At 38.1% G+C, this 72,089-nt stretch overlaps 1 pseudogene across 1 annotated transcript; it reads right to left on the bottom strand.

Moving 5' to 3' along the window:
• Positions 1-3,941: 3,941 nt before the first annotated feature.
• Positions 3,942-25,419, bottom strand: LOC311180059 (succinate--CoA ligase [ADP/GDP-forming] subunit alpha, mitochondrial-like; annotated as a pseudogene). Its single transcript has 2 exons — positions 25,300-25,419; positions 3,942-4,846 (listed from the first exon to the last, which is right to left on the bottom strand). The product of its transcript is annotated as a succinate--CoA ligase [ADP/GDP-forming] subunit alpha, mitochondrial-like (transcript).
• Between the last annotated feature and the right edge of the window lie 46,670 nt (positions 25,420-72,089).

Genomic DNA, 72,089 nt, shown 5'->3' on the forward strand with positions numbered 1-72,089 from the left:
AGAAACCTTGTAATGATTCATAAAGTTGATTACACTAAGAGTTTCTAGGTAGAAAAAAGTTTTTTTTTTTTTTTTTTTTTTTTTTTAAAGATTTATTTATTTATTTATTTGTTTATACAAGCACTGGATACAGTCAGAAGCGCGGGAGGGTGAGAGAATTCACCAGAGCCAGAGCGGGGAGCAGAGCAGGCAGAAGGACCGAAGTACACTGCTGAGGGGAGCAGCGGGCGGCAGGAGAGGTCTGCGCGCCATGTGGGACCCTCGCTGGTGGCCGGGGATCGAACCGGCGCTGCAGAGGCCGCGGGCAGCTTCGCAAGCCAGCGCTCAACCGCTGCGCCACCAGGGAGGCCCAGTAGAAAAAAGTTTTAATAACTGATTACCGGGAAGCAACTTGTCTCTAGCTACAGGCCATATAGATAGAGCAGTCTCCTGATATTGTAGTCTTGGCGATAGGGATGTACCAAGGACTATTAGCTGTACCAGGTTGTTGTTTAGGCTGAAATGATGAGTCTAAGTTTTAATTATCTATTAACTTTTAAGGTCGTTTCTTTTCTCAAAAACACATAGGTGCCAAAATGTCTATGGGAAAGGAATGTACTGTTTTTTTCTGTTTCACTTCTATGCAAATGATGATGTAATCCCACAGCTTGCCTTAACATATAAATAAAGACCCACTGAGACCCTCAGCAGGGGATACTTGCACCAATATAAGAGTGTCTGTGTCTGCCTCACTCCCTTTCCCCTCAGTCCTCAAGTTTGGCCTAGGCCATCTCATCCTTTCAGGGACACCTGACTGACATTTTGCCAGAGTTGGTCTTCAACAGTACAGCCAGAGGTGTGGGGGGTGAGAGGATTCATCAGAGACAGAGTGGGGTGCAGAACAGGCAGATTGGCTGTAGTACACTCCTTGAGGGCAACAAAATTTCAACAGATAGCTTATTAAATCAGCAGTGAATTATCATAGGCAAGTTCCCTGATTCTCTGAGTCTTGCAATCTAGTAACCAGGTAAGAAAAATACATGATGAAAGTTAAAACCTGGTCTGTGTTGATAGCTGGAAGTACAGCTAAATAAAATTCCATTGAATTTTAAAAGATAAGAAGTTTTTCTCCAGTTGAGTAAGACTTCAGAGACTGCAATAGTCTGTGGAGTATATGAACAATTGGAGACAACTTAGCTGGAGGCATAGAAATTTTAGATATTGAACATGTTTCCGCCATCTTTTTTTTTAAGATTTATTTATTTGTACAAGAATGTGGATATGGGCCAGATGCATGGGAGGGTGAGAGGATTCACTGGAGACACAGCGGGGAACAGAACAGGCAGACTGACCAAATACACTGCTGAGGGGAGCAGTGGGAGCAACAGGAGAGGTCTGCTGCATCATGTGGGACCCTCACTGGCTGGCCGGGATTGAATTGGCACTGCACGGGCTGTGGACAGCTTCATAGTGCTGCGCTCAACTGCCTGTGCCACCTGGGAGACTCTGTTTCCCCCATCTTTGACCCACTGATTCTGGGTGGAGGAGGACTGGGTGCCATGAAACAGAATGCAGCAGGGGGTCTGCCAACATGGGTGAGCACATAGGGAGAAGAGTGTGCACCTTTATGCAGAGGCAGGATTAAAGTCTCTAGTGAGGATTAAAGGCCACCCATGGCCAGTAGCCAGCAGCTTGGGGTGGGTACATGTCATTGGAAGCTATAGACAAGGAGTTATAGGTTGGGGCCTGCAGCTACCCTAAAGGCCATGCAAAGGGGTGAGTGGCAGTGAATGAACTTTGAACATGTAAGTTACATGTTAAACATAAACTTTGAAAGGTCATTTGGAAAATGACAGTACATGTTTGGAGGGTACTGTTCCAAGTGACAAGTGAAGATTTAGTTATTGTGGTGATGGTGGGACTGTAGGCACTAAGCAGACATCCTTTTACAAAGGCATTTTGGTACTTTTACATGTCCATTCATATCGCCAGCCTTAGTTGTGTGCTTAGGCCTATGATATGGAGCTGCTGTATATGTACAAGTTACTTAAAAACAAAACCACAGATTTATTACCATACAGCCCTGTAACTCAGAAGTTTAAAATAGGCCTTACCTAACTCCAATCAAGGTATTCATTCTAGAAGCTTCAGGTGAAATTTCATCACCTTTTATTTTAATTTATTTTATATAATTTTACATCATTTTTCATTTTTGCACAATGTATGCATTTTAATTTTGGTTATATTCCACATACAATTCCCACTCCCCTTATTTTCACTCTAATCTCTTTTCCCTCTAACCCCCCCAGAGAGTGTCTCTGGTTTATAGTTGCTTATTGATTTTGATATTTACTTAATTATAATTAGTCTTTTTCCTGGTCCCTTATTTAGGTTTTCTAGATTCCTGCTATGAGTGAGACCATCTGGTAGTTTTCATTTCTTTCCAGCTTATTTCCCCGAGCATGATCCCTTCCAGCTCCATCCATGTTGCTGCAAATGGCATGAGTTTATCTTTTTTGATTGCTGAGTAATATTCCATTGTGTATATGTACCACATCTTCTTGATCCGGTTATGTATATTTTTTTAAAGATTTATTTATTTATAAAGCACTGGGTACAGTCAGAAGTGCGGGAGGGTGAGAGAATTCACCAGAGCTAGAGCGGGCAACAGAACAGGCAGACTGAGGAAATACACTGCTAAGGGGAGCAGCGGGCATGGTAGGAGAGGTCTGCACGTCATGTGGGACTCTTGTTGGTGGCCAGGGATTGAACCAGCGCTGCAGAGTCTGTGACAGTTTCGCAGCCCAGCACTCACCACTGTGCCACCAGGGGAGGCCCCAGTCATGTATTTTTGTGCATTTGGGTTGTTTCCATAGCTTAGCTATTGTAAATAGTGCTGCATAGGGGTGCAGGTGCCCTTTTGAATTAATGTTTCTATGTCCTTTGGTTAAATACTTAGGAGTGGAAAATTTTGGAGTGTAAACTGGTCCAACCACTATGGAAAGCTGTGTGGAGATTCCTCAACCTGCTAAATATGGATCTTCCATATGATCCAGCAATTTCATCACCCTTCCCTTTTTTTTTTAATCCAGCAGCTGCCTCCATTTTCAAATCGAGAAATGACTGTTTGAGTCCTTATACTTCATTGTTCTTCCATTTCTCCTCTTCACGTTTAAAGAGTCTTTGAGATTACATTGGCCCTACTGATCTTGGAGGTATTATTATATCCTAAAGTCAACTGATGGTAACCAACTTCTGCCTTGCTAAGTTATATAATATACTCGCAAATTCTAGGAAGTAGAATATAGACATGTTGAGGGTCCCTTCCGACATACTGTATGAGGGGAGTCAGATGAATGGCTAAGTGAATGCATTCACTTCTGTGTGTATATGCATCTGTATGCCTAAATTATTTCATAGTAAGGAATTTGCCTTTAGAGTAGCCAAAAAAAAAAAAATGCTATGATATAGAATAAATTGGGAGACTCAGAAAGAGTCTGCTGGAAGAGGTTAAAACAGAACAAAAACATGTTTTCAGAGGGTACTCGGATCTGTCACCTCATGTAAATTCACAGGACACAGCCAGCACAGGGGTCCAGCATTTTCTGGGTTAGGACTAGGGCAAGCCACTTAGACTCTTTGTTCCTCCACTTTCTTATGCCTAAGAAAATAGAATAAGGATTTATCCTTATACACTTGTTTTGAGTATAAAACTAAGTAACAAATTTTACAAAACATCTAGAGGTGAATCATAGGACTTATCCTTTTCAAGTCAAATGGTAGACTTATTGTCTGTCTCTGTTATGCAATGAGGTGAATACATCTCAATATCAGACATTCTATTCCTTGTTTTGTTTCTCATTGTACTGAAATCCAAGAGATAAATGCACAGGTTGACAATTGGTAGACATCAGAAGCAAACTGCTACTGGTTCCCATTGTATAATGATCCAGGCCATATGTTTAGGGAACTTTTTTCTTTTTCCACAGCATCTTTTCAATCTCCTTGTAGATGGTGGTTTCCCATTTCATAGGAGACAAGCTGACTAAAACTCCTGCATTCCAGAGGGCAGATATCTTCTCTTTTGTTCCACCTTTTCCTCCAACAATAATTCCTCCAGCATTCTGCTACCAAGAGGAGATGTTATACCGGAAATGAAGGACTCCGCAGGTCTGACTTTGGGACCTGAATTATGTTGCTTCAAAAATTCTGCAACATTTTCTTCTGCATTACCACCAATTTCATTAACCAGTATGATGCCTTCTGTGGCATCAAAGTAGTCAATTAAATCTATTCCATCGAGAGGGTCACCTCCAATGCAAACACACAAAGTCTTTCCAATTTCAACTTGTGTTGTTTGGTGAACCAATCATACATGAGAATGCCATTCTGGACACAACACCATTTCTACCTTTCCTATAAATATGGCCAGGCATGATGCCAGTTTTGCATTCTCCAGGATTCCAGGGCAGTTTGGCCCAATCAACTCTGTCTTTTGCTGGACCAACAGTTTGTACTTGACCCATACATTGTCCTGCTGTGGGGTACCTTCAGAAATATATACAACTGAAGGTATTTCTGCCTCAATGGCTTCATCATTGGCAGTCATAGCAAAAGGATGAGGGACATGAATGACAGACACTGTTGCTCCTGTCGGTTCTTTGGCCTCCTTCACAGAATTAAACAGCTATAAGCCCAGATGTGTCTTGCCTCCTTTTCCTGGACCGATTCCTCCAACTATTTGGGTGCCAAAATCCAATGCCTCTTGGCTCAGAAAGGTGCTCTGCTTACCAGTGAAACCCTGGCCAAGAACCCTCATATTTTTATTAATATGGAGATGTTTCCAAGATGCTGTAAAGGAACAATGCTAAATTCTATCCTGTCACAGAAGGAAGGGGTGTGACAGGAGGCAGTGACACCAGTCACACAGCTACTTGGTGGAGAAATTGTCTCTGTGACTGAGGCAAGACAATTTATGCTTTGATGCAATGGGAATGTCACTTTTTGGAAGTATTTTCGATGTATTTCCATAGTCTGAATTTTTTATTTTTCTCTTCAGAGAGAAAAAAAATATACGTGTTAAATCAGTAAGCTCATTTCTCCTGTTTGACTGTCAAATAGATTTTTCTTTTTGTTTGAGCATATATTACCGCAATAAAGACTATAAATCAGGTTTGGTGGGGACATAGGCACCATGGTAAAATCAGGAGAGGACAAAATGAGTGGAAGATTTTATTGAGGTCTTTTAGTTTCCCAACAACCCAACCTGGAGACTGCACATTTCAGCACCCTTTGCAGAAATGCAGAAGCAATGTCTCCACATAAAAATTAGAGGAACAGGAAGGCACAGCATAAGTGAAGGAGAACTCCTAGCCAATCCCTTCAAGGCTAGGATATGTTGGAAGAAAGAAAACAGGTCACTTCGGAAAGTCTTATTTTTCCTCCACTGCTTGAGATGTACCTTGGAGATGGACATTCAGAGACATCGTGATTGCTATTAAATGTGATAAGATTCAGAATGGCAAATGACTTTGGTGGAAATGAAATTTTATCAATATATATCAGAATATTAGTATATATCAGAATCTCCTTAAACAAGCTGTGCTAGGTAAAGGATGGGAATTTCCATGTGCTAAATTAGAGCTGAGGATATAGTGCATCAGCCAATCTTAGAATTGGACTAAGATGACCCTGCAGGCAGAGAGTTTGACAATGGATACTGTAGTCAGGTACTCTAAAATGGACACTCTTTTGGAATCTAGATGATGGTTTAGTTTAAAAAAAGAATCAAAGTTTTAGCTGAGAAAAAGTGCTCCTATTCTATAAATAAGTCTATGTTTCTTGGCAGGTACTGTAATTTATTTCACTTATCTTTTACTCACATTTTAATGAATGAGAGATTATGTGGAAGATATAAATGAATGTAAAATCTCAACTTTTTTCTCTGCACATAGTTTGAGTACCATATGTCTAATTTTAGGGTTTTACTACATTTGTTCATTATCTATACATTATTTATTCATTTCCCCCTTTCATAAAAATCTCTTAGAGGACAGAGATCTTACTTGTCTTGCTTTCCTGAGTCTTTGAACTATTATTGGTGCTGATACATACTCAACAGATATTTGATAATTGAGTAAGTAAATTAAAGTGTGGTAAAAATGGCTGACAATAATATGAAAGGACATAAAGAAATCACATACACTAATAAATTATTTTCCAATATATTTAAAGTCTTAAAAAATGACTTATATTATAATGTTAAAAATAACACTCAGAATTCAATAAGTTCCTAATATGCAAAGGAACTACTCTGAGAAAAGCATAACAAATTCTGTGAAGAGGGCCCATGGGCTATGCTTATTTTCTTTTTTATGATTTTCTACTTTTACTAAATTTACGTCTTTTGTGTTGGTGCAAGCTCTTGGATAAAAAAAAAAATGTTATGCAAGTAAGTGCACATGAATATTGGCCAGCATGCCCCCATTAAAGAAACATTAAGGTAAATGAAAGTTATTGCTTTAAGGCATGTAGTCATGAAAGCAGTAATGATCAGGGAGCAGGAAAGTGGGAAAAAGACCTAGCAAACTACAGTGCATAATACAATGCCTGTAATGGCAGATGAGAGTTCCCAGTGTTGTTCTTGTCAACTGTGAACCTTATGTTCTATAGTCACAGCATGTCAGGGTGTTAAAAAGAGGAAGTAAGGTGGTTGTCCCGAGAAATTGGGAAAAGAGTGTCTCGTCAAAGTTTATGTCCCTTCCCTTTTAAACATAGCAGGGTTTTTCCTGTACAGTTCTGTGGGAAATGAAAATGGGAAGTCACTAATAGTACTATCTTTCTTTCCTTCCATTTAATCCATAGGCCATGGGCATGTTGGATATATATGTACATCATAGCTATATGTGAAGGAATAGATGGAGTTGGAGATATGGGATGGAATTGTAAAACAGACATAGATAAGCCTACAGAAGTTGGTACAGATTCAGATGTAGAAGTAGATATAGATACATAGAGGAAGACACAAGCATAAAATGACGTATGGGTAAGTATGTGGATGTAGAAGTTGATATGGATATAGTTGTAGAAGTGGCTGTAGAAATAAATGTGGATGTAGGTGTAGATGTAGCTATAGCTGTATTTGTAGAATTGTATGTACAGTAGAAATGGATGTGTATATAAATGTGAATATAGAAATCGATGTGAGTATAGATATAAAAGTAGATAACTTTATGACCTGTCTTCTACATGCTTCTCCTGCCTCCTCTCCCTCCTCTTATTCCCATGAATTATATATATTTTTTGTTTTGCAGACACATAACATTGTACTTTGTCCCTTTGCCTTTTCTTATTTTGTTTCCCTTCATCTTCTCTTTCTCAAGAACTGACTAAAGAACTTAAATATCCAAAGTAGGCAGGGGTTGGGTGAGGAGTAGGAATAAAGAGGGAAGTAGGCACAAAGGGCTGTGATGGTGGACTCTGGTGGACATCCTGGTGGACATCCTGGTGGACATCCTGCAGCAGCAGGAATCCTAATATTACCATAATTGAAAGAATACGTTATTATGAAAAAAAAAAAAAGAACTGGTTCAGAAGTCACACTTTTAGGGAAGTTTTACTATACTCTTATAGCAAATGTGTTGATGTCCTTTACAATTACATGGGTTCCTGCATTTTTCTCTGTCTTGACACACGGGAAAATAATTGCCTTTTTTTAGGGTTGTATTTGGAAGGAAAAATAAGAGAATAATAAAGTATTTCTCAAACTGTTGTCTGAATTTCTCTCAGAGGATTGCTAGCTTACACCTGATCACAGCTAGGACGTCTTAGTGCCTGCATATGGGTTTGTGTTAATAATTGAGTTGATGTCAAGAAATGCTTCTTTCACTGTCTTAGGCTAATGAGAAAAGCACTGGTGTGAATTAACTCATAAGTGATGTGCTTTCAGCTAGTGGAGGCCAGATGGCACCATGGAACACCACATTAATGAAGTTTCACAGTCACTCAAATAGAGACAAACATGGGAGATATGAGTCATTGTGGGCACTCTGACTCCCAGATGTAGAGTTGCAATTTACTGTTGTAAAACCATATCTGCCTCATTCATGTATTATTTTATTTTAAATTATGCTTGTTTTATATTATTTGTAGATGTGTTCCATATTACATTAACACAATATATAAAATAACTTAAACTTGGTCTATGCTTTTTAACATTTTATATTATTTTATATATTGTTTACATCATTTTTTATTTTTATACAATGAATGCTTTATCATCTCGGGTATAGTCCCTGTGAAATTCCCGCCACCAATTCACCTGTGTACCATCACAATAGTCCCTTGTTCTCTTAAATGGTTAACATTACAACAAAATGAGTTAAGTTACAAGGAGTTGAGGCCCTTTCCCCTCCTCTATAAAGAAACATTTAGTAACACCAGTCCACATGCAGACAAGTTTAACTGCTTAGATTCAAAGTTCTTTTTCCACTCTATGGGTGACCTTGGGAAATTTTTTTTTTTTTTTAAGATTTATTTTATTTATACAAGAACCGGGGTACATGCCAGAGGCGCGGGAGGGTGAGAGGATTCACCAGAGACAGAGCGAGTAACAGAACAGGCAGACTGATTGAAATACACTGCTGAAGAGAGAAGCGGGTGAGACAACAGAGGTCTGCCCTGCCATGTGGGTTGCTCCTCCACGGCTGGTGGGGATCGAACAAGCACTGCAGAGGCTATGAACAGCTTCACAGTGCTGTGAAATATTTTAAGCTTCTGTGTCCTCATTGGATATTGGGGCTGATATTGGTTGCTCCTTTATGTGGTTTTAATAAGATTAAATGAGAAAATACATGCAAGGTGCTTAGTATATTAGTCACACTCATTACATTGTCTATGCCATTATTATTAGACAACTCGAGGGCAAATGCTATATCCTATTCAATCCTACCTGAACAAAGCCAAATGCTACAAATATATTGAGTGCAAAAACATTCATTAAAATTAACTCCTTTTTTTCTTTATAGTTTATCAAAACCAGGCATCATCCATAAAAGTTTAGTCTCACTGTGGGTTGAGTCAGTCCTGAACAATCAGAAATCAGTCAGCATCTCTCTCTTGTAATGAAGTCAATAGTTGAAATATAGAGTTCTTGATTCCTGGAAATCAAAATGGACTCCAGAATATGTTTATGCTTTGCTGCCCATCAGATGTGGGTCCTTTTTATTTCCCCCAGAAAATTATTCTTTTAATTTACAAATAGTTTCTCAATGCATCTTTAAATCTTAGCTTAAGCTGAACCTGTCTCCATGCTAACCTCTTTGTGTTGACTTAATATTTTTGTCTCATAGGCATTTGTGTCTATCCTCATTTTCACCCTATTTTCTTTGCCAAGTCTACCATGTCTGTGTGTTCCTACTTATGATAGACCCAGCAGTCTCAGCTTGCTTTCACCAGTCTACCTCAAAGGGTGTTTTTCTAACTAAATACTAGTTCAGTGGGCACAGCTTCCAGATGATGAAAATATTCCCATAAGACCCTTTGCTATTTTCTGATGCCTGGATTCCCTCAACAGTGTGTCTCCTATCACCAGTGTGAACATCTACATTTATCCAAACTTAGAAATTCTGCATCACTTACTCACTGGAGATTTCTAAGTCAGCTGCTGAAACTTGATCATATGTCTAAAACATATTCTCATTTCAGGGGGCATATCTTGGGTCAAGCTCTAATTTTCCTTCTTTTTTTTTTCACCTGCCTGAAGTTTCTTTTAGTATAGCAATGACTTTCCCTACAGTCTTAAAACAGTGAAGCTCATTGCAGAGAGGAGCAGTGAGAGGAATCCACAGGATTTGGAACCTGGAAATTGCCCTGTTCTTTCAGGCTGAGATACAGAGGCGATTTCTCTAGTGACAGGCTCATTATTTGAATGGACAATCAATAGAAAAATGGCACAGAACTGAACAGCCATCTTAAAAATGGAAGGATGTGTTCAATAAACCGATGTAAAGATATTAGACACCATTAAATGAAGAGAGAAATGAAAATCAAGAACACTATGTGATAATTTTACACTCATTCTGTAGAAATGTGAAAGATATCCCACAACTGTCATTTCTGGAGAGGATGTGAAAGAGTGTTTCTCACTCATTCCTGGTGGATTGAAACTTGGTGTGATTTCTGTCGAAAATAAGTGGGTCTTATTTCCTAAAGAAATTTTGTGATTTAACACTTTGAAAGATACTTAAGAGAAATGCTTGAACATGGACAAAAGAAGACATATGCAAAGAATATACCTAGTGAGCCTGCCCTGATGGCACAGGCTGTTGAGCACAATGCTGTGGAGCTGTCCACAGCCTCTGCAGTGCTGGTTCGATCCCAGCCAGCCTGGATGGTCCCACACGGTGCGGCGCAGTAGACTTCTCCTGTTGCGCCCGCTGCTCCCCTCAGCAGTGTATTTCGTCAGTCTGCCTGTTCTGTTCCCCACTCTGTCTCTGGTGAATCCTCTCACCCTCCCGCACATCTGGCTGCACCCTGGTGCTTGTATAAAAATAAATAAATAAATCTTAAAAAAAAAAGAATATACATAGCATCACTGCTCACAAGCTGCTATGAATGCCCCACAGAGAGTATCATTTTGTGATCCAAACATGAAAGCTCCAGTGGTGAAACTATGGAAGAGAACTGTCAGCATAACAGGATGTGGAAAATCCCCAAAGATTATGCATGGCCTGATACCAGATACATAAAATTTAAAATGACATAGATAAACAGGATGGGTGTGCATACATATATTTTAGAAATGCATAAATATTACATCAACATATATAAAAAAGAGGAAGCTAAGGAGAAAAATGGAATTTTGAATGATAGTCACCTTAGGTGGGAAGCAGAAGGAAAATGGGAGCAGCAACAACAAATAAAGAAAACAAAAAGCCAACAAAAGCAAAATTCAATTCTCCTTGCTTTGAAGATTAACTTGGAAGATATTCACAAATTATGGACCATAGTGGCGGGGAGGTCCAGGAATCAGAATCTTGTTTTTGGAGAGTATACAATAAACTTGTCCCTTAGAAATCTCTGGTCATCGTAAGGGTAGCAAGAGGAAGTCAAGAATAGCCATGGGAGAGAAGGGGAGTGGAGGTATTTGGTCATTGACGGGTTGCAGGTGAACAGTGTGGGCTTGGGGATGGGACTGCTTTCGCTGGATCCTATGGACAAATCTGCAGTGGGAACACAGAACAACCAGTGCAGCCTAAGCTTTGGTAATACTTGAGTCTAAGACTAGTGAGCAATATCACATTGGACAAGCACTCATTATAAATGGGCTGAGTCAGTTGAGTGAGGTGTGAGGCAGACAGAGTGCTGAGAATGTAAGCAATGAGAGTAGAACACACGCAGCCTGAAACATAACAACCCCTGTTATTGGAGTGAATTAATTAACATTTGTTTCCCTCCAGTTTCTTTCCTATAAGTTATATAACATAAAGTAATATAAATATGTCATATGATATATAGTAGACAATATAAATTACATATAAAGTAGATTAATATTATACAACAAATCATGTGTTTTTTTGATATTTATTTATTTATATATACAAGAGCTGGGGTGTAGGCCAGAGATGCAGGGGTTGAGAGGATTCACCAGAGACAGAGTGGGGAGCAGAACAAGCAGATCCACTGAAATACAGTTCTCAGGTGAGCAGCTGGAAAGATCGGAATGGTCTGCTGCACCATGTGATCAGCTACCTGGCCGGGGATGGGGATCAAACTCATGCCGTGGTGGCTGTGGATAGCTTCATAGAGCTAACACTTAATCCCCTGTGCCACCAGGGAGGCCCAAACAAATCATATTTGGATATCAGGCCAACTTTGGGAATTTTTCACTTCCTGTTATGTTGACAGTTCTCTTCCATAGTTTTGCCACTGGAGCTTATGTGTTTGGATCACAGAATGATATTCTCTTTGGGGCATACATAGTAGCTTGTGAGCAGGGATGCTTTGTGTTTTCTCAGCATATGTCTTCTTTTGTCCATGTTTAGGCATTTCTCTTAGGTATATTGCAATGGATTAAATCACAAAATGTATAAGGTTTTACTTTCAGAATCAGAAATAATTTTTTAAATAAAGATTTATTTATTTATGCATACAAGAGCTGGGGTACAGGCCAGAGGTGTGGGGGGTGAGAGGATTCACCAGAGACAGAGTTGGGAACAGAACAGGCAGATTGACCGAAATATACTGCTGAGGGGATCAGCGGATTAGTCAGGAGAGGTCTGCTGTGCCATGTGGGTTGCTCCCTGGCCAGTTGGAAAATCGAACTCCTGTTGCTGTGGCTTTGGACAGCTTCATAGGTTGTGTCTTAACCCCTTGTGCCACCAGGGAAGCCCCAGAATCAGAAATAATTAACTTAAGATTTACTGTGATGATTGAGTTTTTTAATACAGGCAGCACATGGCTATACAAATGTCTATGCAAGCTAGAACCGTGCCAAGCACTCTTAATAATTGATGCAAAATAAATGATTTTTTAATAATATTTAGAATTTTTGTCCAAACACTAAATATTCTGTCAAATTATATATGTATGGAAAAATGAAAAGTTGCAAAATTGATATTTAAAGCACTGATTTAAAACTTTAGAGACACTGAAAATTAAAGTGTTTCTTTCTTTGTTAAAATCTTACCAAGAGCAGCTTAGACAGTTTAGTGCTGTGCCACCTTCTATATTCTTCTCATGTATAATTTAGGAGACAGAGCAACATCTTTTCAACACCATAGCAAATTGCCACACTCTACTCTGAGTTTGGATTAGCTTCCAACATTTTGTCTTTTGTGCTTTCCATGTTGTGAGACATCTCTGAGGATGTCTTTAAGAAAAACTTCTCACTGTCTTGGCTTCCCCAGGATACTAAATAGTCTACCTTTTTGATGTAGTCTGAAGTTTCTCCTCCCATATTCTTTTGGCTATATATAGAATTTTAAAATTGCAACAGCGTCCATGTTCCCTCTAGTAGTCATTTCTTTGATAATATAATTTATATTTGATTCATATCTCACTTCTAGCATCATCACTTTTTATTTCTTTGCTACACTTTCATTTTTGCTGACTGATTCTATTACCCATTTTGGTAAAATGTTATGCAGCCTTGTCATGGGAGTCAAAGAGGCAACACAATAACATGTTTTTTTTTTTTTGTTTTGTTTATTTTGTCTGTACATTGAGGCATTTAGCACCTGGCCAAAATGTAGATGTATGATTTCTTTTAGGCAACTATTAATAATTGCAAAAGATCTATTTGGCATGCCTCATGGGGAAACTGTCCTCCCTCCTATTCAGAATTGAGGCACAGCAGGCCCTAAAAGTTGTGCCCTTTGGCACATATGCAATCCTAGGATAGGTGACAGCATTCCAGATTTCTTTATCTGAAGGCTTTAGACATCCTCTTCAGAAGGTCTCCTGACAGGGAGGAGAAAGAAGGGAAATCTTGAATAACTTTCTGACTCAGTAGTCAGTCATTTTCATGCTAGCCCTTCTCTCTCTCTTTCTCCAGGCCCTGGGTCCACAAAATGTGGGAGTCTTTTATTTTAGACTTCCTCAGCATCGAGTCTGTATGGATCTAATTAATCCCATTCCACTAGGAGGAAGTATAATGGGAGGAACATTGGAACTCTCTACAGTTTAACCTCTTGTTTATACTAGTTTTGTAAATGATTGAAAGTGTGACTATTAATTCTATTTTGTCTTGTCAATGTAATGGGCTGCTCTCACACCTGGCAGCTCAGTTCTTCCCAAAGCTCTGCTGAGCTCCAGATATGCATGGACTGAATAGTAAATGTACAGGCACCAACTTTGCAGGAAATAACATCACTTGTTTTTGATCATGATGAATGTCTGTAATTGATGGAGTGATTTTTTACTGAAGAATGATAGCAAATTTTGAACTTTTTGTTTAAATTTTTTTTAAAGATTTATTTATTTACTTGTTTGTTTGTTTATTTGTTTGTTTATTTATTTATTTATTTATACAAGCACTGGGTACAGTCAGAAGCCCTGGAGGGTGAGAGAATTCACCAGAGTCAGAGCTGGGAGCAGAGAAGGCAGAAGGACCGAAGTACACTGCTGAGGGGAGCAGCAGGCGGCAGGAGAGGTCTGCGCGCCATGTGGGACCCTCCTCTGGTGGCCTGGGAGCAGCCGGGGATCGAGCCGGCGCTACAGAGGCTGCGGGCAGCTTCACAACCCAGCGCTCAACTGCTGCACCAATCTAGTGTATTTTCTGAAAAACAAAAGAAGTGTGTAAGTGTATGTGTATTAAGAGGGTTTTAAACAATATTTAATGTTTTATTCCCAGTTCATTGATTATTTGTGTCATCATTATACTTTTTTTAATTTAAATTTTATTTTTATATTCCCCATACAATTACAACCCCCTCATTTTGATACCAATCCCTCGTTTCCCCGCCCCCCACCACCCATAGAGTGTCTCTGGTTCATAGTTGTTTGTTGATTTTGATATTTTCTTTCTTATAGTTATTCTTTTTCCTGGTCCCTTATTTAAGTTTACTAGATTCCTGCTATGAGTTAGACCATCCGGTATTTTTCTTTTTCTTTCTGGCTTATTTCACTGAGCATGATCCCTTCCAGCGCCATCCATGTTGCTGCAAATTGCATGTGTTTTTCTTTTTTGAATGCTGAGTAATATTCCATGGTGTATATGCACCACATCTTCTTGATCCAATCATCTATTTTTGGGCATTTGGGTTGTTTCCAAAGCTTAGCTATTGCAAATAGTGCTGCTATTAACATAGGGGTGCAGGTGGTCTTTGGAATTGATGTTTCTGTGTCCTTTGAGTAAATACCTAGGAGTGGAATTGCTGGATCATATGGAAGCTCTATGTTTAGTAGGTCAAGAAATCTCCACACTGTTCTCCATAGTGGTTGGACCAGTTTGCACTCCCACCAACAGTGCAGAAGAGTTCCTTTTTCTCCACAACCTCGCCAACATTTGTTCTTGCTAGTTTTTATAATATGTGCCGTTCACACTGGTGGAAGATGGTATCTCATGGTAGTTTTGATTTGCATTTCCCTGATGACAAGTGATGTTGAACATTTTTGCATATGCCTATTGGCCATTTGCATTTCCTCCTCAGAGAAGTTTCTTTTTAGCTCTTCTGCCCATTTTTTGACTGGGTTATTTTCTTTGTTTTTGTTGAGTCTCATCAGCTCTTTGTAGATTTTTGTGATCAGTCCTTTATCATTACTGTTGTGTGCAAAAATGTTCTCCCAGTCGGTGGGGTTTCTCTTTGTTTTGGTTATTGTCTCTTTTGCTGTGCAGAAGCTCTTTAATTTGATGTAGTCCCAGCTGTTGATCTTTGCCTTCATTATCACTGCTTTGGGTGATGTGTCTGTAAAGATGTCTTTGATGTGCATATCATGTAATGTTTCGCCTATATTTCCTTCCCTGTATTTTATGGTTTCAGGTCTTATGTCTAGTTCTTTAATCCATTTTGTGTTCGTTTTTGTGCATGGTGTTAGGTAGTAGTCAGGCTTCATTTTTTTGCATGTAGCAACCCAGTTTTCCCAGCACCATTTATTGAACAAACATTACACTAATACCAAACAAGGACTACACAAAAAAATAAAACTACAGGCCAATCTCCCTAATGAACACTGACACAAAAATCCTCAATACAATTTTAGCTATCGGAATCCAACAATGTGTCCATAAGATAATTCACCACGACCAAGTAGGATTCATTCCAGGAACAAAAGGATGGTTCAACATCCGAAAATCAATCAACGGTATCCAACACATCAACAAAAAGAACTATAAAACCATATGATAATATCAACAGATGCCAAGAAAGCTTTCAACACAGTGCAACACCCATTCATGATAAAAGCCCTTGAAATTCTTGGGATACAAGGAACATACCTCAACATCATAAAGGCCATATATGACAAGCCAACAGCCAGTATCATTCTCAATGGCAAAAAGCTGAAAGCATTCCCATTAAGATTTGGAACAAGACAAGGATGTCCACTCTCACCACTGCTTTTCAATGTAATACTGGAAGTCCTAGCCAGAGCAATAAGACAAGAGAAAGACATCCAAGGAATCCAAATAGGAAAAGAAGAATTCAAACTATCACTATTTGCAGATTATATGATAATATACATAGAGAATCCCACAAACTCCACAGAAAAACTAATTCAACTCATCAATCAGTTCAGTAAAGTGGCAGGATACAAAATCAACACGCAAAAGTCAGTAGCCTTCTTATACACAAACAATAAATCTGAAGAAGAAGAAATCAAAAAAAACATCCCTTTTATTATCGAAACAAAAAAAATAAAATACTTGTGAATAAATCTAACAAAAGAGGTAAAGGACCTATACAAAGAAAACTAGAAAACACTGTTAAAAGAAATAGAAGAAGACACAAAGAAATGGAAAGACATCCCCTGCTCATGGATTGGAAGAATAAACATTATTAAAATGGACATCCTACCAAAAGTAATATACAGATTCAATGCAATTCCAATCAAATTTTCAATGTCATTCTTGAAAGAAATAGAACAATTATTGATGAAATTCATATGGAATCACCAAAAACCCGAATAGCCAAAGCGCTCCTGAAAAAATAAGAAGGGAATGGAGGCATCACACTCCCAGACTTCAAACTATACTACAAAGCCATAATCATCAAAACTGCATGGTATTGGAACAAGAACAGACACACAGACCAATGGAATCGAATAGAAAATCCAGAAATAAACCCACAGATTTATTGTCAACTAATCTTTGACAAAGGAGCAAAGTATATGCATTGGAGCAAAGAAAGTTTGTTCAATAAATGGAATTTGAAGATGTTTTAAATTTCCCATTGAAATACTATCTGATATTTCATTCTAAAAGGAAACTGAAGCATTCTCCCCTATATTTTCCTCCTACTACTTCTGGGCCCACTGTCCCTTTTTTTTTTTTTAAGATTTATTTATTTACTCATACAAGAACTGGGGTATAGCCCAGATGTGTGCAGGGTGAGAGGATTCACCAGAGACAGAGCGGGGAACTGAACAGGCAGACTGATGAAATGCACTGTTGAGGGGAGCAGCAGGTGAGACAGGAGAGGTCTGCCACGCCATGTGGGACCCTTCCCTACTGGCCTGGGTCAAACCAGCACTGCAGAGACTGGTGACAACTTCATAGTGCTGTGCTCAACTGCCTGTGCCACCAGGGGAGGCCCCCCCACTGTCCTTTACATGGATTAAACTCTGGGGAAGGGAAGTACAAATAATTTACTCCAATTAAGGTAAACAGAGTGTGTTCTGCTGAGGAGGCCCTGGGAGCCTTCAGAGGGATCCTTTCATGGTAGCTAATCACAGCCTCCCCGGCAGAAGGGGTTGCCACTCCGGCACTGCAAGGGGAAATGAGCAAGGTAAGCTCCTTCAATCATGAACTCCACACAAGTTATTTGGAAGCCAACGTGAGTTGCCATCTGTGCAACAATGGCAAATGCCCACTAAATCTGAATATAAGCATGATCATTGTAAAAAATGGAGACTCCCGTGGAGAAACTCATTTGGTGAAGACATGGGGCTCCTACCCAAACCATTGAAATCTTCTTAGTCTTTCAAGCTTTTTAATAAACAAGGCTAACACTTTCCAGAAAATTCACATGAAGAAAAAGGAGGGGGCAGCATGTTAAAACAAAAGGACATAGATAACATCTATTTTAACGTATTAATTAAGAGAAGGGTAAATTGTGGTCAAAGATATAACAGGTCTTTGAAGACCCTGGCATGATGCCTGGAGTAGCATCAGATGATATTTATAGCAGAGTAAACTTTGCTGAATGCCACTATAGGGGGTGAGTTAATTTGGAGGCAAAATCAAAACCTGGTGTTTGAACTCATACTTGGAACATTCTGTGTTGTATGAACTTTAAAATAGTTTCTTCCTGCAGGCAGATGCCCATTATGAATCTCTGAGAAAGGATCAATAATGTTTCATTTTATAAACTTACCTTGCTACTGATTTTTTTTTCTTCCTGAGAATCATCCATTGAGAAAGGTTGATTCAAGAATATGGGCTCAGATATATTGCATGTACCGGGTGTTTGTTTTCTTTCTTTCTTTTTTTTTTTTTAAGATTTATTGATTTATGAATGCAAGAACTGGCATGTAGACCAGAGGTGTTGGGGGTAAAAAGACAGAGTGGGGGGCAGAATATGCAGATATACACTGTTGAGGGGAGCAGCCAGTGAGACAGAAGAGGTCTGCTGCACCATGTGGGTTAGCTACCGGCTGGGTATGGAACTTAGGCAGTTGTGGTGATAGCACTGAGATTTAGCCTCTAGGACACCAGGGAGGCATTACCTGGTTTTTCTATTGCTACTTCATCATTGCTGTGCTCCTAAAAGCAAATGTTTAAAGGCTCTAAATCTTGTTTTTCTCTTTTTAAAAAACTGAACATAAAATAACTTATTCTGTGTTGCTACTATCATGTTAATTTTTAAAAAGTGTTTAAGAAGAAAACAAAGGCAGTTCAATGGAGAAAGGATGATCTTTTCAATAAGTGGTGATGGAACAAATGGATATATATATATATATATATATATACACACATATATATATATAACTATAAACAATGAATTTAAATATAGACCTTACATCTATAAAAAATTTACTTAGTATAGATTACAACTACATATACAAAATGTAAAACTATGGAATCTTAGAAAAAGAAATTGAAAAAATACAGATGTTAGATTTAGTGATGACTTTTTAGATATAACAGCAAAAGTATGATTCATGAAGAAAAAAAATCCACAAGTTGGATTTCTGTGAAAGACACTATTAATCAGATGAAAAGATAATCCATAAGATGGGAGAAAATATTTGCAAAACACTTACCTAATAAAGGACTGGTTATATAGTTTTAAAATCTGTTAAAAAATTCAACAGTAAGAAAGCAAAATTACCCAAATGAATAAAAGGCAAAAATTCTGAATAGCCACTTCACCAAAGATACACCAATGGCAAATAAACACTTGAAAAGTTACATGTGATATATCATCCAGAAAATGCAAATTAAAACAATAACTACATGTCACTACACATTATTAGAACAGCCAAACTTCAGAAGAGTAATAATTCCAAATGCCAGTGAGGTTGTGGCACATCAGTAATTCTCATTCATTGCTAGTGGGAATGTAAAATGGTAGAAGCACTTGGAAGAGTTTGGTGGTTTCTTACAAAGCAAACATACTCTTACCATAACACCCAGCTATCATGCTTCCAAGTATTTACCAAAAGGAGTGGAAAACTTATCTCCACAAAAAAACCTAAACAGGTCTTCATAGAGCTTTATTCATAATTGCCAAAACTTGAAAGCAACCAAGATGTATGGTTGATGTAGGTGAATGTATGCATAAACCATGGTACATCTAGATAATGGAGTAAAGAATAGAAAAATCAGGCTACAAAAATATATGGAGGAACCCCTAAGTTTACAATACTGAATGAAAGAAGTTGATCTGGAAAAACTACATACTGTATGATTCTTACTTTTTTTTTTTTTTTAAAGATTTATCTATTCAGGAATACAAAAACCGGGGTATAGCCCAGATGTGCGGGAGGGTAAGAGGATTCACCAGAGACAGAGCAGGGAACAGAACAGGCAGACTGACGTAGTATACTGCTGAGGGGAGCAGCAGGTGAGACAGGAGAGGTCTGCTTTGCCCTGTGGGATTCTTGCTGGCTGTCCAGGATTGAACCCGCGCTGCAGAGGCTGTGGACAGCTTCATAGTATGGCGCTCAACCGCCTGTGTCATCAGGGGAGGCCCCATACTGTATGATTCTAATTACATAATATCTAAAGAAAGCAAAACTGGGCCCCCCCCAGTGGCCTAGGGGTTAAATGTAAGTGTTATCACTGCTATCACCATTGAGTCTGACTACCATCCCTGGACAGAGAACTAACCCAACATATGGTGCAGCAAACCTCTCCTGTCTTACCCGCTGTTACCCTTAGCAGTGTATTTCAGTAGATCTGCCTGTTCTGCTCCTCATTCTATCTCTGGTGAATCCTCTCACACCCTGCACCTCTGACCTGCACCCCAGTTCTATGCAAAAATAAATAGAAATTAAAAAAGAGAAAGCAGAGCAGTTTTAGGTTTACAGAAAATTTTAGGAGAAATTACAAATAGTTTCCATCTATCTCTCACATTCATCATTTCCTTCATTGTCAACATTTTTTATTACAGTGGTAATTTGTTGTAAGTCATGAGTCAATATTGATACAGTAATAGGAACAAAAGTCCATAGTTTACATTAGGGTTCACTCAGTGTTGCAGTTCTATGGGTTTTGACAAATGGATTAAAACATGTATCCAGCATTGATTACTGTATCACATAAAATAATTTCAGTGCCCTAAAATTCCTCTCTAATCTGCCTAGTCATCACTCCCTCTCCCCACAACCTCCGGCAACATCTGTTCATCATAGTTTTGCTTTGTTGTGTTTTGTACTGTTATTTTTTTTTACACTGATGTCTTATTTGGTTTCCCTATATTCCTGCTATAAGTGAAACCATCCAATAGTTTTCTTTTTCTTTCTGGCTTATTTCATTGAGCATAATTTCTGAGATGTCTACTGTAACTTCTTGTCTTTCATTACTGTTTTCTCCTTTTGCTTACTGAACCTACCAATAGTTTTGAAGTACTTAAGGAAATATATAGCAACGCAGGCCTAAATCAAGAAACAAGAAAGCTCTAAAAAAAATAAAATCTAACCTTGCATCTTAAAGAATTAGGTAAAAAACAAAAGAGGGCTTCCACTGGTGGCACAGCAGTTGAGCGCTGGGCTGTGAAACTGCCCACAGCCTCTGCAGCACTGGTTCGATCTCCGGCCACTGGTGAGAGACCCACATGGCATGACAGATCTCTCCTGCTGCACCCACTGCTTCCCTCAGCAGTGTATTTTGTCAGTCTGCCTGTTCTGTTCCCCACTCTGGCTCTGGTGAATTCTCTCACCCTCCCGTGCTTCTGACTGTATCCAGTGCTTGTATAAATAAAACTAAAAAAAAGAAACAAAAAAATGCTACATCGAGGAAAATAATATTATAAATAAATGAAACAGAAATAAAAAGCAAGTACAAAGATAAGTGCAAACAAGAGCTGATGACTTGAAAAGGTACCAGGCCGTGACTTTAAATGAATAAAGTGACTTCTTTCATACCTCTGATGCCCTTACCTGAAACATACCATTGCTTGACTAGGGTTCAGCTCTGTCTCAGGTATTTCAAGAGAAATAAGAAGCCAAAAGAATAGTGAGAATAAGCTGTAAGTAAATAACAGTGAGTCCTGAGACTATCTGATCTGTAGGTAAAACACAGTTACTTATGAATCCTTTTGTGAACACTTAATGGTCTGTCATTTCTTATTTTTAATTTCTTTTTTTATTTTTTAAAGGTGTTTTTTCATTTTTTTAAAAAGATTTGTTTATACAAGAACCGGGGTACAGGCCAGATGTGCAGGAGGGTGAGAGGATTCACCAGAGACAGAGCAGGGAGCAGAACAGGCTGACTGACGAAACACACTGCTGAGGGGAGCACAGGCGAGACAGGAGAGGTCTGCCTTGCCATGTGGGACCCTCGCTGGCCGGCTGGGATAGAACTGCCACTGCAGAGGCTGCGGACAGCTTCACAGTGTGGCTCTCAAATGTCTGCACCACCAGGGGAGGTCCAGTCTGTCATTTCTGATACCTTCTAAGTGCACATAATGTCCACACTGGGGGCTTCATGGTTAAGTCTTCCATTATGGTGAGTTTCTTTGAGGAGCAGCTCACTATAGGACTCTGTCACTTAGACTCATATCACTGGTTTCTGTCTAGTAAATAAGGTGCTGATAAAAGTGACAAATAGTGCTTTCATTTTAAATGTACTATTCTGTCACCCAGCAGAGGGAAAGATATGGAAGTTATTAAAAGCAATGGGGAGAGCGGGCACCAGTTTCAATGTGGCACATTTAATCCACAATTCAGCTGCTCTTTCCTCCAAAGAGCCCAGAGACAAGACCAATAGAGATTAAAAATTCTCCAGCAGTGAGAACAGAAAAGTGTGCCATCAATGGTTTATGTGTGTATTTTGCAAATTTATATGATTTTTATTCTATTGGGAAACTACCATGGTATCTGATTGTCCAATCAGTTTCCTTCTAGTCAAAGAATCTCAGTGCCAAGCTCTGAGTAATTTTCAAGGGTGAAGATGACTTGGAGGATTGGGCAAAATTGAGAGCAGTCTGGAACATCAAGACTGGCTCCAAACATCCTCTGTCCTGCAGTCATGCACCCCTGGATCAGAACAGTAGATGAGACCTATAGATGAGGTCTGTGGGGATATCTCACACAGGAAAAACATCTCTGGTCATTGTCTGTTAAGTGCTTATGGGGCATTCTTCAGGATCTCCAGGGCCTCTCAGAGATTCTGAGTTATTTACTCTATGTGATACTTTAGCTGGGAAGTTCACTAATTAAAGCAAAAACTAAAACTAAAACCAAGAATAAATGTGTAAAACACATAGTACATTGGAACATCATGTTATGGACATTCGATAGATAAGCACTCTTTTCCCAAGGAAATATTTACCGAAAGATACACTTGCCGAGGACATTGGACTGGATAACTCCTTTCTATTCCTGCCTCAGGGGGTCCCAGGCCCAAATGGAAAAATGGATTTTTTAGGGAAGCTGCTTTATTTTCTTATTTCCTGGGCAGAGGGCAATGGAAAACCTGTTCAGGCCTGAGCTTTCAAAATAAACCAATGAAGTTGCTTACCAGGCCACTCCTGAAATGTGTGATGTAGACCACCTTTCCTGATGGAGCTAGAAACACCTTCAAAATCAGAGCAGCAAGAGCAGGCCTCATATGGCCAGCTAAAAGCACAGTGATGATAAATTAATGTAATGGATTGTGTTCTCCCTTATTGAACCCCTACCCTCTCCCAAATGAGATGGCATTTAGAATTAGATAATTGGAAGTTAATCAGATTTAGATGAAGTAATGAAGGTAGAGGCCATATGTTGGGTTTGGTGCCCTTATATAGTGAGACCCCAGGGAACGTTCTCGTTCTCACTAGTGAGAACACAAGGAGAAGTTGGTTCTCTGTAAGCCAGGAAGTAAACCTTCACCAGGGAACTGAATTGGGATATATTTTTGTAACAGTGTAATCCCCAGGGAAAGCAGAGTTCCAGGTTCCCTGCTCTAAGCAAAGGAAGGGTGGAGCTGGGCAGGGAAGTGAAGCTAGAAAAGAGGAAAAGTGGAGAGAGATGGAGAAAGAATACTGGAGGAGGCACATGCAACAGAGAGACACATGAAGAAAAGGCACTTTCTTCTTGGCCTTGGACTTGTACCAGGGAGCTGGGGCACATGGCATGAGACACTTACAAGAGACATGGCTGAGAGAACTGTGAGTGGGCTGACGATGATAGCCTTTATCTTGACTTGCTTTAGCTATTTTTCTTTTTGTCTTGTCTGGCCTATTCTGTCCTTCTCCTGTGGTTCCCCACCAGAAGGTGCCCTAAGCTTTGGGCATGCTTTCAGTCCTCAGTGGCTCCACTTTGGACCAACCCTGTTTGGCTGGGCATTTACCCACCATGGTATGGATAACTTTGTCTGCTTTTTGGGGAAACTATTTTAACTATTTTTTTCTCCTCTCTGTATGGCACACTAATTGTCTTTCTATTGCACACTAATTGTATTAAAGTTATTTTCCATTGAAGGTCTTATGCACTAGAGTATGATTTGTCTTGATATGGTGGATGGCAGCACTTATTTACAGCAGGCAGGTTTGGGGGTCCTGGGGTGCCCAATACCCTGTCCACTAACACCTTGATGTTAGACTTCTAGTCTGCAGAGAAGTGAGCAAAGGATTCCTGTCATCCAAGCTGTCTAGTCAACCTGTGATATTTTGTTAGATATCCTGAAAAATGCAGCTATATGTTGGTGACCTAGAGGAACTCTCACACTCATATTTCCCTCTTTTTGCTAAACAATGAGGGAAATTTGGGGGTGGTCAGACACTTGCACAGGATGGCCATATATGGAAGGATCAAGCTCCTGACCAAACTTAGACCACTGTTGTTTGAAAGATCAGAGTTTGAGTTATCTAAATAGTTCTATTTTCAAGCAATGCCTTCTTTGCTTTCCAGTGAGAATAACTAACCTCCCCTTTCACTGCCAGCCCTGAGAGTCACTGGTCAGAACTAGATATACGGGACTTGGAGAACAGGGGCCAGAGAGCCACACTGAGGTTTCTGAAGGGCACTGGGTCCCTACACACTGCTGGTGTCAGTAGGGTCAGAGGCTGAGTGGCCTGGTAGGACTTCTGATGTCCAGCAGTGGTCACCAGGAGTTGACACTGATCAAGTCAGAATTATCATGCATTAACATGGAAAAGGAGTTCCCTATCAGGGGAGGAGAATGAACTAAAAAGACACAGATGAACTGATCAGACAAAAAGGACTTGATTCAGGAAACAGTAAAAACTATAAAATCATTACTCAGAATGAAATTTAGAGAATTTGACATCTACATAACAATACCATGCAGCTGAGAAGGAAGAAAACACTAAGAAATGTAAAGCAAGGTAGAAATTTTGCTATTCTCATATATATTTAATAAAATTAGAATGTGATTAGTAAAATTACAAAAATCAGAGTTGAATGAACTTTGAAAAAAGTGAAAGAATGCAGGCTTACTTTGAATTATCAAATTTTATGGTAGATTTTTCAATTAAGGAAATTACAGCTACACTTATAACTGTAAGTGTCCGGAGCTGCCTGGAGCATGCACCGTGTTGCACATGTGCGCGATAAGTTAGGTTTCGATTTACCATTTTGCCTTCTGAGAAACCTTTTTGCCTTCTGAGGAACTGCGTGGTTCCTGTAAATCACGTGGGACTTGGAGGTACGATGGGAAGAGCTACCAGGTTATAAGAAGGGAACCACGAGAGATAAGGCAAGGATACTGCAAAGAGACTGCGAGAGAATACTGCGAGAGGAAGATACTGCGAGAAGTTACTGCGAGAGGAGCAGAGAGAAGGCCAGGGAAGGTAGAAAGACAGGGAAAAGAAAGACATGTAAAAGTAAGAGAAGGTAAAGGAAAAATAAAGAAGCAACCGCTAGCGTCAAGTTGTCTCAAGCCCCTCATTTCAATCCTCAGCCCTTCTCTTTTCGTGCCTACGAATCCTGCGGGTCGGGACAGTAAGTATTATTATTAAGTAGTGTTATTGATAAGGTTCTTGACCACATTACATGACTGAAGGCAGTTGGAGGATGATGTTTAGAAGCTTGGCAGTAGGTGGAGAAACCTGGGCCATTAAAGTATCTCTTTAAAATTGCTGGGGAAGAGGAGGAGGCAGGTGGTGGGAGCATGGTCTTGAAGTGATGTACTTGATATAGAAACATCAAAGAAGGTGATCAGTCACAGAGGGAAATATAAAGCCTTAAATCTGAAATTGGCATAAGATTAAGGTGAAAAATGCACAGGTTTTTATAGCAGAATTCAACTGAAGTGACTTCAATTTTCTGAACTTCAGCTTTAGCCTTTAATATGGGGGTGAAATTCCAAGCCAGAAAATTATCTTGGATATTGAAAAAGATGATGCAGATGAGGCACTGGAATAATGACTGGCACAGGGCTGAACCTCAAAAACACGGCAGAAAATCATGATCAATCTGCCTCCCCATACATTAGGACCTAGGAGTTTAGGTACCTAGTCCAGATAAATGTCTGCATTTTCAGACTATTCATATTTTTCTTTCTCTCTGATTTGAGGAACCATCATAATCTTAAATGTGCATTGTGGGAAAACAGTTCCATTGTAGAGAAATGGGTTGTATACCAGACAACAAAATATCCCTCCTCTAAAGCTTCATACTGTTTGTTGGTGTTTTGTCTTACTCAAGTTGAACTTGAAAAAGCAATCATAACCCCATCCCTCAGATAACAAAGAAGTCAATTCCTCTGAGAAATGTTTGTACATAGTAAATCACTTTAATGGAAAAAAGCAAAAAATTATTTGGTTTCTGTTATAAGGTAACTCCTGATGCCAGTAACATTCCATTTTTTTAATTACTGCTTGGATTCTGTATATGATTCATGCTTTACTCTAAATCTCCATATCTTATAAGCTAGGACCTAAAACAAGATATTCAATTAAATAATTTAATTCCTCTGCTGTGAAACAGTTCCCATTATTGCCTAGGAAATTTCACTGTACTAATTCTCCTCAGAAGAAAAAAACACGTTGGTCTGATTTGTTCTATTATGTGAGACTGAGTTCCCAAAAGACACTGCACAATAAAGTCTATCCGGTTTGAAGAGAGAGAGTGGCTTTAATTTTCATATTCTTTGGTGTCCCCCAAAAAGGAATGAGTGGTGTTTTAGCTTAATATTTGTATACTCTGTAACAGGAACTGTGAGGGTAATTTCATGTATCAATCTTGGGTTACAACTTTTGGTGAATCAGTCACTATCATTTCCATTTTCATGATGAAGAAACAGGTAGATAAATTATTAAATATTAGAATGTGAAGGAGCCAGGATATATAGACCTGTCCCACTGATTTTAAAGCATGTTAATTTCTATTTATATATGTGGAAAACTAATACAAAATCCTATGACGTTATGAAAATTTTAACTAAAAAACACTTCCATGAAACGTGTTAACTGTGGAGCTCTCTGGGGCTTGCAAAAGTTGAATACTCTTTGTCATAAACTTACTTGCTTTTATTGATTGCATTCATTTTCATGCTTTCAGCAGAATACTGGGCTAAATTACAAATTTTATGAACTCCACAATCATTTTAAAGGGAAATATGCTGGTGCTCAAGCAAATCTCTTCCTCGGTAGGGTAAGGACTAAAGACAAGCACAATGGGCTTAAGCCACTTGACAAGGAAGATCTCACCACTGACTGCCCTATATTTAAGCGTGTCTATTTGTGAACAGGTAAGTAAGGGGGACTGTATATGTATCAGCATATAAGGAGGTGAGTATAAATATGAAGGTCTGTATGTGAGTCTGTATTTAAGGATACCTGCATATGGTCTGCATGGAAGAGTCTGTATATGGTATGTATATAAGCAGATCTGCACAGTAAGAGGTCTTTATCTATGGAAGGAGCCTATATATCGGTCTGTATATAAGAAGATCCATATATATGGATTTGTATATAAGGGGAAGTCTATTCTGTTGAGATGACCAGAGGTTTTGTAAACAAAATCCTCCCCCCCACCACCCCCCACAGTCAAATTTTGTGTTTGGAGAGATACCAAATTTCAACTTTGGGGAAAACTGACTGAAAATAATCATGGCACTACTTGTTCCGTTTCATTACATTTCAAGAGACACATCCCTTAGATCATTTTAATACTATGTTGCTTCTCATTGCACTAGAGGTCAGGGAAGATCATGATTGTGGTGCAGGAAAGCATAGAGCTGTTCTCTATGATCCGAGCAGACAGGTAAAAGGAGAGTCCTGGAGCCCTCGGCGGCTTTCTCAGGCTTTTATTGAGTTTTACACATAGTGCGTCAACCAGGTACATGGCAGGCAGGGGTGCCAGTTGGCCAGGAGGCTGGCAGGCTTCCCTCCTGGCCCCCGGCAAATTTTCACTCTTTACTGGGCTCTCTGGCATTCTCTCATGGCCTCTGCTTCTCTGCTCTTTTTCTTCCTGCTACTTTTCTGTTCTCCTTCTGGTAGTTTTGCCACACTCCACCACACCACACACCACACACCACACCTCTCCACACCACACCATCCTCTGCTGCCCTGGCCTTATATGCCCAGTCTCTTGGCTCAGGTGTGCCTACCTATGCATGCCCACACCCTATTCCAGGTGTCTGCCATTAGGCATGCATTTAATCTAATGGTGGGAGGGTGGAAAAACCTGATACTTTTTACTTATGCTTCAATGATTTTTGCCAACATGCAAGCTCAGGAATGTTGAATTTGAGAACTTGTACTCATTCCTTGTGCCATTCTGAGCAAAAGACTTTGTCCTCAAAGACCTATCCAGTTACAGAAAGAGGGTTGAGGAGGTTTTAAACAGAAATTGAAGCCCATTCCTTCAGCAGCCTCCTACACTGGTTATTCTTGCAGCTTGGAAATTTTATTTGATGCCTTCTAACTTAGGGAAGTGGTGGGAAAGGAGAAAATGAGAGTTATTTGAATCATAGACAGCTCTTTGAATTTCAATACATCAAAGTTTCCAGTCACCCTGTCCCACACTGTGCCAGGTGCAGCAAAGAAGAGGCACAAGGTACAAAGAAAAGATACAATGTTCAATCTTCTAGAAGCTGAAGTCTTCCCCTTGACCGGATACAAAGTGAATTCACTCTAGTGGTTCAGAATATATTGCATTGGAAGAACTGATGTGAGAACCCAATTCTGGCTCAAGACTTGGGTAAGGTAGACTTGAAAGTGTTGGGTGCAGTAGTTTCTCATTAAGGTTGCTTCAGATGGCTGGTGCCTAGCACTAAACTAACTCAGTTTTGAATTCTCATTAAGCTAAAAAAAGTGCTTGTTATTGGAAAAACTGGAAGAGAATACACTTTTCCTATGGTACCTTTTTCTTCATGCCTTTGGGAGGAGGCTGGTATTTGCTGGAATATGTTTATCTTCCCCCAGCCCTCCATCTGTTTCACTAATTGCTTATCATCAGCTCTCTCCCTGACTTGTGTTCTCTCTCCTTGAACTTTTCATCTGCCTTTGTCTGGTCTGTTACATCTATGTCCTGCCTGCTGAAAGTGGTTTTGTTTGCTGCTGGATTGATTCCCATTTTCTACTGTGGGTGACCTTAGATAGGACTTCAATTCAGCATGCAAGATTTTGAATTTTTGACCTGTCTTTAAAATTCTGCTGAGGGGACAGGAATACAGATACTCATAAATGAATTTTTGTACATACTTATGCAATTAGAAAACAGCTGCAATGATGATCCCAGGATGTGGAATAATCATATGCATTTGCAGGGATGTAGAGACATCATCCAACTGTCAGAATGGATGTCCAAGGTCTAATTATAGTCCTATACCCTTCCTGGTGACAGTTGTTCTTTTTTTTTTTTTCTTAAGATTTATTTTATTTTATTTTATTTTATTTAGTTTTTTAAAGATTTATTCATTCATGCATACAACAACTGGGGTACAGGCCAGATGCGCGGGAGGGTGAGAGGATTCACCAGAGACAGAGTGGGGTACAGAACAGGCAGACTGACTGAAATACACTGCTGAGGGGAGCAGTGGGCGAGACAGGAGAGATCTGCTGCTCCATGTGGGATTCTTGCCAGTCAGCCGGGATTGAACCTGGCTGCAGAGACCGTGGACAGCTTCACAGCACTGCCCTCAACCACCTGTACCACCAGGGGAGGTCCTAAAGATTTATTTTATTTATGCACATAAGAACTGGGGTACAGGCCAGAGGTATGGGAGGTGAAAGGATTCACCAGAGACAGAGTGGGGAATAGAACAGGTGGATTGACTGAAGTACACTGCTGAGGGGAGCAGCGGGTGAGACAGTAGAGGTCTGCTGTTGCTGTGCCATGTGAGTAAATCCCTGGCCAGGGATCAAACTCAAGTTGCAGTGGCTGTGGACAACTTCATAGGTTGCGTCTTAACCCCTTGTGCCACCAGGAAGGCCCATGATTCCCTACGTTTCTATTTATTGTTGCAAATGGTTAGTTCCTCTTTTTTATAGCTGAGTACAATTTCATCATGTATATACACTGCATTTTATTTTTTTTTAAGATTTTTTATTCAAGAACTGGGGTACAGGCCAGAGGCACGGGAGGGTGAGAGGGTTCACCAGAGACAGAGTGGGGAGCAGAATGGGCTGATGGACCAAAACACTTCTGAGGGGAGCAGAAGGGGAGTTACAGGAGAGGTCTGCTGTGCCAGGTGGTTATCTCTCTGGGTAGCCGGGAATCGAACCTGCGCTGTAGTCTGTGGACATCTTCACAGCATGGCACTCAACCTGCTGTGCCATTGAGGAGGCCCTATATACTGCATTTTATTAATCCACTGTGCTGTTGTTGGGCACTTAGTTTGCTTTAATAACTTGGCTATTGTAGATAGTGCTGCAATAAACATAGCCATGCATGTATTACTTTGTATTAGTGTTTTGCACTCTTTATCTAGATAGTTAGGAATGGAATTGCCAGTGGAATTGCTAGATGATTTCTAATATTTTGAGAAAAGTTTCCATAGGTGCTGGTCCGTCTTCCCACGAACAATTTACCAGGGTTCCTTTTTCTTAACATCCTTACCAGCACATACTGTTTGTGATCTTTTTGATATGGTCCATTTTCACAGGAATGAAATGGCATCTCATTTGATTTTGAATTGCATTTCCTTGACTATAACTTAAGATGAATATATTTTTTGCTGTGCCTGTTATCCATATGTCTTTTTTGGAGTAGTGTCCATTTAGCTCTTCTGCCCATATATTTGATTGGATTATTTGTTTTCTTTTTGTTGAGTTGTACTAGTTCTTTGTAGGTCTTGGATAACAGCCCATTTTAATTTTTTTTTTAAGATTTTATTTATTTATTTATACAAGCACTGGGTACAGTCAGAAGTGCGGGAGGGTGATAGAATTCACCAGAGCCAGAGTGGAGATCAGAACAGGTAGAGTGACAAAGTACACTGCTGAGGGGAACAGAGGGCGGCAGGAGAGGTCTTTGAGCCATGTGGGACCCTTGCCTGGAGGCCGGGGATCGAACTGGTGCTGCAGAGGCTGCGGGCAGCTTCGCAACCCAGCTCTCAACTGCTGCACCACTGGGGAGGCCCCCCTTTTAATTTTTTTAAAAAGCTTTATTAGAGCCTCCCTGGTGGTGCAGCGGTTGAGCACTGGGTTGCGAACCTGCTCGCAGCCTCTGCAGTGCCGGTTGCATCCCCGGCCACTGTGTGAGGGTCCCACATGACGTGCAGACCTCTCTTGCCGCCCGCTGCTCCCCTCAGCAGTGTACTTTGTCCTCTGCCTGTTCTGCTCCCTGCTCTGGCTCTGGTGAATTCTCTCACCCTCCCGTGCTTCTGATAGTACCAAGTGCTTGTATAAATAAATAAATAAATCTTTTAAAAAAATAAAAAGCTTTATTATATTTATTTTGCATACAAGAGCTGGGCTGTAGACCAGTGGTGCAGGAGGGTGAGAAGATTCACCAGAGACAGAGTGGGGAGCAGAACAAGCGAATCTACTCTTATACACTGCTGAGGGGAGCAGTGGGCAAGACAGGAGAGGTTGAGATATCAGCCCATTTTAGATGTATGGTGTGCAAATATATTTTCCAATGCAGTAGGATACATATTTGTTTAGTTGTTTAGTTAGTGATCCATAGTTGTTCAGTTAGTGATAGTTTCTTTCATTGTGCAGAAACTTTTAAATTAGATAGGGTCTCATTTGTTTATATTTATCTTTTTTCCCTTGTCATTGTTGTGAAGTCCCCAAAACTATCATTGAAGCCAATGTAGTGGAGTGTTTTTACTAAGTTTTCTTCTGTGAATTTTATGGCTTTGGTCCTACATCCAAGTATTTAATTCATTTTGAGTTAAATTTTGTACAAGATGTGACATAGTGGTCTAGTTTCATTCTTCTGCATGTAACTGTCCAATTTTTCCAATACCATTTGTTAAAGAGACATTCTCTATTGTATACTCTTGGCTCTGGATTCTTAATTATATTCCATTGTTTTGTGTGTCTGTTTTTGTTCCAATACCCAACTGGTTTGATTAATACAGATTTGTAGTATAGCTGGAATCTGGGTTTTTTTTTTTTTTGGTCAGAATTGCTTAGTTTGTTTGGGATCTTTTATGATTCAGTGAATTTCATTAATGCTTGCTTTATTTTTTTGAGTAGTTCCAGTGAAACTTTGAAGATTTGAAAGGGATTGCATTGAATCTGTATATTGCTTTGGCCTTCTTAACAATGTTAATTCATCCAATTAATACCTGGGAAATATATTTCATTTCTTTGTGTCTTCATCTATTTCTTTTAACAATGTCTTACAGTTTTTGTTGTACAGGTTGTTCACCTCTTTTGTTAATTTTACTCTTATGTCTTTAGTTCATTTTTATGTAATTATAAATTGAATAGTTTTCTTGATTTATTTATTTTGTAGCTCATTGTTTGCATGTAGGAACACACCTGATTTCTTGTATACTGCTTTTGTAATCTACCTCTTTGCTGAACTGATTTACTTTTCAGTTAGTTTTTTAGTGGAACCTTTAGGGTTTTCTATGTATATTATCACATCATCTGAAAATAATAATAATGTTACTTCTTATTTCACAATTTAATTTTGATTTATATCTTTATTTTGCCTAGTTGCTCAATCTCAGACTTCCAATACTATGCTGAATAGTAGTGAAAGTGGTTGTCCTTGTCTTCTATCAGAACCTAGAAAAAAGGCATTCTGTTTTTCACCACTGAGAATGATATTAGCTGTGGGTTTGACAAATACGACTTATTATTTCAAGATATGTTCCAGCTATCCCCATTTTTTGAGGTTTTTTTTTGGTTGTGCTCTAAATTTGTTTTTTAAATTAATGTATTTTTTACTTCATTGTTCATTTTTAAAGAAAATATTTGCTTCCCGCTCTCCCCAAGTATAGTCCCCATAGAATTTCCTTTACCAATGCATCCATGCACCATCACCACAGTCCCCTGTGCCTCTCCTTCCCTCTTTCTTCTCTCTCCTCCTCCCCTGCAGGATGTCTCTGATTTGTAAATGTCTGTTTTTGTTTTGTTGTGTTTTGTATTTTTTTTAAACTGATATCTTATTTGGTTACCCTGTATTTCTTCTATAAGTGAAACCATCTGATATTTTTCTTTTTCCTTTTTAAGGTTTTCAATCTCAAATGGATGTCAAATCTTATCAAGTGCTTTATCTGCATCTGTTGATTTCACATAATTTTTATTTTTGTTGATGTGGTGAATTGCATTGACTGATTATCTGATGCTGAACCATCCTTCCATTCTTAGGCTAAGTCCTAGTTGGTCATGATGTATAATTTTTTTAATGCATTGTTAAACTCAGTTTGCTAATGTTAATTGGAGATTTTTTTTTTTAATTTGGGTTTATACCTTATTTTTCTTTTTTGTTTTTAAATTAAAATTTTTATTTTTTTAAATAAATTTTATTTTTATATTCCCCATACAATTTCAACCCCCTTATTTTGACCCAATCCCTCCCCTCTCCACACCCTACACCCCATAGAGTGTCTCTGGTTCATAGTTATTTGTTGATTTTGATTTTCACTTTCTTACAGTTATTCATTTTCCTGGTCCCTTATTTAAGTTTTCTAGATTCCTGCTATGAGTGAGACCATCCGGTATTTTTCTTTTTCTTTCTGGCTTATTTCGCTGAGCATGATCCCTTCCAGCGCCATCCATGTTGCTGCAAATTGCATGTGTTTATCTTTTTTGAATGCTGAGTAATATTCCATGGTGTATATGTACCACATCTTCTTGATCCAGCCATCTATTTTTGGGCATTTGGGTTGTTTCCAAAGCTTAGCTATTGTAAACAGTGCTGCTATAAACATAGGGGTGCAGGTGGTCTTTGGAATTGATGTTTCTGTGTCCTTTGGGTAAATGCCTAGGAGTGGAATTGCTGGATCATGTGGAAGCTCTATGTTTAGAGGTCCAGAAATCTCCAAACAGCTCTCCATAGTGGTTGGACCAGTTTGCACTCCCACCAACAGTGCAGGAGAGTTCCTTTTTCTCCACATCCTTGCCAACATTTGTTGTTGCTAGTTTTTAAAATATGTGCCATTCTCACTGGTGTAAGATGGTATCTCATGGTAGTTTTTATTCGCATTTCCCTGATTACAAGTGATGTTGAATATTTTTTTCATATGCCTGCTGGCCGTTTGCATTTCCTCTTCAGAGAAGTTTCTTTTTAGCTCCTCTGCCCATTTTTTGGACTGGATTATTTTCTTTGTTGTTGTTGAGTCTCATCAGCATTTGCAGATTTTTGCGATCAGTCCTTTATCATTAGTGTTGTATGCAAAAATGTTCTCCCAGTCGGTGGGGTTTCTCTTTGTTTTTGTTATTGTCTCTTTTGCTGTGCAGAAGCTCTTTAATTTGATGTAGTCCCAGCTGTTTATCTTTGCCTTCACTATCACTACTTTGGGTGATGTGTCTGTAAAGATGTCTTTGATGTGCATATCAAATGTGTTTCATCTATATTTCCTTCTATGTATTTTATGGTTTCAGGTCTTATGTCCAGTTCTTTAATCCATTTTGATTTGATTTTTGTGTGTGGTGTGAGATAGTGGTCAAGCTTCATTCTTTTGCATGTAGCGACCCAATTTTCCCAGCATCATTTATTGAACAAACTTTTTTGCTCCAATGGATAGTCTTTGCTCCTTTGTCAAAGATTAGTTGACCAAAGGTCTGTGGGTTTATTTCGGGATTTTCCTATTCGATTCCATTGGTCTGTGTGTCTGTTTTGTTCCAATCCATGCAGTTTTGATGATTATGGCCTTGTAGTATGGTTTGAAGTCTGGGAGTGTGATGCCTCCATTCCCTTCTTATTTTTTCAGGAGAGCTTTGGCTATTCGGGGTTTTTGGTGATTCCATATGAATTTCATCAATAATTGTTCTATTTCTTTGAAGAATGACATTGAAATTTTTATTGTAATAACATTGATTCTGTATATTGCTTTTGGTAGGATTGCAATTTTAATAATGTTTATTCTTCCAATCCATGAGCAAGGGATGTCTTTCCATTTCTTTGTGTCTTCTTCTATTTCTTTTAACAGTGTTTTATAGTTTTCTTTGTATAGGTCCTTTACCTCTTTTGTTAGATTTATTCCCAAATATTTTTTTTTGTTTCGATAATAAAAGGGTTTTTATTTTTATTTCTTCTTCATATTTATTGTTTGTGTATAGAAAGGCTACTGATTTTTGTGTGTTGATTTTGTATGCTGCCACTTTACTGAACTGATTGATGAGTTGAATTAGTTTTTCTGTGGAATTTTTGGGGTTCTCTATGATATGATATTATCATATCATCTGCAAATAGTGATAGTTTGATTTCTTCTTTTCCTATTTGGATTCCTAGTATGTCTTTCTCTTGTCTTATTGCTCTGGCTAGGACTTCCAGTATTATATTGAAAAGCAGTGGTGAGAGTGGACATCCTTGTCTTGTTCCAGATCTTAATGGAAATGCTTTCAGCTTTTCGCCATTGAGAATGATACTGGCTGTTGGCTTGTCATATATGGCCTTTATGATGTTGAGGTATGTTCCTTGTATCCCAAGAATTTCAAGGGCTTTTATCATGAATGGGTGTTACACTTTGTCGAAAGCTTCTCAACATCTATTGATATTATCATGTGGTTTTTTTATTTCTTTTTGTTGATGTGTTGGATAACGTTGATTGATTTTTCAGATGTTGAACCATCCTTGTGTCCCTGGCATGAGTCATAATTGGTCGTGGTGAATTATCTTATGGATACAATGTTGGATTATGGTAGCTAAAATTGTATTGAGGATTTTTGCGTCAGTGTTTATTAGGGAGATTGGCCTATAGTTATCCTTTTTTGTGTTGTCCTTGTTTGGATTTGGTATTAGTGTAATATTGGCTTCATAGAACATGTTTGGTATTGTCCCTTCCTTCTCAATTTTTTGGAAGAGTTTTTAAAGGATAGGCACTAATTCATCTCTGAATGTTTGGTAGAATTCATTTGTAAATCAATCAGGTCCTGGGCTTTTGTTTTTCGGGAGGTTTTTGATTACCATTTCAACATCGCTGCTTATAATTGGTCTGTTTAGGTGTTCTATTTCTTCTTTATCTAGCTTTGGGTGATTGTAGAATTGTAGGAATTTGTCCATCTCCTCTAGATTGTTGAACTTGTTTCCATATAACTGTTCATAGTAGTTACTGATTATTCTTTTGATTTCTGCTGTGTCCACTGTGATTTCTCCTCTTTCATTTATGATCCTATTTATTTGTGCTTTCTCCCTTTTTTCCTTTGTGAGCCTGGCTAGGGGTTTGTCTATTTTATTGATTTTTTCGAAGAACCAGCGCTTAGTTTCATTGATCTTTTGGATTGTTCTTTTTTAGTTTCAATTTCATTTATTTCTGCATTGTTTTTTATTATTTCTTTTCTTCTACTGGTTTTGGGATTTTTTTGTTGTTCTTTTTCTAGCTCATTGAGCTTCGAGATTAGGTTGTTTCTTTGAGTTCTTTCTTGTTTCTTGATGTGAGCCTCTATTGCTATATATTTTCCTCTTATTTCTGCTTTTGCTGCATCCCAAACATTTAGGAAATTGGTATCCTCCTTGTCATTCAATTCCAAGAATTTTTTAATTTCTTCTTTGATCTCCTCATTAGTCCAGTGGTCTTCCAGTAGTGTGGTTTTCAATCTCCATGAGGTAGGATAGTTCCTTGCCTTCTTTTTATGGTTTATTTCTAGTGTGATGCCTTCATGGTCAGAAAAGATGGTTGGTACAATTTCAATCTTGGTGTATCTGTTGATGTTTTTCTTGGGTCCCAGTATGTGATCAGTCCTGGAGAATGATCCATGTGCACTTGAGAAAAATGTGTACTCCATTTTTTTGGGGGGGGTTTAGTGTTCCATAGATATCTGTTAAGCCCAAGCGCTCTAGATCCTTATTTAGAGATTTAGTGTCTTTACTTATTTTTTGTCTCGTTGATCTATCCATTGTTGATAGTGGTGTGTTGATGTCTCCCACTATGTATGTGTTTTCTCTGATGTCTGTTTTCAGAGAGGACAATAGTTGTCTGATATATTTTGGTGCTCCTTCGTTTGGTGAATATATGTTAATGAGTGTTACTTCTTCTTGAAATATTGTCCCCTTGATCATAATGTAGTGACCGTTATGGTCTGTTTTTATCTTTTTATGTTTGAAATCTGTTTTATCTGATATGAGTATAGCTGTTCCTGCTTTCTTTCTTGGTCCATTTGCTTGTAGATTTGTTTTCCATCCTTTAACTTTGAGTCTATTTTTATCTTTTGTAGCTAAATGTGTTTCCTGGAGACAACAAAAGTTTGGGTTTTGTTTCTTTTTCTTTCTTTTTTTTTTTTTTAAGGATTTTTTTTTTAATAGAGGCATGTTTTTTTATTTATTTATTTGTTTGTTTTGTTTATACATGCACTGGGTACAGTCAGAAGCACGGGAGGGTGAGAGAATTCACCAGAGCCAGGGCGGGGAGCAGAGCAGGCAGAAGGACCAAAGCACACTGCTGAGGGGAGCAGCGGGCGGCAGGAGTGGTCTGCGCGCCATGTGGGACCCTCCTTCGGTGGCCGGGGAGCAGCCGGGGATCGAACCGGCGCCGCAGAGGCCACGGGCAGCTTCGCAACCCAGCGCTCAACCGCTGCGCCACTGGGGAGGCCCTGGGTTTTGTTTCTTAATCCAGCCTGCAACTCTGTGTCTTTTTATTGAACAGTTTAGTCCATTTACATTTAGAGTTAATATTGATATGTTAACATCTGTATTTACCATTGTGTTTTATCTTTCCTTTGATTTTATTTATTTATTCTTTTAATAACTTTTTTTTTTTTTTGGCCTTCTTTCATTGTTATTCGTCCCTCTGAGGTTCTGGCTTTAGGACTCATTGTACTATTTTTTGGAGTGGGGGTTTAGTCGTAATGAAATTCTGGGGTTTCTGTTTGTCTGGGAAGGTCTATATTCTTTCTTCATAGAGGAAGGAGAGCTTTGCGGGATAGAGTATTCTTGGTTGGCATCTGTTTTCTTGGAGTCTGTTGACCATGTCCCTTCACTCTCTCCTTGCCCGTAGTGTGTCTTCGGAGAAGTCTGATGTTAGCCTGATTGGTTTCCCTTTGAATGTTATCTGTTTCTTCTCTCTTGTCAGCTTCATTATTTTTTCCTTGTCCTGGATTCTTTGGAGCTTTACTGTTATGTGTTTTGCTGTATTTTTCCTTTTGCTGTGGAAGTTTAGTGTTCTTGCTTCTTGTATATCAATTTTCAGCTCCTTCTTCACGTTTGGGAAGTTCTCTTCAATCATCTCCTTGAATATTTTCACTGTTCCTACATCTCTCTCCTCTCCTTCGGGTATTCCTATAACTCTTATATTTCCTTTCCTCATGGAGTCAGATAGTTCCCAAAGTCTTTCTTCAGTCTTTTTCCTTCGTACTTCTCTTTCCTTTTCTGTTTTAGTTCTTTCTATTTCTGTGTCTTCAAGAATACTTAGTCATTCTTCCATTCCATCTATTCTGCTTTCATTGCTTTTACCAGAGTTCTTTAGTGCCTCCATTAATTCTTTGATCTCCTGCATTTCTTTTATGTCCCTCTTTAGGGACTCAATTTCATTCTTCTGATGGTTGATTATTTTTCCCTTATCATTGTTTTCCTTTATGACATCTGTCAGTTTTTTAATCATGGCAATTTTACATTCTCTTTCTGACTATTTTCTTTCTTTTTTTTTTTTAAAGATTTATTTATTTGTACAAGTACTGGGTACAGTCAGAAGCGTGGGAGGGTGAGAGAATTCACCAGAGCCAGAGCGGGGAGCAGAGCAGGCAGAAGGACCGAAGTACACTGCTGAGGGGAGCAGCGGTCGGCAGGAGAAGTCTGTGCGCCATGTGGGACCCTCCTCCGGTGGCCGGGGAGCAGCCGGGGATCGAACCAGCACTGCAGAGGCTGAAGGCAGCTTTGCAACTCAGCACTCAACCACTGCGCCACCAGGGAGGCCCATACATTCTCTTTCTGGAAGGCTCAGAAGTTCTTCCAAATTACTGTTGTTGCAATCTGGGGGGTGGTTTTCTTTTTGCGGTGTGCTTTTTTCCTAAGGAGTTGCTAGGTTGCATGTGGTTCTTCTACTCCCTACTGTCTGTTTTCTAATTTGCCATATGCATTGGGACACTGTGTTGCTGAGGCTGGCTGGCATTTTGGGTGAACTTCTCTGCTCCCCTCTGGCTCCTCCAGGAGCCATCTGTTGGTTTCAAGCAGTCTTTACTGAAGAAAGTTCCCTGTTCTAAAATGCCGATGTGGGGACATACTCCCCTGCACGCCTGGTCTGCCCTGGTGGTGGGTTCCTGCTCCCCCTCTGGGCTCAGACTGCAGGCTAGAAGGGGCCTGGCATGGGCAAACTTCCCAGCTCACCTCTGGCTCCTCCAGGAGCCTTCTGCTGGTTTTAGGCAGTCTTTACTGAAGAAATGTCCCTGTTCTAAACTGGTGATCTGGAAGCACTCCCTGCATGAGTGGTCTACCCTGGTGGTGGTTTCCAGCTCCCTCTCTGGGCTCTGACTGCAGGCCAGAAGGGGCATTGCAGGCTTGGTGATCTGGGGAGCTGTGATCTGAGTATCCTTTTCACGCACTGCTTTTCTGCACAAGCTAACAGGCTGGCCTGGGGCCGTGTTTAGGTCTCTGGGACTCTTTGCTTTTCTCTAATGGCAACTGGAGCCGTTCGCTCACCTCCGTGGAGGATCTTGCAGGGTTCTCCACAACTCCAATTCACGGGGTGTAGTGGCTGAAATAGTTCCTTTCCACTCTCAGTCCCGCTTTATGTGTAGTTTGGTCTTGTTGGCTGTTTTAGTTTTTTTGTTTTTTCCTCCTTCCTGTTGGTGGGAGAGCGCTGACTTGTGGGTGGGGGAGGGTAGCAGGGTTCTGAGCTTTCCTCCCTTCTAGTCCTCTTTTATGGCAACTTTCTTCTTCTGGTATTTGCTGGCGTCATCCGTTTATCTTCTGTGTCCCAGTTCTCACTGGGACCTGCCACTTTTCCTCCCTATTAACTTTTTGTTAATGGGAGATCTTACGCGCAGCATTTCCTCACTGCCATGTTGATCCGCCCTCCTCCAGAATTTGTTTATTGGAGATTTTTGCCTATAGGTTAATAAGGACAACTGGTCTGCAGTTTTCTTGTGATATTGGATTTGTTTTTTTATTTTAGGATTGAGCTAATGTTGGTCTCATAAAATGTGTTTGGAAACATTCTTTCCTTCTCAATTTTTTGGGAGAGTTTGAGAATGATAGTTATTTACCTTTGAAGATTTGGTAGAGCTCACTAATGAAACCATTTGGTCCTGGATATTTTTTTGGTGGGTGGTAGAGACTTTTGATTACTGTTTTAATTTCTTGTAATTGGTGTGTTTATGTTTTCTGTTTCTTCCTGATTCAGTTCAGAAGATTACATACTTCCAGGTAATTGTCCATTTCTTCTAGGTTATTCAATTTACTGACATAGAAATGATTATACTAATTTATTATGATCCTTTGAATTTCAGAAATGTCTGTTTTTACAAGTTTTCTTTCATTTCTGGTTCTATTTATTAGTGTTTTCTCCTTTTTAAATTTTTTGTTTGTAAGCCCAGCCAACAAAAGCCCTTTTGTTTATTTTTTCAAAGAAGCAGCTTTTGATTTCATTCATCTCTGGATTTCATTCATCTCATAGAAATCTATGTGATTTTTTTTTAAGGTTTATTTTATTTTTTCATATAAGCACTGGGTACAGTCAGAAGCAGGGAGGGTGAGAGAATTCACCAAAGCCAGAGTGGGGAGCAGAGCAGGCAGAAGGACCAAAGTACACTGCTGAGGGGAGCAGTGGGCAGCAGGAAAGGTCTGCGCACCATGTGGCACCCTCCTCTGGTGGCCAGGGAGCAGCTGGGGATTGAACCGGGGCTGCGGAGGCTGCGGGCAGCTTCGCAACCCAGCGCTCAACAGCTGCGCCACCAGGAAGGCCCTGATTTCTATTTCATTAGTTTCTGATCTAATGTTTAACTTCCTTTTTCCCACTGGCTTTTGTTGTTTATTTTTCTAGTTTCTTTAGGTAAGAGGTAAGCTTATTTGAGCTCTCTCTTATTTCTTGATATAGGCCTGTATTGATATATATTTCCCTCTCAGTAATGCTTTTGCCCATACATTCTGGTGATATATATCCTCATTTTTGTTTGTCTTGAGGTATTTTTTTTTTTTATTTCTTCTTGACTTTCTCATTAGTCCAATATTCATTAAATAGTATATTGCTTAGTCTTCACATATTATATTTTTTTCCTGTTTTATTTTTGTGTTTTATTTCTAGTTTAATATCATTCTGATTAGGTAAGATACTTCATGTGATTTCAATCTTCATGAATTTACTGACACTTGTTTTGTGAATCGATATGTGGTCTATCCAGGGAAATGGCCCATGTGCACTTGAAATGAATATGTACTCAGTTTTGGGGGGTATAGTTCCCTATAAATGACTACAAAGCCCCTGTGGTCTAACTCAAGGAAGCTGTCAATTTTCCAAATAAATAAAATTTTAATTAATTCAGAGGAGAGGTATTGTGATGTGTGTTACTCCAAGAGCCCTTGGACATCAAGGAGCTCTTTTTTTCTTTTTTTTTTTTTCATTCAAGAACCAGGGCACAAACCAGATATGCAGAAGGGTGAGAGGATTCACCAGGGAGAGAACAGGGAGCAGAACAGGCAGACTGACTGAAATACACTGCTGAGGGGAGCAGTGGGCGAGACAGGAAAGGTCTGCTATACCATGTTGGTAGCTCCCAACATATATTTGATGAGTGAATGTCATATGCATATTTAGATGAAATGAATCACTTGAACACTAATTGTTCTATGGTTAGAGAAAAACCCCATGTTTCATACAAGGTATCTCCTTCAAGTAAAAGTAGGTGTCACATTTCTAATTAACATGCTACCTGCTATGTTGTAAATGTTTGGTATAGATGAATTTAATCTGTCTATATTATTATTTTGTGTTTTCAAAGACTGGAACTAGACTGACATAAAAAAAATCAACTTAAATAGTCTCAGTCCTCTGACTTGTCTCCACAGATTTTCCTCAGATTTTTCAGCAGAGAAAATTCAGACATTGAAAGTAGTAAGTTATATTTTGTGAACTTTTAGTAAGTGGTATAATCAATCAGAGTCAAGAAACTCTAAGATAAATCCAGGAAACTATAAATAGTTGGGCAGAAATCATACCTCTGGTTTGGGAAGATGTGATACTAAAGCCATAGGTATAATGCAAGCCTTTTAGCTCTGTGTAGGAATTGAGGTCAAAGAACCCAAATATCAGAACAAAAGATGGTCCTAATGCTGTCATCACTTAGTAAATTGCAAGAGTTTAGAAACTCTGTTTCATGACTCAGGGACAAAGATCAATATCTCTCTGTCATAATTTATCATCTTTTCTAATTTACATATTTATATGCATATGTATTCTAATATTTCATAGTTTCATTGTGTTTAACATTTTTACTCAAATTTGTTCCTTTATTTCAAAGATTTGACCTATTGCAACTTTATTAAGTCCTTTAAAAGACACTACAAATGAACCTAAGAACATTTGTAGTATTGGTAAATCTTCTATGTGGGCAGGACCCAATGATACTAAGGAGAAATATCTATAGGGCAGGAATTCTTCAGATGGAGACCCATCAACCTTGTTTACTGGCTCTATGATTTTGACCCATTTTCTTAGCCTTACCATGTTTTAGGTTCTAATCTATAAAATAGAGATATTATTGTATCTCTGTTATAAAGATATTATGGTACTTATGTTGTAAGATTTAAATTATGTAGTATAAGGAAAATATAATCCTGACTGGCATTTAATATATGCTACATAGATAGGTGATTTTAAAATAAAAGAAGTCCTAGGAGTTAATTTGTTTTTCAAGAATTTAGAGAAAATTTCACATTCAACTTGTGTTTGAAGCTTTGTTACCATTTGCTCATGAATTAGACAATGTCTGGAGTATAAAAGAGAAATATCACCATAAAGAGTTCTTGTTCTTCCTTAATCTTGTTTCTCCTTATTTATTTGTGCATGTGTGTGTGTGTGTGTGTGAGATCAGTTGGGCTGTGTAACTGCTAAGTTATAACCCTATTTTTAACATGCAATTTTAACTTCCTCTCATCATCTCATGTTAGTGTGGGAAATGAATGACCATACTTATTCTCTTTAATATTCCAAATAGGGAAATAAATTTCTTTTTCTGGGATAAATAAGATGAAGTTATTACAGTTATTATAGAAAGTATATTGTAAAGTGATATGCATTGCTAGATTCTTATATTTAAATCTCTTTTTTCTTGGTCTGCTCTTTATCTTATCTCTCAAATTAAGCAAATGAAATAAAATGAAAACAGAAGAATGGAAGAGGAAAGGAGAACAGAAGAGAAATTATGAGAAAAGGAAGGATAAATCCCTGGTGTTTTCAGAGCAGCATGCACAAGCCTGGGAGTACAGGTAGGTTTGAGTATGACTTTCTAAACATTTCCCATGGAACATTCTCTGGCAACCATAATACCTACACATTGCTAAAGTACCTTCTAAAAGGAGAATGAAGTTACTCCTAAGCTTGCATTTTGCTTGCTGTTTGGGGGTGTTCCTGATGAAAGGTAGTCAACAGTAACCCTATTTCCATCTTCCTTCCCCAGTCTCTTCTCTGAAAAAAGACTCAAAATTATTGATCTGAAAGTAAAAAAAAAAGAAAAAAGAAATGTGTTTACATGAGGACTCCACATGTATTAGTTGAGTGTTGGAGAAAATAGTGTATTTTACTGATTAAAACTGCATATGCATGAGGGGCTTGGCTCCTATGTGTGGAAATGGAAATGTGCTCAGGTTACTTCAATTCAGGGTACACATGGAAGCACTTATTTGAAAGCTCCCAGAAAAGGGTCCCATTTTAGGTGAGTGTAGGAGTTCTTGCCCAAATAAAAGACAGGAGGCCCAATATTTTGAATGCACTAAGTTACTCTGTAACATTCTATGAACTATCTTTTCAAATTTTCTGCATTGGCTATCTACATATCCTATCCTAAGTTAACCACCACAAAATTAGCCTCCACATTCCCCTTATGTATCATGTTTGGTTATGTCTACTTAAAATAGTGTAAAATAGTATAAAATTCTGTGAAGGAGGTTAATGATAGAAAATATATCAAAGTCATATCTAAGGACTATAGGACCTATTAATTTGCTTCAATGTATTTTGACTTGGCAGTTCCCATTAATAGGATTATTAGCTTAAATTGAATAAAATATAAAATGAATAGTCATCAAAACAGGGACAAACATTTAATATAACATAAAATCTCCTACAATAATACATATTTATTGCATGTATTGAAACAGAAACTATGGAAGACAAATCTTGTTATTTGAGTACATGTTTACAAAATCTAAATGCATTTTGAGGCATTACTGGTTACCTAAGTTCTGTAATTGTGAAAATGATTTGGCAGTGATTATTGCTAAAGGAAAACTCTTTCAACCCCAACAAGAGTTCTTAACAATAATACTGCTATTCACATATTACCAAAATGAGACTTTTTGGAAGATGAAACTCCCAGCCAAATGATATCACAATAGGTAAAATTTATCTGTAATATAAATTATTTCTAGACAAATAGATCAGTGGAAAAAATAATCTTGACAATATATTATTAATGATTATTTATGTATTTAGGAGCAATGTGCAAAAGTAATTACTAAAAATATACTCTTCCCTGAGTGCCTAACATTATTTTTTTCTTTTTTTAAAGATTTATGTATTTATTTATACAAGCACTGGGTATAGTCAGAAGCGTGGGAAGGTGAGAGAATTCACCAGAACCTGAGCGGAGAACAGAACAGGCAGACTGATGAAGTACACTGCTGAGAGGAGCAGCGGGCGGCAGGAGAGGTCTGTTCGCCATGTGGGACCCTCACCTGGTGGCCGGGGATCGACCGGCACTGCTGCAGAGGCTGCGGGCAGCTTCGCAACCCAGTGCTCAACTGCTGCACCACCGGGGAGGCCCCTAACATTATTTTTTCAAAAAATAATTGGAACTAAAAAGTAGAGTCCCATGGAATTGAGATTTCTCTTTTCATGCTCATTCTCCGTTATTTTCCCAAGTTACTCTTCTCCATCAATTTGCTTGGGCTGCCATAACGAAAACACCTAGTTAATTCACTTTACTAGCTGAAATTAGTTTTCTCACACTGTTGAAAGTCAGAAGTCCAAGATTAAAGTGGATGTTGACAGTTTTTGTTTCTCCCAGGGTCTCTGCTTCTAGGGTCCCAGGGACAAAGGTGGGTGCCCATGTCCTCAGATGGTTTTTCCTCTGTGAATATACATCCTTGGTGACCCCTTGTGTATCCAAATCTTTTCTTATAAGGATATTAGACAGATTGGTTTAGGGGCCTGCCTTAATGCCCTCATTTTAATTCATCACCTCTTTAAAGGCCCTATTTCCAAATATAGTAATGTTCTGAGATTTAGTCGTTAAGATATCGACTTGTTAAATTTGGGAACATGCAATTGAGTCCATAACTATCAGACCATTATCTGTCTGCTTCATTTTTTTTTTTATTTATACAAGAACTGGGGTACAGGCCAGATGTGCGGGAGGGTGAGAAGATTCACCAGAGACAGAGCGGGGAACAGAACAGGCAAATTGAAACACACTGCTGAGGGGAGCAGTGGGAGAGACAGGAGAGGTCTGCTGCCCCATGTTGCTCTGCGACTGGTGGGGATTGAACTTTCACTGAAGAGGCTGAGGACAGCTTCACAGTGCTGCGCTCAACTGCCTGCACCACCACCTGTCTGCTTCATTTTCAAACTTATTTTTTACAAACTTCGAGTACTGTATTACTAAGAATCCTTTTAAAAAAATGTTATAAAAATAACTTTCACCATTATGGTTCCTCATTCTGGCAATAGTACTGGTCATTTTCCATTTTTAATACAGAATTCACAGTTCTTACTTCTTGAAATTGTGGTTATTTAATACTTTAATGCATGTGAAAACATCTAGTCTGAAACAGTCATCAATATCTGCTAGTTTCTTTATGTTTGTAAGCACTATTCTTGTAGATTAAGACTAATTTGATTTTACAATGCAAGTTTGAATTTAACTGTGTGGATGAAAGGTCTAACAGAAGATTAAGGAACTCAAACTTGCTAGGTTATGCTTAGCCTATTTCTTTTAAGTGAAATTTTATATCATCATTAATTAATCATTTTACTTCCTAAAATAAAAAATAGCTATATAATAAATTAAAACCATATCTATTTGTGTCAGAAATTTGAAATTTTACTAAAAATATAAGGAATAGAGGAATCATAACATGAATCTTATACCTCAACATTAATAGCTATTAGCATATTTGATACTCTCTTTTTGCATATAGCTGTGCATGTTTCAAATGTACATTTAAAATAAGTGGAATCATTCACCTCATATTAATTTATTTAAAATTATATTGGGCCTCCCCTGGTGGCACAGCAGTTGAGCACTGGGCTGCAAAGCTGCCCGCAGCCTCTGCAGCACCGGTCCCATCCCCCGCCACTGGCAAGGGTCCCGCATGGCACAGTAGACCTCTCCTGCCACTCCCGCTGCTCCCCTCAGCAGTGTATTTCGTCGGTCTGCCTGCTCTGTTCCCTGCTCTGGCTCTGGTGAATTCTCTGACACTCCCTCACTTCTGACTGTACCCAGTGCTTGTATAAATAAATAAATCTTTAAAAAAATTAAAAAAATTAAAATTATATTAATAAGACACACTCACGGGGTGAGGAGGAGGTGAGGAGGAATTAGGGCCAAAATAAGGGGGGTGGGTATTGTATGGGGAATATAACCAAAATGAAAATGCATACATTGTGCAAAAATAAAAAAAAAAAGATGTAGGAATTATATAAAATAAAATAAAATATAAAAATATATAAAAATACAATTATATTAATAATTTAAAATGTTTCAGTTATTTTACTAATATAGTGATAATGGATTTTTTATGAGATATGAAATTGAGATTCTATACTGACATTATTTTCAAAGAGAGCTATGTATGCATACATTTGATCATAAACATTGAACATTAATATATGTTTGGAACTAACACCAATAAATGAGTCAGGTATAGTGTCACAGAGATCAGAGGAAAGTTCTTCTGATCTGGAATCTGGCTTTCAAAAAATAGTTAATACTGTTTATGTAAATGATGGGTGGAGTTGAGGTTATGGAACAGGAAAAACGATCTGCTGGAATGGACCCCACAGGTAGAGGTGAGAGAAGGACTTCTCTGGGCACTTGGGCTCCAGTGCTGCTGGGACCAAAAAGTCATGGCCAGAGTTGAATCATCTTCAGAGGTGATTGGAATCTTATTATAAGGGATCCCTGCATCTTACTCTAAGGAAGTAATGTTACATGAGAAGGCAGCTACGACAGATTAGAGAAGCTGAACCAATGGAATTTTCCTTGGAGGGAGATAGTCAAGGGTGACTCATAGGTTTCTAGTAGTGGGAGCTGGGAGAACAGCAGTGCAATATACTGAAATTGAAATATAGAGAATTTTCTGGGACATGAAAATACTCTCTTTGAAGTGTTGTAGTTCAGAATGGAGTTCTGAGAGAGATTCAAAATATAATAGGTATGTGCTGGAGACGTATACTTGCTAGAGAAACAGACTGGGCAGAAAAAGAGAATGGATGTGGATACAGGTTCTCATTTAAAAATGTAGCACCTCATATATTACAGGAAAAAAAAAGGACAAATTTAGCTGTTTCATACTTCTGTAGAGCTACATTTATATATACATTGTCATAGATTTCACAGATTTTTTGAATAAAAGGGTATTCTGCCTTTTAAAAAAGAAGTTCAAACATCTATATTAATGTCTACCTTTTCCCACTCTCATTGCTATTATCTAAAACGTTATACAATGTGAATAGGATGTTGCATGAAGTTGTACTTCCAAAATTATACAGTTATGTAAACAAATGGAAAAATCAATAAAATGTTATTAAAATGTTATTCAAGAAAAAGGTCAAAGAACAATAAGTAAGAAGAAAGAAGAAAAACAAAGAATAAGGGAAGTTAAAATTAAAAATGGAGGCATTTTTGATGTAACACAATGGATGATGAGACAATTTTTATAAAAAAAAGTATTTCTAGCCAATTTGCCCTGACTTTCACTAGAAAGCATACCAAATTTTCCATTTGATCCTATCTCCATTTAAACTTTTATTTTCCTCTACATTTTTTCAAACATATTTAATTGGCTTCAATTAATTCAAAGTTGCAATCAAGAAAATCAATTTAAGACATTTTTCAGCATCCCTGAATGACCATTTTGTTGTCAGTTGTCAACTCCATCATCTCAGCCCACCAAACTACTTGTTGTCTCTAAAAACTGCCTGTTATGGTAACCATTTCATATAAATGTGTGGGTTCCTATGAGATGGCCACTCGAGGGCAACTGTGACTTATTTGCTATCTGCAAATCACAACAGAGCATTTCTTAACTACCTAAGGACACTAGCCCACCACATTAAGAGGCAGGCCCAGGGATGCATAGGCCACCATTGACCTGATTGTATAATTACCATCATGGTTTGCTTTGAGAAAATATGGCTTGTGATAACATTAACACATATACCTTTCTGATAAAAATCTCTCTCTCTCTTTTTTTTTTAAGATTTATTTAATTATGCATACAAGAGCTGAGGTGTAGGCCAGAGGTGCTGAGGGAGAGAGGATTCACCAGACACAGAGCAGGGAACGGAAACAGGTGGATTGACTGAAGTACACTGCTGAGGAGAGCAGTGTGTGAGACAAGAGAGGTCTGCTGTGCCATGTGGATTAGCCATGTGGGTTAGCTCCCTGGCCAAGGATCGAACTCATGCTGCAGTGCCTGCTGATAGCTTGATAGTGCTGTGAATTAACCCTCAAGCTACCAGGGAGGCCCAATAGTCTCATGATGTATGGTCACGATGTCCCCTTCTCTGTTGCTTATAAATCTTCGCCACCCATTCCAACCCCACCGTCTGGACTCATACCACTTTTATATGATCATCTATTTTTAGCTTCTGTACACTCAATAAATAGCACAAACACTTCAGCTTAAGCAGCAGTCTTGCCTTACAAACCTTCTCCACCACTGGTGTGCTTCATTCATGTCTCCATTCATGTCACCACATTAATGGAATCATGAAATACACTCTTTGCTGACACACATACATGCATAATGCATGATATGTGTATACATATGTGTATATATACAATTTTCAGGAATCTGGGTTTATTTCTGAAATTTCAATCCCATACCATGACCTATAGCTGTTATTATGTCAGTTTATACTGCCTTGATTTCTATTGATTCATAGTAAATTTAGGAATCACAAGTATGATTTCTACTACCCTGTTCTTCTTTTTCTATATTATATCAGCTATTAGGGGTGTTCTGTAATTAAATATAGGCCAACAGGTATTTTAAAATGTTCAACATCACTTATAATTAGGGAAGTGCAAATCAAAACCACAATGAGATACACCTCATATCTCTGAGAATAGCGTATAGTAAAAACAAAACAAAATTGGAAACAATGAATACTGGAGCATGTGTAGAGAAAAAACATCCCTCTTATACTACTGGTGGGAATGCAAACTGGTCCAGCCACTATGGAAAACTGTGTGAGTATAATTAAAATAGCAAAAATGGGACTACCATAAATATAGGTTATAAAGCATGGTTTTTCTGTAGAGCATTGTTTTGAATATATAGATCAGATTTGGGAGATATTTATATTTTAAGAATATTATCTTCTGGCCCTCCCTGGTGGCACAAGGGGTTAAGCACATCACTATGAAGCTATCCACAGCCATTGCAGCACAAGTTCAATCCCCTGAAGCCCAGGGAGCTACCCACATGGCAGAGCAGACCTCTCCTGTCTCGACCACGGCTTTCCTCAGCAGTGTTTTCAGTCAATCTGCCTGTTCTGTTCCCCAGAATCCTGTCTCTGGTGAATCCTCTCATCCCCGCACCTCTGGCCTGTACCCCAGTTTTTGTATGCGTAAATAAATAAATATTTTTTTTTTAAAGAATATTATCGGGCCTCCCCTGGGGGTGCACCGGTTGAGCACTGGGCTGCGAAGCTGCCCCCAGCCTCTGCAGCGCCAGTTTGATCCCTGGCTGCAGGCGAGGGTCCCACATGGCACGACAGACCTCTCCTGCTGCGTCTGCTGCTGCCCTCAGCAGTGTATTTCTTTGTCAGTCTGCCTGTTCTGTTCCCTGCTCTGGCTCTGATGAATTCTCTCACCCTTCCATGCTTCTGTCTGTACCCAGTGCTTGTATAAATAAATAAATAAATAAATCTTTTGGGGGAAAAAAAAGGAATATTATCTTCTGAGTCATGAACATGCAATGTTTTCCCACTTACTGGGAACTTTTAAAATTTCTTTTATTTTTATTTATTTGTTTTTTAAGATTTATTTATTTATTTATACAAGCACTGGGTACAGTCAGAAGTGAGGGAGGGTGAGAGAATCTACCAGAGCCAGAGTGGGGGACAGAACAGGCAGACTGACTGAAATTCACTGCTGAGGGGAGCAGTGAGCTGGGCAGCAGAGGCCCGCGCACCATGTGGGAGCCTCCCCAGGGATGGAACCAGTGCTGCAGAGGCTGCGGGCAGCTTCACAGTCCAGCGCTCAGCCGCTGCACCACTGGAAGGCCCCTGAAAATTTCTTTTAATAATACTTTGTCATTTTTTAAATTATGTGTTTTATTTCTTAGTATTCAATTTTTTGATGTGATTATAAAACAATTTTTTTTAAAATAGTTTCGTTAATGGCTGGAAAATTATTGGATGTGAGTGACAGAAAAATTAATATAATGTAAAACTATTTACAATGTGTTCTGTGATTTTTTCCTTGAACTTTTAGGTTTTTTTTTTTTTTAAGTGCAGATTTTATTTAGGCATAACACACACAAAAGTGTTTATCTTAATGATTTTTTTGCAAATGAACTTACCATGTAACCAATACCCAAATCAAGAAAATTGCCAATATCTTCATGTGCATAAATGGGTGTTACTCTTTTAAGAATAACCACTATTGAAGATCAAGACTTTATTTTTAAAATTCTGTATGAATAGCATAATATAGTGCATATTGGTTTCTTTTGTTTAATATTGTATTTGTCGATATCATCTACACTGGTTTACTGTTGGAGTAGGAAGATACCATATATATATTTTCATTCTACTCTCGCTAAATGTTTGGATTTCTTTCACTTTGGAGCTATTACAAACAATTCCACCAAGCAGATTTTGATATACATTTCTTGGTGACCATGGGTATCCATTTCTCCTGGATATATTCTCACAAATAAAATTGCTGAGTCATAGAGAAGGTTCATATTCAGTTTTACCATATACTGCCAAATAGTTTGTCAATGTGACCACACCAATATATACTCTCACTGTGAGAGTACATGATATTTGATTCATCCACACTATCACAATCACTTGAGATTGCTTGTCTTTTTAATTTTATCTGCCATACATCTGTTTCTGGGAATTCTAATTCTTCCACTGATTTCATAGAGAGGCTATTCCAAATCATCCTGCTCTATTATTATCATTTCAAAATAAGCTGTGTTTTTCTCCATGTTGTCTTCTTTTTCCAAGAAATGCAGAAAAATTTTGAAGTTATACACTCACCCACAACCTATTAAATAATCAATAGAAAAAAAATACTTGAGGTTTTGATAAAGATTGCATTGATCCTATATATAAAATAATAGAAAGAACTTTAAAAATATTTAAACTAATGCATGAACATGATTTTCAACTATTTACATAGCTTTACATAGGTTTATATACCTTTTTTTAAATATCATTCAATAATAGCAATAATCTCCACAAAATCTTCCAAATATAGTTAGATTTATTTCTTGATACTTTGTTTTTTTTAAAGATTTTTTAATTTATGCATACAAGTACTGGGCTACGGGCCAGAGGTGCCGGGGCTAGAAGATTCACCAAGACAGAGTGGGGAACAGAACAGACAGACTGTCTGAAATACATTGCTGAGGGGAGCAGCAGGCGAGACAGGAGAGATCTGCTACACCATATGGGTAGCTCCCTGGCTGGCCAGGAATGGAACAACTCATGCTGCAGAGACTGTGGATGTTTCACAGTGCTGTGTTTTAACCCCTTGTGCCACCAGGGAGGCCCAATACTATGTATTTTTTTGTTTGTTTTATTCAAGAACTGAGGTACAGGTCAGAAGTGCAGGAGGGTGAGCAAATTCACCAGAGACAAAGTGGGGAGCAGAACAGCCAGAAGGACCGAAGACTCTGCTGAAGGGAGCAGTGGGCAAGACAAGAGAGGTCTGCCCCGCCATGTGGGTTTCTCACTGGCCGGTGGGGAATCAAACCGGTGCTGCACAGGCTGTGGACAGCTTCGCAGCACGGCGCTTAACCACTGCGCCACCGGGGAGGCCCCCGATACTTTGTATTTTGATATCATTGTAAGAGTTATCCTTTTAAACTTAATTTGCTTCTGATATAAGAAATACAGCAATTTTTATATTATTTCATACTGTTTTCTTATTAAAATGTTTTCATTCTAATACTTTCTGGAAAACTTGGAAATTTTCTATTTTGCAGCCAAATTATCTACCAAAGATATATTTATTTTTCAGATCTACAAACATGTTAACATTTCTTTTTGTTCCCTACAACACTGACTAAAACATTTAGTACACTGTTTAGTCAATGGTGATTTGACAGGTTTTCTTGTTCCTAAATTTCAAATCCCCCTCCCTAGTTAGGGCATTTTTAATTTTGTTTGTCTTCTCAAAGAAACAGATTTTGGTTTCACTGATATTTTGTATAGACTTTTTGACCTCTATTTCATTTATTTCTGCTGTTATATTTATTATTCACTTCCTTCTACTAACTTTAGGTCTTATTTGTTCCTTTTTTCAAGTTGCTTTAAGTGTAATGTTAGGTTGTTTATTTGTGACTTCTATTGTCTTTAAATATGAGGCTTCATTGAAATTATCTTCCCCTTTACTTTAATACAGTTTTTGATAAACTTTATAGATTCTGTTAACTTGGGTCTAGCTCCTCATTTATATCTTTTGTTTCCTTATTTATACTTGGTCTGATTGATCTGTTTTAAATGGGGCATTATTGTTCCCTAGTATTATTGTATTGTTGTTGTCAATTTCTCTTAATACCATTATTGTCATATGCATCTTGATATTCCATCATTGTGTACACATATTTATGTGCTAACTCTTCTTGTACCAGACCTTTAATCATGATATAGCGTCCTTTTAAAAAAAGATTTATTTATTTATGCATACAGGAACTGGGGGTAAGAGGATTCTCCAGAGACAGAGTGGGGAACAGAGCAGGCAGACAGACTGAAATACACTGTGGAGGGGAGCAGTGGGAGAGACAGGAGAGGTCTGCTGTGCCATGTTGGTAGCTCCCTGGCTAGGGATTAAACTTGTGCTGCAGTGGCTGCAGATAGTGACAAAGTTCTGTGCTTAGCTCCTTGCACAACCAAGGAGGCCCTATGGTGTTCTTTAACTCTTTTTAACTTTTTTTAATTGAATATCTATTTCATAAGATATACATATAGTTTTCATTATTTTTTTTTATTTCCATTTGTCTGTGTAACTGCTTTATAACCTTTATTTCTAAGTATCTACTTATTTTTGTTGACAAGGTGAGCTTTTTTGTTGTTCATGTTAGGAGGAGGCAAGTTTGTTGTCTTTACTTTGCAGACATTTCACTGGATACTGAAGATTATGTTTCATGATTTTTTTTTTAATATAGTGAAATGACAAAAAATGATACCTTCCTCTGTTAGTGTTGATAATATTAACTGACTTCTTAAAATCTGAGAAACCAACACATACATAGCTGACTTGTCCTATTAGATATACATGTCAACTCTAAAATGTCAAATCCAGGTTATATTTTTAAAATAAATCTGAATTGATCACAGTATATCATCATTTTTAATCATTGTGCTATTTGGTTCGTTAATATTAGATATAGATGTTTACATCCATATTCATAAGCTGTATTGACCTTTATTGAATCGTCCTTTGTAGTGTTTATCTGTTCTAGTTTATATTCAGACTAATTAAAATACTTTCCAAGATTAATGTAAAGTACTGAATAATTACTCCTGACTTTTATTAATTTGAGAGATATATAGACCTTTTATCAGTATCACAGAAATAACTGCTGCATTAAACATACAGTGTGAATGCTGGCATAAGTATAGCACATTTCTTAAATTAGTGAATACAATTTGAGTTATAACTTCCTGAGCTTGGAAAAGGTCTAAACAAATTGCTACTCTTTTATTAAAATCATCATTGATTTTTGTAGCTACAAGGTAGCTTAGATGCTTTCTCTGACTAATGGTCAGGATAAGAAAGTTAGGTATTCCACTTGTCTCTGTTTTAAGTGCAGTGAGTGAGTCACAAAAGACAGTTAAAGTGCCAATGGGGATAAATAATCTTATCAGTGAAAAGGAAATTAGACATAGTCTTTTATTGCACCTTTGTTGTAGTACCTCTGTGCTGATGTTTGTCTTTAATAAACTGTTATTCATTTAGATTAATTTTTATTTCCAGGAAAATGTTTAGAAAAAGGTGAAATTTCTAAACCATAAATCTGTAGTATTTAGAAGTTAACTAGTTAAAGCTTCATTCATTCACTCATTCATATATCACTCAGTTATTTAAGCTATCATGGGGTAAAGAAAAGACATTTGACAAGATTCAACAACCTGTCCTGATGAAATAAAAAAATCCTCAACAAATCTGTTAAAGAGGAACCTTAGCATAGTCAATTTCATATATGAGAAGTCCACAATAAAAATACTACTCAGGGATGAAAATATGAAAATCTTCCTTTAAGATCAGGAACAAAACAAAGTTGCCCATTGTCACTACTATTAGACGTAGTATTGGAAATCCAGAGTAATTAGAAAAAAAAAAAGGAATAAAAGCATTCATATTAGAAAGGGAAAAATAGAGTTGCCTGTTATCAGATAACATAATCCTATACTATATATAGAACACTTAAACAAGAACTTGACAACGTCTAAAATACATAAGGAACTCACAATTCAAAAGTAAGAAATAACAATCCTGGAAAAAAAAGGCAATGAGCTTCTATAGATAAATAAATGACCAATAAGTACATGATAATGTGCCTAAAATCAATAATCAAGAATGACATACAAATCAAACTCAGAATGAGGCAATAACCTCATACCTCACACCTGTTACAATGACTATTATTAAAAAGACAAGTGCTGACAAGGTCGTGGAGAGAAGGGAATACTTGTGCAAGAATACATGTGTAAGAATGCAAATTGATCCAATCATTAAAAATTATAATATGGAGGTGCCTCAAAAAATTAAAGATAAAACACCCATATATTTCAGTCACTCCATTTTCTTTGTATATATATGAAAAAATAAAATCACTGTCTCAAAGAGATCTGTCCTTTCCATGTTCACCACAGTATTATTTGCAATAGAGAGGATATGAAAATGTGAATGGACATAGAAAATATATATATAAAACATGCACGCAGTATTATATTGTACATTAATTGTATGTTATAGTAATTAATATTCAGTAATAAAAAAGAAGGAAAACCCACTATTTGCAAAAAGAAAAAAAATGGATGGAACTACAGGGCATTATCCTAAGTGATATAAGTTAGATACAGAAAGACGAGTCACTTATCTAACATATTTGTGGAAACTTAAAAAACAGTAAAAATGAATGGAATGATGGCTACCAGAGTTTGGAGGACACGGTGTTATCAAGATATCATCAGCCACTGCAGCATGAATTCAATCCCTGGCCAGGGAACTAACCCACATGGAGCAGTAGAGATCTCCTATCTCATCTGCTGTTCCCCTCAGCAGTCAGTGTATTTCAGTAGATCTGCCTGTTCTCCTTCCCATTCTCTCTGGTGAATTCTCTGACCCCAGCACTTCTAGCTTACACCCCATTTCTTATATGCATAAATAAATACATCTTTAAAAATAAATAAATAAAATGACTAAAATTCAAAATACTGGCAATACCAAATGCTGGGAAGGATAGAGGACAACAGGAACATACTTTCTCTGCTGGTTGGAATGCAAAATGGGACAGCCAGTGCAGAGGACAGGCAGGAACTTTTTTTCATTTTTTTCAAAGCTTAAAATACTCTTATGATCCAGCAGCTTTTCTCCTATATACTTGCCCAACTGTTTTAAAAATCATGTCCACGGTGGCGCAGCGGTTGAGCGCTGGGTTGCAAAGCTGCCCAAAGCCTCTGTGGCACGGGTTCGATCCCCGGCTGCTCCCCGGCAACCGGAGGAGGGTCCCACATGGCGCGCAGACCTCTCCTGCCGCCTGCTGCTCCCCTCAGCAGTGTACTTCAGTCTTTCTGTCTGCTTTGCTCCCCGCCCTGGCTCTGGTGAATTCTCTCACCCTCCAGCGCTTCTGACTGTACCCAGTGCTTGTATAAATAAATAACTCTTTAAAAAACAGAAAAAGAAAAAAAAAAAGAGACAGAACCATGAAATAATTGTTTAAAAAAGCTTAAAAAAATAAAAAATGGGGGGGGCGGAGCAACATGGCGGCGAGGAGACGCTGCGAGTAAGATCTCCCATTAAAAAAAGTTAATAGGGAGGAAAAGCGGCAGGTCCCAGTGAGAACTGGGACACGGAAGATAAATGGGTGACACCAGCAAACTGCCCGAAGAAGAAAGTGGCCATAAAAGAGGACTAGAAGGGAGGAAAGCGCAGAACCCTGCTCCCCTCCCTCACTCACAGAGTTGGCACTCTCCGAACAGCAGAGAGGAGGAAAACAACAAACTAAAACGACCAACAAGAACAAACGACGCAGCAAGTGGGACTGTGAGTGGAAAGGAACTATTGCAGCCACCACACCCCATGAACGGGAGCTGGGGAGAACCCTGCAGGATTCGCCGCGGCGGCGGTGAGCGAATGGCTCCGGGCACCGTTAGAGAAGAACAAAGACCCCGGGAGACCCGCACACAGCCCGGGCTGCCGGTAAGCTTGCGTGGAAAAGCGGTGCTCTTGGCGTGCTTGAAAAGCAAACTCGGACCGGGATCGCGGCTGCCCAGGTCCCCGCGCCTGCGACCTAGGCTTGCAGGGAGACGCGCGGAGGCCCTCATGGGGGTGAAAGTCCCTCACTGAGTAAGAAGGAACCAGGCGCCCAGGCACGGGAGCTGGGTGCAAAAGGCGCCATTCCCGTGCCACTGAACTGGGCTACAGCCCGCGTCCTGGATCTGAGGGCTTTGAACTGAGACCCGGGGCACAAAATTCTGGGCGTGGGTTCTCCACGACGGTGGGGCACAAGGCAGACACAGCACCCCAAAGCCATTGAGGTTTACCCTACCATTCTCGCTCTCTGTTCCCTGTCCCACGGGGGTGGGGGGATTGATAAACAGCCCCCCAAGGACAATAGGAGAGATCTCTGGCACCACCTAGCGACCAGAAAAAAAGTCACTAACACCCCATAGAACAGGGAAATTTCTTAAGACTTCTTGAAAAGGGCAGAAGGCTTCTGGAGGACCCAGTGGCCAACTGGGAAGTTAGCCCACGCCAGGCCCCTTCCAACCAGCAGTCTGAGCCCACAGAGGGAGCAGACACCCACGTCCGGGGCAGACCGGGCACGCAGAAGAGTGTGCCTGAGACCGGATGCGCAGGGACTGCTTCCCGCTTCGCCAGTTTAGAACAGGGGCATTTCTTCAGTAAAGACTGCCTGAAACCAGCAGAAAGCTCCCCCAGAAGCCAGAGATGGTTCCTGGAGGAGCCAGAGGGGAGCGGAGAAGTTCACCCAAGATGACGGCCAGTCCGAACAACACAGTGTCCCAATGCATACGACAAATTAGAAAACAGACAGTAGGGAGTAAAAGAACCACATGCAACCTAACAACGCCTCAGGAAAGAAGCACACCACAAAAAGAAAACCACCCTCCAGATTGCAACGACAGTAACTTGGAAGAACTTCTGAGCCTTCCAGAAAGAGAATTTAAAATTGCCCTGATTAAAAAAGTGACAGAAGTCATAAAGGAAAACAATGATCAGAAGAAGGAAATTGAGTCCCTAAAAAGGGAAGTAAAAGAAATGCAAGAGATCAAAGAATTAATGGAGGAACTAAAGAACTCTGGGAAAAGCAATGAAAGCAGAATAGATGAAATGGAAGAACGAATAAGTACTCTTGAAGATACAGAAATAAAAAGAACCAAAACAGAAAAGGAAAGAGAAGTACGAAGGAAAAAGAATGAAGAAAGACTTCGGGAACTATCTGACTCCATGAGGAAAGGAAATATAAAAGTTATAGGAATTCCAGAAGGAGAGGAGAGAGATGTAGGAACAGAGAAAATATTCCAGGAGATAATTGAAGAGAACTTCCCAAATGCGAAGAAGGAGCTGAAAATTGATATACAAGAAGCAAGAAGAACACCAAACTTCCACGACGAAAGGAAAAACACAGCAAGACACATAATAGTAAAGCTTCCAAGAATCCAGGACAAGGAAAAAATAATGAAGCTGACAAGTGGGAAGAAACAGATAACATTCAAAGGAAAACCAATCAGGCTGACATCAGACTTCTCTGAAGAAACACCACGGGCAAGGAGAGAGTGGAGGGACATAGTCAACAGACTCCAAGAAAACAGATGCCAACCAAGAATACTCTATCCCGCAAAGCTCTCCTTCCTCTATGAAGAAAGAATATGGACCTTCCCAGACAAAGAGAAACTCCGGAATTTCATTACGACTAAACCCCCACTCCAAAAATACTACAAGGAATCCTAAAGCCAGAACCTCAGAGGGACGAATAACAACGAAAGAAGACCAAAAAAAAAAAAGTTATTAAAAGAATAAATAAATAAAATCAAAGGAAAGACAAACACAATGGCAAATACAGATGCTAACATATGAATATTAACTCTAAATGTAAATGGACTAAACTCTTCAATAAAAAGACACAGAGTTGCAGCCTGGATTAAGAAACAAAACCCAACCTTTTGCTTCTCCAGGAAACACATTTAGCTACAAAAGATAAAAATAGGCTCAAAGTTAAAGGATGGAAAACAATCCTACAAGCAAATGGACCAAAAAAGAAAGCAGGAACAGCTATACTTATATCAGATAAAACAGACTTCAAACTCAAAAAAATAAAAAGAGACCCCAATGGTCACTACATTATGATCAAGGGGACAATACTTCAAGAAGAAATAACACTCATTAACATATACTCACCAAACGAAGGAGCACAAAATATATCAGACAACTGTTGTCCTCTCTGAAAACAGATATCAGAGAAAACACATACATAGTGGGAGACTTCAACACACCACTATCAACATTGGATAGATCAACAAGACAAAAATAAGTAAAGAAACTAAAGCTCTAAATAAGGACCTAGAGCATTTGGGCTTAACAGACATCTACAGAACACTAAACACACACACAAAAAAAAACGGAGTAAACATTTTTATCAAGCGCACACGGATCATTCTCCAGGATCGATCACATACTGGGGCACAAGACAAACATCAATAGATACATCAAGATTGAAATCATACCAACCATCTTTTCTGACCACGAAGGCATCAAACTAGAAATAAACCATAAAAAAAAGGCAAGGAACTATTCTACCTCATGGAGATTAAAAACCACACTACTGGAAGACCACTGGACTAATGAGGAGATCAAAGAAGAAATTAAAAAATTCTTTGAATTGAATGACAAGGAGGACACCAATATCCGAAATGTATGGGATGCAGCAAAAACAGTAATAAGAGGAAAATATATAGCAATAGAAGCTCACATCAAAAAACAAGAAAGAACTCAAAGAAACAATCTAATCTCGAAGCTCAAAGATCTAGAAAAAGAACAACAAAAAAACCCCAAAACCAGTAGAAGAAGAGAAATAATAAAAACCAAAGCAGAAATAAATGAAATTGAAACTAAAAAAACAATCCAAAAGATCAATGAAACCAAGAGCTGGTTCTTTGAAAAAATATATAAAATAGACAAACCCCTAGCCAGGCTCACAAAGGAAAAAAGGGAGAAAGCACAAATAAACAGGATCATAAATGAAAGAGGAGAAATCACAATGGACACAGCAGAAATCAAAAGAATAATCAGTAACTACTATGAACAGTTATATGGAAACAAGTTCAACAATCTAGAGGAGATGGACAAATTCCTACAATTCTACAATCACCCAAAGCTAGATAAAGAAGAAATAGAACACCTAAACAGACCAATTACAAGCAGCAAAATTGAAATGGTAATCAAAAACCTCCCCAAAAACAAAAGCACAGGACCTGATGGATTTACAAATGAATTCTACCAAACATTCAGAGACAAATTAGTGCCTATCCTTCACAAACTCTTCCAAAAAATTGAGAAGGAAGGGACAATACCAAACACATTCTATGAAGCCAATATTACACTAATACCAAAACCGAATAAGGACCACACAAAAAAGGAAAACTACAGGCCAATCTCCCTAATGAACACTGATGCAAAAATCCTCAATAAAATTTTAGCTATCAGAATCCAACAATGTATCCATAAGATAATTCACCACGACCAAGTTGGATTCATTCCAGGGACACAAGGATGGTTTAACATCCGAAAATCAATCAACGTTATCCAACACATCAACAAAAAGAAATATAAAAACCATATGATAATATCAATAGATGCTGAGAAAGCTTTCGACAAAGTGCAACACCCATTCATGATAAAAGCCCTTGAAATTCTTGGGATACAAGGAACATACCTCAACATCATAAAGGCCATCTATGACAAGCCAACAGCCAGTATCATCCTCAATGGTGAAAAGCTGAAAGCAATTCCATTAAGATCTGGAACAAGACAAGGATGTCCACTCTCACCACTGCTTTTCAATATAATACTGGAAGTCCTAGCCAGAGCAATAAGACAAGAGAAAGACATACAAGGAATCCAAATAGGAAAAGAAGAAGTCAAACTATCACTATTTGCAGATGATATGATAATATACATAGAGAACCCCAAAAACTCCACAAAAAAACTAATTCAACTTATCAATCTATTCAGTAAAGTGGCAGGATACAAAATCAACACGCAAAAGTCAGTAGCCTTCCCATACACAAACAATAAATCTGAAGAAGAAGAAATCAAAAAACCATCCCTTTTATTATCAAAACAAAAAAAAATCAAATATTTGGTAATAAATCTAACAAAAGAGGTAAAGGACCTATACAAAGAAAACTATAAAACACTTTTAAAAGAAATAGAAGAAGACACAAAGAAATGGAAAGACATCCCTTGCTCATGGATTGGAAGAATAAACATTATTAAAATGGCCATCCTTCCAAAAGCAATATACAGATTCAATGCTATTCCAATCAAAATTTCAATGTCATTCTTCAAAGAAATAGAACAATTATTGATGAAGTTCATATGGAATCACAAAAACCCCAAATAGCCAAAGCTCTACTGAAAAAAAAAAAAAAGAAGGAAATGGAGGCATCACACTCCCAGACTTCAAACTCTACTACAAAGCCATAATCATCAAAACTGCATGGTATTGGAACAAGAACAGTCATACAGACCAATGGAATCGAATAGAAAATCCAGAAATAAACCCACAGATTTATGGTGAACTAATCTTTGACAAAGGAGCAAAGACTATGCATTGGAGCAAAGAAAGTTTGTTCAATAAATGGTGCTGGGAAAACTGGGTTGCTACATGCAAAAGAATGAAGCTTGACCACTACCTCACACCATACACAAAAATCGACTCAAAATGGATTAACGAACTAGACATAAGACCTGAAACCATAAAATACATAGAAGGAAATATAGGTGAAACACTACGTGATTTGCATATCAAAGACATCTTTACAGACACATCACCCAAAGCAGTGGTAGTGAAGGCAAAGATCAACAGCTGGGACTACTTCAAATTAAAGAGCTTCTGCACAGCAAAAGAGACAATAACAAAAACAAAGAGAAACCCCACCAACTGGGAGAACATTTTTGCACACAACACTAATGATAAAGGACTGATCACAAAAATCTGCAAAGAGCTGATGAGACTCAACAACAACAAAGAAAATAACCCAGTCAAAAAATGGGCAGAAGAGCTAAAAAGAAACTTCTCTGAAGAGGAAATGCAAATGGCCAACAGACATATGAAAAAATGTTCAACATCACTTGTAATCAGGGAAATGCAAATCAAAACTACCATGAGATACCAACTTACTCCAGTGAGAATGGCACATATTAAAAAAACTAGCTACAACAAATGTTGGCGAGGTTGTGGAGAAAAAGGAACTCTCCTGCACTGTTGGTGTGAATGCAAACTGGTCCAACCACTATGGAGAGCTGTGTGGAGATTTATTGACCTACTGAATATAGAGCTTCCATATGATCCAGCAATTCCACTCCTAGGTATTTACCCAAAGGACACAGAAACATCAATTCCAAAGACCACCTGCACCCCTATGTTTATAGCAGCACTATTTACAATAGCTCAGCTTTGGAAACAGCCCAAATGCCCAAAAATAGATGACTGGATCAAGAAGATGTGCTACATATATACCATGGAATATTACTCAGCATTCAAAAAAGATAAACACATGCAATTTGCAGCAACATGGATGGCGCTGGAAGGGATCATGCTCAGCAAAACAAGCCAAAAAGAAAAAGAAAAATACCAGATGGTCTCACTCATAGCAGGAATCTAGAAAACTTAAATAAGGGATCAGGAAAATGAATAACTATAAGAAAGTGAAAATCAAAATCAACCAAAAACTATGAACCAGAGACACTTTTTGGGGGGTGGGGGCCGGGAGGGGAGGGATTGGGGTCAGAATGGGGCATGTGCAGCTGTATGGGGGAATATAAAAATAAAATTTATTATTTAAAAAAATATAAAAAATAAAAAATAAAAATCATGTCCACACAAGAAATGTTCACCCAGACTTGGCTACATCCATGTAATGGAGTATCATTCACTACTACAAAGAGTTATCAAGTTGCAAAAAGCATGAATAAAGTTTAATGCTCATTTATAGAAACCAGTCTCTAAAAACTAATACACATGATTGCATGCATATGAATATGACATTACAGAAAAAGCAACTATATAGACACTAAAAAATTAAGTTGTCAAGGATTAAGTTGGGGGAAGGATGAATATTAATTACAGTATGACTGATTCTTGCATGAAGGTAGGAAATTGACAAGGACCTAGGACATCATATAGGCAAAATTAAAATTTAGTAAGTGTTCAAATAAAACTTCTACAATGATGGCGCTATGTCAAAGGCACATCAGAACCAATTGTAAATATTGAAATGGCTAGAAGAAAGGTAATCAGAAAATAATATTGAATTATAACTCAAAGTATAAAATACATGTCAATGAGACAGTATTAATAAAAATAAACAATTAAGTTAATATGCAGGACAAGAGACAAATCTCCCATGCAGGAAAAAATGTTCCAAATAACATGCAGCTTATCTTATGGGGCATAATTCCTGTAAGTGTAAGCTATACAGAGTAATTCTTTAAGTGTGAACTATATATTTACGCATAGAAGAACTGGGGTGTAGGCTAGAGGTTTGCGGGGGTGAGAGGATTCATCAGAGACAGTGTAGGAAGCAGAACAGGGATATAGTACACTGCTGAGGGGAGCATCAGGTGAGACAGGAGAGAGGTCTGCTGTGTCATGTGGGTCAACTCCCTGGCTGGGGATCTAACTCATGCGTAAGTGGCTGGCAATAGCTTGATAGCACTGAGAATTTAACCTCTGTGCCACCAAGGAGGCCCAGGAATAAGAATAACTTTGATTAGAAAAACCTGACAACATACCCTCAGCCTGTAACCAAGGTAATCATTAACAGTAAAGGTTCAGTTAATAGCATATATTCCTTAACATCATATGCTGGAAAAAGTGCTTTACTTCTGTAGTCTCCTCCCCAAAACCCATTATGCTAGTTTAATCATAGGAAAATCATCAGATTAATCCCACTTTAGGAACATTCTATAAAATACTTACTCTGGATTCCTCTGTAAACAGTGAAAGTCATCAACAACAAAGAAATTATCAGTGACTTTCACAGCCAAGGGGAGCCTAAGGAGGCAAAGTGAATAAAGGTAAAGTGGTATTCTGTATGGAATCTTAGAGAAAAAAATAAGGTAATTAAAAAAAGAAACAACAACATGGACTTTAGTGATTAATAATTAGCAAAGTTTAATTACTATTAACAATTACACTATACTAAGGTAATATGCTGCCCTCTCTCCATTTCTGTCACCCCAACTCTTTTTCCTTCTATTGGAATCGAAGAGATTTTCTGGTTTAGTTGCTCATTTGCTTTGCTTCTTTATATTCCACATATGAGTGAATTATATGGCATTCATCTTTTCATTTCTGACTCGTTTTGCTATATAATCAACTTTTATTTATAAAACTAAAAGCATACTAATTGATTTTGGGGGAAAACTCTAGACATCTTTTGCTCTGAGCAACAACTTGCTATCTCTTGTCCCACTCAGGCCCTTGACAGTATTGTCCTTATTTCTTCTTTGGCCAGTCTGTTATTTCTCTATGCATTGCTTGAAATAATTCTTCCTGTATCCTCTCTTGACTCTTTTCTGGTTCATTTTTCATCCTTCAGGCAGAGAGAACATTTTATTTATTTATTTTTTTTTAATTTTTATTTTATTTTTTTTTTATTTTTTTTTTATAAATTTTATTGTTATATTCCCCATACAATTGCAGCCCCCCATTCTGACCCCAATCCCTCCCCTCCCGCCCCCGCCCCCCTAAAAGTGTCTCTGGTTCATAGTTTTTTGTTGATTTTGATTTTCACTTTCTTATAGTTATTCATTTTCCTGGTCCCTTATTTAAGTTTTCTAGATTCCTGCTATGAGTGAGACCATCCGGTATTTTTCTTTTTCTTTTTGGCTTATTTCGCTGAGCATGATCCCTTCCAGCGCCATCCATGTTGCAGCAAATTGCATGTGTTTATCTTTTTTGAATGCTGAGTAATATTCCATGGTATATATGTAGCACATCTTCTTGATCCAGTCATCTATTTTTGGGCATTTGGGTTGTTTCCAAAGCTTAGCTATTGTAAACAGTGCTGCTATAAACATAGGGGTGCAGGTGTTCTTTGGAATTGATGTTTCTGTGTCCTTTGGGTAAATACCTAGGAGTGGAATTGCTGGGTCATATGGAAGCTCTATGTTTAGTACATTTTAAATTGAACCTAATTATGTTGTTCCCATTTGTAAACCCCTTCAGTGGAGTTCTGGTGCTCACAGACTGGAGTCCAGACTTATCACTACACTTGCATCTGTAACTATAGAACAAATTTATGTCACCAATTTCATTTCTATGCCATGAAAGCATAAGAAACTTGTGTGAGAGGAATACCCAGCGTAAGGAAAATGAGAGAGAAAAGGGAAAGAGATAATTTTCAGAATTTCTAAGCCAAGAATTGAAGGTGACCAAATAGAGAATTAGAACTAGGGATTCTGGAGGAAGCACATGGGGAAGTTCTTGGGATTTCAGAAGAACTTCAGCAAGATCAGTATGACTAGAACTGAGTGGGTCGGGGAAGAATAATGGAAGATGAAGTCAGAGTAACAGAAGGCATAAGCCTGAGAGACTCTGGAGGATTTGTCTTACCAGTCATGGGAGCAACTTTCTCTTTCACATGGTAGGGTCTATGACCTGGATTTGGTTAGTAATTTCACCTCTTTATTTCCTGTGAACAGTGACTGGAGCCTATTAGCACACTTTGGTGAGTTTAATAAAGCCACTCATCCAGTATCTATGAGGACACAGAGGAAGGGGCTACCCTGCTTAGTGTGTCACTGAAAAAAAACAAAAAAAAAAAAAACACAAAAAAAAAACCAAACCCATAAGTCTGCAATAGCCACATGTCAGGAGCTTGTTTAAGAAAACAATCAATGTTAGGCCTTCCTGGTGGTCTAGGGGTTAAGTCTCAGCTCTATCACCACTATGGCCTGAGTTCAATCCCCAGCCAGGGACCTAACCCACACATGGTGCAGCAGACCTCTCCTGTCTAATCTGTTGCTCTCCTTAGCCATGTATTTCAGTAAATCTGCCTGTTCACCTATTCTTCTCCCTACTCTGTCTCTGGTAAATCCTCTCACCCAAGCACCTCTGGCCTATACCTAAGCAAAAACAAAAACAAACAAACAGACAGACAAAAAAGTGTAAAGGGAAATAGTTCTGTGAAAAGGACAAGAAAAAAAACCCAAAATCCAAAATATATCATTTGAATCCACATCTTGAATATTAGAATAAAATTCCTTTGTTAAATTTATATTTCCAATACTTACAAACTAGAGGTCTCATTAGTGTACCTATCAATGATCTCTGCTCACCCTGTATTTTTCTATTTTAGTAAATAGACTCAGCAGACATTGTTAAGAATATATCTCCAGCATCAGTACTTATTAACTCATGGTCAATCTTGTTTAATACATAGCCCTGAAAGCTTCAACTATCTGTGGTAAATCACAGATATCACATAATTTTATCTAAGTATCTAATTATCAATGTGTTCCAAAAGATTAAGACTTTTATAAAAGATAACACCCACTGTAAAATATACCATATGCACAATGAAAAGGTAACCTATGGAATGGGAGAAAATATTTAAAAAACAAGTATATATGACAAAGACTAATATTAAGTATATAAATAATACATATAGCTCAAAATAGAATAAACTGAAAATCAGTTTGATTAAAAATTGTCCACAGGATCGGAACAGAATACTTCCTAAGAAAATATACACGGAGCTAACAAGTACATGTAAAAGTGCTCAACATCACTAACAATTAGGGAACTCAACATCATTAGCCATCAAAATCATAGTGAGATCAATACCTCACACCAAGTAGAAGTGTTATTATCAAAAAGTCAAGAAATGACAAGTGTTGGTGAGATGGGGAAAAAGATCACTTGTAGGCTGATGGTTGGAATGAAAATTGGTGTAGTTATTATGAAAATAATATGGTTTCCTAAAAAAAATAAAAAAGTTACCATATAATCCAACAATCCCTGAGTATTTATCTAAAGGGAAAGAAAATGTTAAAGATATATCTTCACCTCCAAGTTCACTGCAAAATTGTTTATGGAAATGACTTAGCTATCTATTGATAAATAAGTGGATAAAATAAATGAAGGGTTTGATTACCAGCCAGGGATCTGCCCACATTGGTGTGGCAGACCTCTCCTGGCTTGCCTGCTGCTCCCTTCAGCAGTATATTTCAGTCAGTCTGCCTGTTCTGTTCCCTGCTCTGTCTCTGGTGAATCGTCTCACCCCCTGCACCTCTGGCCTATGCCCCAGCTCTTGTATGAATAGATAAATAAATCTTTAAAAAAATTAAAAAAAATAAATGGATAAATATAATGGAATATTATTCTTCTATTAAAAAAAGAGGAAATCCTGTCATTTGGGACAACATAGATGGACCTTGAGGAAATTAGGCTAAGTGAAATAAGTCAGACAGTGAAAGACAAATGTTGATCATTTCACATAGAATTATTATCTAAAACAACAACAGTAAGAAAAACTTATAGATACACAGAAAAGATTGGTGATTGTAGAAGTGTGGGATTGAGAGTGGGCCAAAATGAAACAAATAGGAATAAATGAAACAAACAAACCAAAAACATAACCACACATTAGTGCACCAGTACCAATGTTGAAAGTTTATTTGAGTTATTTCATAACTCAACTATTTCATAACTGCCCTTGTGGAGTTTACCAAAACTTGACTTTTTAGTCTGAATTCACTTAACCTGCTGTCTTAATCTGTGAACCCCAGGCATTCCACAATTGACTCTAATAGAAACATATATCTCAGGTCCTGCCTTCTCTCTCTGCTGACACCCAGACTTGAGACCTGCTTTGTAATTCCTACAGGACATGAGAGTAATAATCTTCTCTATTTCAATTTATCGGTGGTCTATTGTTGAACCACAATTCAGCATCTGACACCTTGTGTTGCAGTTAACATGTAAATTTATTGAAATCATAGCAACCTAGAATGATAAAAAATAAATGGAATAGGATGCAGAAATCAAACATCTTGGGACCTCCTTGGTAGTCTACAGTTTACATTTCAGCACTACCACTGCTATGGCCTGAGTTCCATTCCCAGCCAGGGAGCTAACCCACATATGGCACAGCTGACCTCAGCTGTTTCACCAACTATACCTCTTAGTCCTGCTTTCCACTCTGCCTCTAGTAAATATTCTCACCCCCACACCTCTGGTATATACCCCACTTCTATGTAAAAATAAATAAAAATTAAAAAAAAAGAAACTTAACAGGCTGACAATCTTATAAATGAAGGAAGGCCACATCTATTCCTTGTAGTGTGAACTCCTAAATCATGAATAGTTTGCATTTTTTAGATTACTTTTTATGCTAAGTTTATTTGCTGTTAATGATTTCCAGTTTCACTAAAAAATACAAGTAAAGAAAATCCTTGATATTGATTTAAAGAAAGGAAAATACAACTAGGCAATACTAATTAGGTAATTTGACAAGCTCTTTTTGAGCATTCTAATAATAGAGTTGTCATTATATTTGCATTAACCCTAGTCGAAGAGAAGTTGATCAGTAATGTAAAACATATTCTTGACAGTATTTTCCTGTTATTTCTTATGGTATCTATTGCTTAAGGCTTCCAAGTATTTGTAATGGGTAGTGATTTATAATTCACTATGGGGAAATTGTTTTCTTGATATAAACAAAAGTAGTCAATTATTAAAACACACCAAAATCTTCGAACATCGATAAACAAGTAGGATACAATAATAGGACCAGTTTCTTGCCAGGTATGTCTTTAGACACAACTGAAAGTTTGTGGTCCATTTATTTTGATAATCCTAGACATAGCACAGTGTGTAATAAATACTCAATACATTTTGTGGGAAAAAGACTGAGTTACTTAATAGCATTTAATTTTAAGTTTTCTCCTGGATCACAATCATGAGATGAGGAACTATTTTCTAAAGTAACTTTCCTAAGATAATTATTATAAGTATGCAATAATTGTTCTGTACAATACTCAAGGAAGGCTTTTCCAAGACGACAATTGTATAGCTGGGCTTGATAACAGGTCAATACTCCTGACTCCTTATTTTACCTCTATAGAGAATGAGGTCAGCATTATGGTGTGCTCAGAACAGTCAGAATGGTTAAGGCTGATGGTACACTTAGCTCCAAAGTACCAGGATAAACTCTGGCTGAAATATTTAAGATATGTATGTTAACAGTGATTATTGCCAATTTCTTCAGAAAATTGTTATTCTTGTTCTTTTGCTGGTAGTGATCTCAATCACCTTTTCATTAACATCACTCCTCCTTTCTAAGGGGGAAAATTAATTAAATTTAAATTTCTTCTTAAAGACAAACACTAAATACCAAAAAAAACATGTTTTTTCCCAATAGAGGTTATGCTTTGAAGGGTAAAAGACCATGGAAGGGTAAAAGACCATAATATATATATATATATATATATATATATATATATATAATTTTATAATATATACACTACTGAAGTGTACACAGTGTCTTTGATTTTTAGCAGTTTGAATGTTATGCCTGTGTGTTTGACATATGTTTCTACTTGACATTCTATGAAATATTTTGATTATAATTTATCAATAATTTTGGAAAATCATTCACTATACTTTTGAAGTAGTTGTGCTTTCTTATCTTTCTTTACCTACTTACTTCATTTGTACTAATTTGTTAAATTTCTACAGCTCTTACTTGTGCTGTTCTCCAGGGTTTTCCCACTTCTTTTTTTCTTCTTGCTGTTCAGTTTAGGGTATTTCTGTTCACCTGCTTTCAACTTGACCAACTCTCTCCTTGAATCTACTGATTAAGGAAGTCTTATTTTCTATTACTATGTCTCTGGAGAAATTGCCAGTTTCTTTTCACATATAATTTACTTTTTCTACAAGAGCAAAATTTAATAACAGCAGCATTATTGATAACTTGGACTAGTTAATTTTTGTTGTCAGGTGTTTTTCTTTTGCATTGTAGGATATTTAGCAGTAGCTCTGGTCTCTATCCCCTAGATGCCAGTAGCATTTCCCAAGACAGAAAATCAAAATATACCCAGAAATTGTCAGAAATCTCCTGGGAAGGGCAAATATATTCACTCACTCTCCACGGGAGAACCTGTGATACATCTACCACACCCTGGATGCATCTTCTATGTCCTATCTGAGTGTGATTCTGGTGATAGACTCTTCAGACTATATTCTCATTTTTTATATACATCATAATTTTCATTAAAACCATACATATTGTATGAAACAGAGATATTAAGGTAAATATTTTTTATGCTGAACATAACCACACTTAGGCTTTAGTGCTTACTTGCATTAATGTTAATCTTTTATTTTATTTTTTAAGATTTATTTATTTATTTTATATAAGAACTGAGGTACAGGCCAGATGCACAGGAGGATGAAAGGATTCACCAGAGAAAGAACAGGGAACAGAACAGGCAGACTGATGAAATACACTGCTGAGGGAAACAGCAGGCACGACAGGAGAGGTCTGCGGGCCATGTGGGACCCTCACAGGCCAGCCAGGATTGAACCGGCTCTGCAGAGGCTGCAGACAGCTTCAAAGCACAGCGCTCAACCACCTGCGCCACCAGGGGAGGCCCAATGTTAATCTTTTAAAAATTAAAAAGTTTTAAAATTATTATTTTTAATGTTAATCATATCAGGAGGTAAGCTGTTCTTTTTTTTTTTTAAAGACTTTATTTATTTTGAAAAGAAGGGATAAGACCAAACATGTTTTATGAGGCTAATATTACACTAATACCAAAACCAAACAAGGACAACATAAAAAAGTAAAACTGCAGGCCAATCTCTCTAATGAACACTGATGCTAAAATCCTCAACAAAATCTTAGCCAACAGAATCCAACAATGCATCATTATGATAATTTGCCATGACCAAGTAGGATTTATTCCAGGGACACAAGGATAGTTCAACATCTGAAAATCAATTATGTAATCTAATACAGCATCAAAAATAAAAATAAAAACCATACGATCTTATCAATTGATGCTGACAAAGCATTTGACAAAGTTCAAAATCCATTTATGATAAAGGCCCTTGAAATTCTTAGGATAGAGGAACATAACTCAACATAATAAAGGCCATATAGGTCCTTCCTGGTGGTGCAGGCAGTTGAGAGCAGGGCTGTGAAGCTGTCTGCAGCCTCTGCAGTGTGGGTTCAATTCTGGCCAGCCACAGAAACTACCACATGGTGCGGCAGACTTCTGTGTCACCTGCTGCTCTCCTCAGCACTGTATTTCGTTAGTCTGTCTGTTCTGTTCCCCACTCTGTCTCTGGTGAATCCTCTCACTCTCCTGTACCCCAGTTCTTGTATAAATAAAATAATCTTTTTTAAAAAAAAGGCCATATGTGACAAACCCATACCCAATATCATTCTCAATGGTGAAAAGCTGAAAACCTTTCCCTTAAGATCTGGAACAAGACAAAGATATCCACTCTCTCCACTGCTTTTTAGTATAATACTGGAAGTCCTAAACAGAGCAATAAGACAAGAGAATAATATACAAATAGGGAAAGAAGAAGTAAACCTATCACTATTCACAGTTGACATGATAATATACATAGAGAACCCCAAAAACTCCATAGAAACACTAATCAAAATAATAAACCAGGTAAGTAAAGTAGCAGGAACAAAATCAACACACAAAAAACATTTCCTTTTTTATATGCAAACAATAAATCTGAAGAAAAAGAAATCAAGAAAACCATCCCTTTTATTATTGAAACCAAAAAAAATCAAATACTTGGGAATAAACCTAACATAAGAGGTAAAGGACCTAAACAAGGAAAACTATAAAACATTATTAAAATAAAAAAGGAGACACAAAGAAATGAAAGCTGTCCCTCTGCTCATGGATTAGAAGAATTAATATTATCAAAATGGTTATCCTACCAAAAGGAATTTACAGATTCAGTGCTAGCCCAATAAAAATCTAAGTGACATTCTTTAAAGAAATAGAACAAAAATTGATGAAATTCATATGGGACCACAAAACCCTGAATAGCCAAAGTTCTCCTGATTAAAAAGGAAGGGAATGGAGATATCACAGTCCCTGACTTCAAACCATACTACAAAGTCATAATAATCAAAACTACATGGT

This window comes from Talpa europaea, assembly GCF_964194135.1.
Source record: "Talpa europaea genome assembly, chromosome: 11".
NCBI classification, from domain to species: domain Eukaryota; kingdom Metazoa; phylum Chordata; class Mammalia; order Eulipotyphla; family Talpidae; genus Talpa; species Talpa europaea.